The sequence below is a fragment of the Rutilus rutilus genome, assembly GCF_951802725.1.
Source record: "Rutilus rutilus genome assembly, chromosome: 1".
NCBI lineage: Eukaryota > Metazoa > Chordata > Actinopteri > Cypriniformes > Leuciscidae > Rutilus > Rutilus rutilus.
The window spans coordinates 79,665,939-79,738,027 of NC_140209.1; the positions used below are offsets into that span (position 1 = coordinate 79,665,939).

Sequence of the window (72,089 nt, forward strand, 5' to 3'; positions counted from 1 at the left end):
GGTTATGTGTAAGAGTCAGGAGAGCGAGTTTTTTTATTGGTGCTGAACATTTTATAATAAAGTATACTTGTATTGTCCCTCACGTCTCCTGTCATCTGCCTTTCCAAATGGTAACACTTACCTGTGTGTCCTTTTCTGGGAGTTATTTCCCTGGTGCCCCCCCAGGGTGGCGTAGTCGGATTAAAATTAACTGTTAACTGTAAAAAGATTAACTGTTCCCTAAACGTGAGTTAACGTCACACAAGCATAAAGAGTGCTTTCAGTATTTAAGAGTCGGCTGTCTGGACGTTTTCATCTCTTTTGAAATTATAAGATGTGGTTTGTCCTGTCTGTTTAATAACTGACTGTGTCACATTAATTTCGCGTCATAATAGCATTTTGAGAAGCAAGTACATTTAACCATGGAGTTTATAAAGCACACGCGTCATCACGTGTCTGTGTTTAAAACTAAGCTCAGACATAAATCTGAAATTATCTTAATCGATACAGAATCGTTGGAGAGAATCTATACCACAATATCACATAAATTAAACATAAACTGTTATTTCCTGTAGCCAGGCCTATATGTGTCACGTGCCAAGTTGATGCTTCATCTACAATACAGACTGGTTTACTCTCGCGTGTCATGTGACCAGACTATAATCGCAGCTTTGCGGTTAAAAAAAAATCGCATTTCATCATATCGCGACATTATCGCAAATACAATTAATCGTTCAGCCCTAGCATACATGTGAAGCTCATATAGCAAGCCAAAGTATTCACAAATGCCTGGTCGGGCGTCTGATTGCACACTGACACGTCAAAAGCGTGCGTTTCTATGGAACGCCTAATGGGTCATATTTCGCCACTTTCCTACGTCGTTTTGTTAAAAAAACGCCGTAAAAAGCGCTGTTTAAATGGCCAGGACGCCGCTTTTTACGCCACCGAAAAGCGGAATGGCGTAAAAAGCGCCGATGAATTGTGTAAACAACGGCGTATTTTTCGTCGGTTTGGAGGCGGCGAAGAAACGACACTCTATATGCCCATGTAACGCCGCTTTTTACGGCGCACAGTGTCCCCAATGACAAGACGCGTAGTGTTAAATGATAATGATCTCCACCCTGTCTTTTCCAAAGCCAATAAATTTGAACTGGTATCACCCAATCCAGGGCTCTCAAGTGTCACGCATTGAGCGTGACAGTCACTCATTTCGGTCTTTTTTCACGCACTCCCGCCACACATTGTATTTCTCACGCAGAAAAAACTATTTATAATATATTTAATATGTCGCAACGCCCAACACTTCTCTGGCCGCTCTCGCGATGGAACCGGCAGGAATCAAGCGCGTCTCCCCTGGAGCTCTTAATCGAGCCTGCCACTTATCAGCCAATCAATACAAGAAAGGGGCTACACAATAGCCAATCAGAAAATAGCACTATTGTATCTGGGTAAGATTTAACGCAACCACCAATGAAAAAAAAAAAACCATATCCTGGAATTGTTCACCTGATTCTGCTACAGCGTCTTCCTAAGTTTCGTTCACCAACAGCCCCGAGCATCACCTAGAGCACAGAGTAAGTCATGATCTCCTGTTTTAATGTTACAACAAATTCACAACTTGTTTGACACAAACAGTGACAACTTGACCGCTGTTTGAGTGATGGGAAGTTCGGATCATTTTACTGGCTCTCATGTTCGATCTCATTCATCAAAATGAACGAATCTTTTTTGAGTCATTTCGTTCATTTAAGTTGCTTTAAATATTATACTTTTAACAGGCAAATTCCCCGAACACATTCACCTACGCAATCTTGATCATACTCTGAATTAAGAAATCATTATAATGCAGTCAAAAATAATTTACAGGGAACATAAATAATTACTTTACCTTCCGAGTCTTTCGTTCGTTTATCACGTGACAGACGCAATGAACGACTCTTCACTCATCGCAGATGGTTGTTGTGGTGCTCCCGCAGACACGTACTGTAGCTGAACGCGGCAAAACCAAACCTCACAAAGAGTGAATCCTGAATGAAAATCCTGTAAGTGCTTCGATTATGTTTATATCTCCATAATTGCTTATGGTAAAATATTAGGAGTTCAAGTTGCATTAACTAGATACCCAGTGTAATGATAAGAGTACGTTTGTCAACGTTTCTTGCTAGCTGTAGTCATGTTAGAATATGTTACGTTTTTTTTTAAACGTGTCCCTAAAGATTTTAGTTGACCACTTTGAAACAAAGTAATCCATCTAATGTAGGTACAGCTTTTCAGACATCATTATTATTCAATCCAGCGGTCAGTTGTTTTACAAATCCCATTTATTGTAACATAAGGGATGAGAAATGCCAATGGTGCATGGTGCTGCCATAATGAGTACACCTGGTGGATTTAGAGTCCGCTTCCTTGCTCAAGGACAGAATGGCCTGTTATTCACTTTGTCATGTCAGGGATTAGATTGATATAAAGTGCTGTAACTCTGTTGCTCCGGAGTTAGAGGGTTACCGGTTAGATTATAGCCACTTCTCCAGACACCACTACAATACTGGGCCTAGCCCAAACCATGAACAAAATCTTCAGAATTTTTAATAATTTAAAGCTGCAGTCGGCAAGTCTGGCAGATTGAGTGAACTTAGACAAAATTTTTAATGTTTACAACTCTCATGCCCCTCCCCCTCTACCAACGAGCACCCGCCCATCGTCAGTGCGTGTGTACCTGATTTTCTGTGAACGCGTCCGTCTCTTCAGCATTGATCAACACCATGGACTCGGAGGTAGGCTGCCCTGGCTAATCTACCCATAGATAGCAATAACCGAGGAATTGGAAGCTTGTTAGTCGATTTTCTCTCCGCCATCACGCTTCGTACAATCTTCAGGCGAACTTCAGGCGTGTGGTGTGCATCTGCGCGAGGGAGAGGGAATCTGACGCGTGTGCACGACCTGTGATTGACAGTCAGATCTCACACCCCCCTGCGCTGATTGGACCCGATGAGACGGGAGCGGTGGATTTTTGCAAAACAAATAACATGCTCCAGGTGGAGTTAGAAGCTCGGGTTTTTTTCTAAAACCATCTTATTTATGTTGTTCTGTCGGATTATAGTGTCAATTTCACTGAATTTGATAAAAAAAATGTTGCCGACGGCAGCTTTAATAATTAAATTTTAGGGGACCCCCCCGAAGAGTCCTAAGTCATTTCGAACCCTGGTTGTAAGTATGTAAAATCGGTCTCAGAGTTGTCTCTTGTTAGCTAGAGCTAGCTCTGATTGTGCGGGTCTAGCTAATTTAGCAGGTTTGGGTTATGAAAACAATTGCCAATTTTTGTTTACAGATGCCATCATTAATGTTAAAATATGTGTGTCGAAATGCAGTGCATTGAGTTCCTCTATGTGTTACTGTAGGCCTAATACTGGTACTGGTAGCTTACTGGTAAAATCGAGGACATCCCTGTGCCCTGCGCAAGCCACATCTAAAATCTTAGGTCATAAAGATAGTCTTGTATTTTGTTTCATTATAATGATATATGATTATCATATTTGATGAAGGAACAGCAGGTCACACAGTGTTATACTAGATACCCTGGATTGATCACACATATCAGTCGCGACATAGCTGAAATTGAGTCTATTACATGATAATTGTAACATAAAGCCCTTATTATTGTTTTTAGAGTATGTTTTTGTCTCTCAGATCGAGAAGCTGAATGCAGTGGGCTGGAGGCCATGCTTTTTCTTGAGTACCCCAACAAGGAGGTCAAGATGCTGCTGCCGGAGGGGCTCGACTTAAGTTCGGGGGGGAAGATGTGTGTGTTAATAACATGAATGTGATCTACAGCATGATAGTTGAAGGTGATTTCTAAACTGTAGATGAAGGAATTTCTTGATCCCGGTATTGGCTGAAAGCTTGCATGATTTTTTTATTTTTGTGTGATTTAAAGATCTCCGAGAGGGCAAAGCTGGAAGCTGCCAGCTTCAGTGATTTCCAGCAGAAGAATGGCATCACTGAACAAACAGCACAGCAGTGGGTGTGTGATGTTCAGCAGTGGGCAGTCACAGGGAAATCATGCACAGTCCTCGGACTTTTCAGAAATACAACTGTTAATTACTTTGTTCAAATATGAACTACAGAAATTTTAAAATGAAACTATCGCTTGACTGTGTTACCTATTCAGAGCCAGGGAGGAGGAACAGAGGATCTCAGGGCTGAGATAGAAAGTACCATAGTGGCCCTGCTACGCAAGAAGCCGGACCTCTATCGTCAGCATGGTTGGCTGACAGATATTCAAATGGCTCATTGAAAATGCAAACAAACAAAAACTCTGTTTTCCTTAGAGTTTTCTTGTTTCACTTTGCAGATAGCAACCAGACCAGGCAAAGAAAGAGAAGAAAAATAAGAGAATGAAAAAACAAACTAAGACACAAGATCCGGCTGTACAATGATATTGCAGAAGCTACGATTGATGAGGAATCGGCCTCCAGTTTGACAGAGGACTACACCCTGCCTTGGGAGAGAAGTGAGGATGGTATATGGTAGCCTATCTTGACATGTTCTCTAAAATGTATGCCTATATGCCTATGGTATAGCAACCTCTCTCTATCTCTCTATCTCTCTCTATCTATATGTGTATGTTTGGGTTTGTAACTTAATCCTGAATACTAAATCACTTGTTCATATTTCCATCAATTCCCTCTACCCAAAGGCCACTCCTTCAGATTAAAACGGTCTGTTTTTGACCAGACAATGCTAATTCGACGCCTTGAGGAGGAGCAGAGCATCCTGGTGAAGGAGATGTCTCAGCACATCACGTCTCTCCAGAAGGAGATAAAGGCAGTGGATAAGCTTAAAGAGAACATCAGAATGGGCTGTAAGTCAAATTCAGATTTTTTTTCCCTCATTAAATAGTCCCTTTTCTACTGCTCAACTCGCCTCAGCTTGACTACAGTAATTTCCAAACTACAGCTGGTTGCCATAGCGACACTGAAGTAAACTACCCTAGCATCACCAACGTGGAAAAGATGGTAACAGCAATGACTATAGCAGATCAAATCAACAGCATTCTGTATCCATCACAATACAGACTCGTTTTTGGGGAGATGGCAATTTACTCTTATCAGCTGTCCTGTCGTGCTAACACTGACAGATAGCTGCTGAGGGCATGCTCAGAACGTTAACATTATGGTACTAGTGATAACAATGACCACTCAGCAATCTCCAATATCTACATATCATCGTTGGAGCCTCAACAGAGGTGCAGAGGTATAGAGTGCTAAAAAGTTGAGTTGAGCTGGTACCAGTCTGGAAAAGAGCAACAAGTTTTTTGTTTTGTTTTATTTCCCACTGCCATCACACCCATATTAGTCATACTCCACCCTCACACTTTGTTTGCCCTATCCTCACCTCAACTCAGCGCCTCAACTCGGTCCTCCGTACTGGAGAGTTTATTCCAAAATGCTGTGAGCACGTATAGTGCTATAGTTGACGAGCTCCAGATACAGGACACAGAATGCAGTACGGACACTGATGACGAGTATGACCTTAGTAGTCCAGAGTCAGAAGATTAGGAAAGAGACCACTCTGTTTTGTTTTTAAAATCTGTCAACTTTGTGTTTCCTTTTTTTTTTTTTAGCAGTGGGGGCAGGCCACCCCCCAAAAATTTTATCAAAATAAAATATAGTCCTACAAAGCTATTATTACCAGAGCAGGTGATTTTACCATTGTTGCCCCAGCATGACTATACCAGCTCAGCAAACAGAAGTCTACTACTGAGAAATTTCATGTTATTTAAGCGGACTTTGCTTTTCCAGTGCGTGATCGGTACATGATTGGAGCGTTTGGGCCGTTAACGACAGAGCAGAACGCGCAGCACAAACACAGAGCAGACACACACACACACACACACACACACACACACACACACACACACACACAAGGAATGGAGATCGCAGCGAACACACTGAGCGGAAAAGACCCGCTCGTTAAAGCTGCGCGAGAATGAAACCTGTAAAGGAATTTCCTAATTATCACAGAGTATTTCACATGTGCATATTCCTATTATTATGATTTATAATTTTAACAATTTCTGCAATGTTTAATTGATTTCAAAATGTAAAAATTCATAAATCTCAGGATAAAAATATTCTATTTATCTTGTTTCCACATTTCTTTCTTTATCTATATCTTTCTTTATTAACCTTTATTTAATTCAGTCAAAATCAAAGTCTTTTTCAAACAAAACTTCAAACAAAAAGCAAGTTTCAGTACTGCAGCATCTCGGGGTATTTCCCCCTCCCGGATCTGGTTTCCAGCTTTGACAAGTTGCTTTGCAGAAGTTTTATTGACAGCTTTTTTGAAGCACTCTTAATACAAAAAAACAAAATACTCAACATATACCTTGGTTGCATTTAACCATAATCATTCATTGCCCTTAATAGACAAGGTAAGAAACATTTTTTTTTTTAAAATCCTTAAATCTTTTAGATGTGATTACCAGTTTTCTTCTAAATTTTACTTAATAGAACAGCTAAAATTTTATTACCTTTTAATTAATTTAGAAGCATTTTAAAGGAAAAGTGCTGAGGTCTGTCATACTACCTTCCATTGGTTTCGTACAGTACATCCTATTCCATTGTTAGATGTTAAATAAGGTTAGATGTTATAAACATGGTTAGTTTAATATACAGTTTAAAATCTCCACGACAAACCTGATCGCCGAACACGGAGGGGCGCGACGACATATTTTAGGCCTTTTCAATAGCAGCCACAACAGGAAATCTTTAAAACAAGGCAAAAAAAAAGTGCTGCGTTAATTGCGTTTTTTTTTCTTTCTTTTTTTTCGCGTTAAACATCTCAAATGAATCGGAAAGATTAACACGTTAATTCCCCCAGCCCTAAAATTTACACACAACACAATAGCCTGTGCTACACCTTTCTACCAAGTTGTATGAAAATTGTACCCACAGTTTTTGCGATATTGACAAACATGCGGAGCACATGGGAGCTCTTGATAGCGCATGCCACTAACGTCTATAAAAACAGGATACCCACCCAAAGTGTTCTGTTGATGTACAAATGTACATGTACACTGTATTTATTTATTGTAATCCATGAGTAGCCCTAACAATAACAATGTCCTTCTTTTAGACAATGACTTTATAGTCCTACTTAATTCACTTTGACAAGAATGGGTCCATCACACGATTTAGGTTAATCCAAAAAGTAACGCCATGAAAATGAATTATTTTGAAATGAGCAAACAAAATAACCATTCACTGAGTGAAACCTGAGTTTGTAGTCCGTGTGTCTCCCACGGATGAATCGGTGGTCGCATTACAGATTCTTTTTTAATCTACTGAAAGAAATGGCTGCAAAACATGATCAAACTGGATTTTATTTTGACAGGCAAAATGTCAGTTTAGTTACATTTCCCATTTACATTGTAAACCCAGTCGACCTGAAGCCTTTAGGTTTCTAAATGAGCAGACAACATTAACCAACATCCAGATCAGGCTGTTGAGGGAATCTGTGTGTCGATCATGGAAGGTCATAATATACTTAAATACATCAAGTTAACTCCTTTGTTGTTGTTGTCACTTAATTTGATTAAGGATACTAATGGCATTCGGAATAAAGGATTTTTTAAAAGTACTTTGAGTCAGAGGCACTCTGAAGCGCCTCCCGGACTTCAGAAGTTCAGACTCACTACAGAGGGGGTGAGTACTATCTAGTGTGATCTTTCTTGCTTTTTTACTCATTCTGTCAATATTTGAGTCAATTGTTTTTGTGGTTTTCCTACTATCTTACTAGCCATTAACACTATCCTGTTAAGCTTTTTCTTAAGGATGGAGAGGATGTCTTGAAGTGGCCACCTTACTTGTTGAAATGTTAATAAACCTGAACTAAACTATCATTATTGACTACTTGCCATTGGGTATCTACTCCAGATAAAATTATTTATATTTGGGAACATTGTCTAAGTAATTATACTTCTGGCTTTGTAATTTCAATCTGCACTTTTTCTGTAATTTCTTTCAGGCTGCGGATGTTTAGACAGAATTCTGACGCTGTTAGTAGAGGGCCAATAGGAGAAGGAGGGTGCAAACACGGCATGTAACATTCAGAGTCGGTCTCCTCCTCCTTCCTGATTTAGAAACATTCCATCCCCAAAAAGGTATGATACTTTAAAATTTGTATAAATCCGTCATTGTAGAAAACTGCAAAAATAATGAAATGATAGTGATTTTATTTATGCACATTTTTTGTAGCGGAAGCTTTAAAACAAATCCAGGTTCCAGTGTCTCTATCAGCAGAGGAGTTCCTTGATGTTCTGAAAACTGCTTTTCCAAGACTGGGCAGCACTGATTTTGACTTGGCCAGGGTTGATTGTCTAAAAAAAATTAGAAGACTTAATGTTTCTCCACTTTCTCTTAAAAGAAAGTGCTAAAAGCCAGTAGAGTGCTAAATCGCTCTATATCTACTCCCAAACAGTTACCTGGAACCATTGACTTCCATAGTAGGAAAAAAATATACTATGGAAGTCAATGGTTCCAGTTAACTGTTTGGTTACTGACATTCTTTAAAATATCTTCCTTTGTGTTCAGCAGAAGAAAGAAATTCATACAGGTTTGAAACAACTTGAGGGAGAGTAAAGGATGACATAATTTTCATTTTAAAGTGAAGTATACCTTTAATATTTAACTATTTGCACGTGTAAAATATTTTCTATGGATCCTGATAGTTTTCCCTATTGGCAGGATCAGAGGAGACAAGAAATGTCACAATATGAAGAAAGGCGCTTGAAGGTGCTTTCAGCTTACCTATACTCAGGAAGGCGCTCCTTTTAAAAATCCCATGCACATTCCAACAGTTCTCTCAGATAATAGAGGAAAGACTTATGAGGAGAACTGAAGAACCAGCTGAAGGCACACCACTGAAATTTACTTTCCCGGATGGCACAATAAAATCTAGACGGTTCCAAGTATCCGATGAAATGCCGGTAAAGCTGTTAAATAATCAAGATAATGTTATGTTGAGTCTATCAAATCTTTCTACAGTGTTGTTGGCAGGGAAGCTACAGCAAAGCGGTGGTGTGAACGGACAGTTAGCCTGCTCTCATGGATCCAATATAGTGCTACACGTGTTTTATTTTATTTTATTTTTTATCCTTTTTCGTTCAGACATTTTTGCCAAGACGGGCATTTTGACATACTTTTGTTTTTTCAGGTCCTGTTTGACTTTGTGGGAACACACTCCTCAGCCACTGAGTATTTTTATATTAAGGAAGCTACTTCAGCAGTATTAATAATCAACACAATTTCTGGATCATTACCTGATTTCCCCATTGAACATGCATGTGGACATGGAGGATGTACAGGTAAGTAAATTCCTATTGGCAATAACCCTAACCTTAGGTCTTAAAGTGACCGCAGTCTTTAAACCTGCTTCTCTCTATTGTTCATTATCTGTGTCATTAATGATAATCAAACAACAAACGGGAACTTTTAATTTTTTAATTTTTTTATCTTTTAGGATTAATTTAATTTAATTTAAACAGTTAAGACTGCACAAATATTTTTAATTTGATTATTCAATTTCTGTGGTATTTCTTATCTGAATACTACTTTTAGACCTACCTGAAAAATATACTGCATCGTTTAATCTTTATTCTATTGAATTAAACAGTGCAGTATATTTTGTATTTATTTAAGCTTCTGCTTGTAATTTGCTTATTCATTCTTTGTTTTATTACTGATTATTGCAATAAAATGACCTCATAAAAAGCAGGACGTTTCTCAGTGATTCGCTGTGAGATGTTGTGACTGTGTGTGTCCGGTTTTCATTATTTTTTGTCTTCAGCTGATCACATGACTGATAACAATTTTTAGGAATTTTACTTTAGTTAGGGATATCGTTGCAAAGTAACAAAACATTTAAAATGTAGATTTACGTTGGTCAGACTTATAAACTGCCTTTTTTCCAGGTAAAAAGTGAAGCCTAAAAAGTTTTCAATAGCCGCGTTTCCACTGTCGGGCCAGGGCCGGGCCAGGGCTTTAAACGGGCCATGCCGGGCTAATAGCCTCGGGCCAATAGCACCGGGCATGCGTTTCCACTGTCGGGCCAGAAGCTCCACAGCGCTTCACTAAAACACGCCCGTAACACGCCTCTCTGGGACAACGTCACACTAACCCATCATTTCACCAACAAATGGAAGTTTTATCAGAAAACTAATCAGATATCACTGGAAACAGCGTTGAAAACAAACACGATAAAAGCGGCCGTTTGCTAGCTTTTTTTTTTTGTTTGTTTGTTTAGCAGCTACTTGAATATTTAAAACCCAAGCATCGATGTTTTACCACAGGTTTACAATAAAAAGTGATACATTGATCATAATGAATTAATTTATGTAAAAATTGCACATTGGTCACTCAGAAATAAATTACGGTTAGGTCTATTTCACAAAAGAAAGAGGACATGCACACTTACTTTTTCAGTCGCGTCTGTTTCTTTATCTGGTAACTTAGTTACAGGACATAATCCATCACATTTAGAAAAAATGATAATTTCTACAAATATATGCCACGACCTGAGGAGCTTTAGCACTCTCTCGACTCCCATACAGATATTTTCAGTCAGAGAAACAGAGGAAGCTCCCGAAAAAAAAAAGTTACTTTATTTTTTGATAGTCCGGTTTAAAGAGACGAGACGTAGGCTATGACAGATAAAATAAAAACATGACTGTGATAGCCTTTAAGATTGGTCTGATTTCTTCAAGCGTTCGCTATGTTGTTTTTTTTACTATAGCCGCTTTTCCACCGAAATTACCCGGAACAATTTGTCCCAGGAACCTTTTTTGCCCCAGACCGGTTGCTTTCTGCGTTTACACCGCGGTCTAAAGTACCGGGAAGGTAAACTGCGCGCAACTGCTCCTCCCAGTCTGCGACGGACAGTAATCAGTTTTGAGCGCCACATTTATAAGTATGGAGGAGATTCAAACTGTGCTGCAGTTATTGGTTTACTAACGAGGTAATTAACATAACAAAATAGACGAGCACTGATACTAAAGCGTGTTCAGAAAGCTTTCAAAGCTCGTATGCGTATAAAATTAGACAAGGTATGTTGTGAGATGACTGGGACGAACGCGCAAAAATTTCCTTTTGCGCAAATACGCTTTAAAAAAGCCTGAACCCCGTCTATCAATCATAAATAGTGACAGTCTTGTAAATAGTTTTGTTACCAACCTCAAAGCGCTATTTCAATCCTGTTATAGTAAATTTGTAACATGGTTTGCCTTGCAATAGATGACAATGTGTAAACATAATGACTTAATATTAAAAGCTGTGGCAGAAAGAGACGAGCACTGATAAAGCGTGTTCAGAGCTCGTAATGCTAACGTTAGATATATAATTGTATGTTATCAGCTATTGCGGACATTGGCCGTGAGATGGCTGTGACGAACGCGCAGAAAGTTTCCTCTTCCACAAATACCCAAATAATAAAGCCTGAAACTCGTCGCCAGTCCCCCAGTTTTTTTTATTAAATTCCATATTTGCAGACAGACAACTTTACTGCATGAAGCCACTTTTTAAAAGGGAGGTTAAAAATAAAGAAAATGCTGCGTGGAGTCATCCAACCAAAATGCGGCGTGAACACAACCAATCAGCTTGTGCAGCGCACAAGTCCCACCCCTGAAAGTTCCTGAACTTTGAAAAAGTACTACCTCGTGAGCAGGGACTATCGGAGGGGGAAATATTTACCCGGAACTTCATTTAGACCCTGGTTCCTGCGGTGTAAACACATCGAGTACCAGCCCAAAGTTCCTAGTTCCTGGGGAAAGTTCCTGCGGTGGAAACGCGGCTTATGCGTATCTTCAAGCGTTTACTATGTTTACTATGGTAACGGCTAGCGCGCATAGTCTTTTGCATCACAAACAGAAGGCATTCAAACATGAACGCGATTTAAATTATTTTATTTTTAAGTCTTAAATGCTGACAGAATCATCCGGCGCTGCCGTCTCCCAACGGTAAACTCCTCCTCTGTTGGTAACCACTCCTCTAGCCCGAGCTGGCCCGCTTTGGCCCAAGGTATTCGACGGGCCAGAAATCCTGGCCATTGGCCCCGAGTAAGCCCCGATCAAGCCCCGGAAGTGACAGTGGAAACGCGACTGGCCCTGGCACGCACTAGCACGGCCCGGCCCTGGGCCGACAGTGGAAACGCGGCTAGTGTGTGCTACACATACTGTGTTTTCAAGGGAATTCACAGAAAGTCGTCATTCCCGGCAGCAATTCGTCAATACCTCAACCCTATTCAAGGTAGCAGCACACAGTAAACATAATAAAAACAAACAAAATAAAATTAAGTACATAATAAAACAATAATCACAACACACACATACACTAACACACTCACAACAATAAAACAAAATTAAAAGTTAAGAACAGGTACAGACAGTTTGGAATGTTTGGTTGAGATATAACTTAAACTCATTGACTGAAATAAATACAGTAAGTTTCAATGATCTTTGAATCTCATTCCAAGCAGTTGGTGCACTATAAATAAAAGCAGTTCTTCCAAACTCTGTCTTCATTAAAGGTGCCCTAGAATGTGTTGAAATAATATTTTAATTTTGTCTCTGATATCTACATAGAGGGTATGGCTTATTTAAGGGCATTTAAAATGTCCAGATATGGTTTTACAGGTCCATTTTCAACCCTAGAAATTGGCCCAAGAATGAAATGGTCTGTTTTTACCTTATTTGGAAGGGTCATGAATAGTAATGAGGAGTTCTGCTCTGATTGGCTGTTTCACTGCAGGCTCATTACAGTAGCTCAGAGTGACAGCAAACGGTCCCTGATGTCCAGCGTGACAATGGAGAGATTAGGCGTTCAACCGTACATCAGAGTCCTGCACGGGTCTGATTTTGTAAATCCGCACCCGCCCGTACCCGCAGTGCTTCAAACCACATCCGACCCGTTTTCCGACAGCAGCACTAATTAAAATCTGCACACGACCCGACCCGCTTAAAATAGAACCGACCACCCGACCCGCACCCGAAATAAAATAAGTTTAGCCAATCACATTATAGACACAATTACAAAAATGTTTATTGCCAGGTCATACAGAAGTTATTACACGACAATTAACACAAGGACAACTTCAGCCGAAGCTGTAAAAAGGCCGATACATGAAGAACATGGCTAACGTTACCACAAAACTGAGTAGCCTTATCACATTTTACCAATCGAACAGACGCGGCTACAACACTATATCTGCCACACAATTTCGTCTAGCCTACATCTGACAATGTTGGGTTCAAACACGCCCTGCACACCACACATACTTAACTGTGTTAAATTTGACAAATACTGTTCGATAGAACTGCTTGGTTACCACAGTTATCTGCGTGCTTCCTCGGCGATGAAGTTCCACATCTGCGGCTATCCAACACGAAAATGCATGCAGCAAATAAGCCTTTCACAATATTTTCTTCAGATAACTCCAGATTTCTACCACACACATGCATCCATCTCGACGACTGCAAGCAGATCGCGCACGCGGTTATGATGAATTTTTAAAAGTGAAAGTAGCCTAGGTAACGTTAGATCCTGGGAGGGCGCAGTTCCACCTGGTATTGAACACGGGCTGGCATATGCAAATTTTTGGAGGAGTGCATATTAATGATCCCGACTGTTGCGTCACAGTCGTTGTTATGTGGAGATTCGCCTATTTTTCAGGGGTGTTTTTCAAAAATGAGATTTAAATAAGAAGGAGAAAACAATGGTGTTGAGACTCACTGTATGTCATGTCCATGTACTGAACTCTTGTTATTTAACTATGCCAAGATAAATTCAATTTCAAATTCTAGGGCACCTTTAAGGGAACATTTAAAATAATATATCTACTTGAACGCAGATTATACCCTTGACTTTAACAGTTAATAGACTAATCATATACAGAGGAAGCTGGCCAACTAGTATAAGCCAATACTTGTACCTTCTTAAGTGAAGTGAAGGCCAACCAACCATTTCATACTGTGCATAGTGATGAGTATAATAATTTGTACGAGTTATAAATCTACTATAGATTTACCCTGTAGAGTGTAAAGAGGTGGTGGAGAAGATTCACGCTTATGTTTCCTAGAAAAGACCATGCATTTTGTTTTCTTATCATTCAGAACTAGTTTTAAAGAGAGGAGGTTGCGCTGAACTATTACAAATGCTTCCTGTAACTTTGAAATGCAACTATCAATGGAGGATGCAAAACAATAAATGATGGTGTCGTCTGCATATAAATTAATACTTGCATCTGATAGGTTATCACCAAGATTGTTAATATATAGTGTAAATAACAGGGGACCCAAAATGGACCCCTGTGGCACACCAGATTCAATACTGAAAGATTCAGATTCAATACTGATTCAATACTGCCTATCAGAAAGAGACCCCTCAATTTGCACCCTTTGGCACCTATTCTTTAAGTAGTTCCTAATCCAACCTAATGCGGTTTCAGAAAGACCGATACTGTGTAGACGCGATAGAAGAATACCATGATTGACAGTATCAAAAGCTTTAGTCAAATCAATAAACACTGCAACACATGATCTTCCATTATCTAGGGCGCAGGTAATGTCATTTAGAACATTCATAGTGGCAGTTACCGTACTATGACTCTTTCTGAAACCAGACTGAAACCTAGACAAAATGCTGTTACTAACCAAAAATTCCTTTAGCTGTTCACTGACAATAGATTCTAAAATTTTGGCTATAACTGATAGCTTAGAAATTGGTCTATAATTATTTAAGTTGGTTGGATCACCACCTTTCAACTGGGGTACAACCAGAGCAGATTTCCAGACATCAGGGACAACATTCTGTTCTAATGATAAATTGAAAATATAAGCTAGTGGGCCAGCAATGATCTCAGCAGCTACTTTCAAAAAATATGGCTCAACTTCATCAGGCCCTGCAGACTTCTTAATGTCCAGGTTTTTTAAGGCCTTTAAAACTTCACTTCTTAAGATTGGAAAAAAGCTAAAAGTAGGGCTATCTTCTCTCAGAAGAGGAGATGGATTTGGTATATCACTCACTGAAATTTAATTAAAAATAGAACCTGAAGAAATGAAATGCTTATTAAAGCTATTTACCATATCCGTCCTATTAGTAACAAGACTATCTTTTACTAAAATTTGATCAGGAAAATCATTAGATAACGTGGAGGGAGAAAGTGATTTGATGGTTTTCCAAAATTTAATAGGATTATTTAGATTTTGTAAGGTTTCATTTAGATAATATTCAGATTTTGATCTGCATATAAGAGCTGTATATTTGTTTCTCAATTTTCTAAATGCTACCCAATCTCTTTCTATATCCGATTTCCTTGCTGTGGCCCAAGCCAAGTTTCTTTCATGAAGAAGTTCAGATAATTCATTTGAAAACCATGGATTATCACGGCCTTTTACTCTGAATATCCTAACAGGTGCATGCCTATTCACGTTCTTCAAAAATAAAATGTGAAAATACTGCCATGCAGTGGTCACATCAGGTATTAAAAACAATCTATCCCAGTCAGATGCAAACAACTCATGCAGAAACCCTTGAGTATCAAACAATTTAAAGCTCCTTTTTGTAATAATTCTAGGTTTTACTTTGGGAATTTTACAATGATCACTGACATCATCTGGAAAAACCCCTGTATAGGTGGATTTATGGGGTTTATTTGTTAGTATAATATCTATTAGAGTGGACTTGCTTGGGTTCTTATAATTAGGTTGTGTAGGTGAATCAATAAGTTGAGTAAGATTCACAGAATTACAATATGCTTTGAACTGATCTGAGTTTGATGTCAACCAATTCCAATTCAAATCACCCAATAATTCAAGATCTTTAGAAAGCAGGTCACTTAAAACAGCTGACAGTGAGGTGAGAGCATCACTGATAGCTGCAGGTGGTCTATAGCAGCCAACTATACATAAATGACAATCCCTTCCATATTCCAGGTCGATAGCCAAAAACTCAAACTGTTTAGGGAGAGAAACTGATTTAAGAACAGTTGCATGAAATTTTGATTTAATATACATTGCAACCCCACCCCCCTTACTTTTACGATCAGCTCGAAACACATTATACCCTTCTAATGCAATGTCATGGCTTGAGATTGATTTTTTAAGCCACGTCTCAGAGATAACCAAAATGTCTGCTCTGGTCGTCTTGGCCCATATTTGTACTTGGTCTAATTTTGGCAACAGGCTACGAACATTTAAGTGTACAATGCCAAGGCCTGATCTATTTGAGAAATCCAAAGGAGTTGAAACAATTCCAACTGGACCAGGATTTGGATTAATACCGGCCAATAAGAGCAACAACATTAAATGGTAAATGGACTGCATTTATATAGCGCTTTCACAGACCTATGGCCACCAAAGCGCTTTACATAGCCTCACATTCACCCATTTACTCACTCATTCATACACCGACGGCGGTGTCAGCCATGAAAGGCGCCATCCAGCTCGTCGGGAGCAGCTGGGGTTAGGTGTCTTGCTCATGGACACCTCGACACTTGGTCAGGTGGAACCGGGGATTGAACCACCAACCTTTCGGTTTGTAGACAACCTACATGAACCACTGAGCCACTGCCGCCACATTATCAGATATCGCTGCCTTGGATTTTTTGGTGGAGGACTTCATTGTTCATTACGAGAGTCCAATAGAGAGTTCGACATGAAAAAAGGGTTCTTAGGAATGAGAATAAAGATGAGTGAGTTCTTTGTCCCTGTATCCATTAACGCGGGATTACTAGCAGCCCGAAATATGAAGATAGTGTCCATACATTTTGATGGGAGATGCATGTGGAGACGCGCCAAATGAATCGCTTTGTCTTCCGTCCTCCTTGGTATGTCCCATACTCCGAGCATGGAGAAAAGCAGCACCTTCATGATACCAGCGTTGAAGTGAAAATCGCACAGACAAGCTCTGAGACAAGCTCGCACAGACAGCTCCACGACCCCGATGGAAGAGCAGACAGCAGAGCGATAGTGTGGCAGATGTAGGCCTCGTTTACGGGCGAACAACAGCTGGAGAGTTCAGACAAGGCGAGAAAACATCACCGACCTTAACTGCAAGTATCCCCACCGCCGCGATGATCTGTGAGCTCCAGTTAGTTTAGTATCCGGGGGGTTCTTCAAGGAACAACCGTGACTTTCCGATCGCCGTTGTTAACGCAAACGCTTTCCAAAGCGAAAACGTGGTGATGGATGGCGACCCGGGGTAGTGCAACAGGTAAGCACACTTCACCAAACGCAAAATAGGTTGTAGGTAACTAAAAGTCTGCTAAAACTGGTCTGACTTTAATCCAGACTCAATGCAAGATAGAGCCAGATTTTAAAAATATAAAAATAAAACAAGCAACATTTAAACGTACGGGAGAAGACTGCAGATCAGCAGATCAGACAAGACAAACACAGTGCTGCCATCTTGGATTTGAACTTAAAACAGTAATGAACAGAGATGTGGCGGAATTTGGAAAATTACAATTTTAGAAACAATATAGCATTAAAAAGATGTTTTGAGCCGCTAGGTTAGGCCACTACGCCTAACACATAACCATAACCACAGACTACATAACGTTATGAAGACAAACATAACAAAAAGACAAGTGTAATTACAATCATTTATTTATTGTGAAAATGTCAAAAGCGCCACAAAAAGTCGTTCAGATGACGATGTGTCACAGTCGCAGTATGGATTCTAAAGATTTGGATTACAGTGAGCGAATAAAATTGATGTCTTTTGTGAATTTATGTTGTGTTTTGGTGTTATACGAGCGTATGGGACGCTCAGAGGGTTCGGTTAAGCACTAGTAGAAATGGTGGTGGGAGTTTCTGATTAGAGAAACTGGAGCAAGAGAGCAGAAGGGTTTTAGTAGGATTATTTCCTTTACAATGAACTTCTGCATGCTTTGTATTAATAATGATTATTATTAAAGAATATAAATAATGAGATTTGTATTTGTTAAATATATTATTGACTGAGGTCTTTCTACATTGGGCTTAAAGGATTAGTTCACTTTCAAAAAAATGTTGCTGATAATTTACTCACCCCGATGTCATCCAAGATATCCATGTCTTTCTTTCTTCAGTCGAAAAAAAATGAAGGTTTTTGAGGAAAACATTCTAGGATTTTTCTTCAGATAATGGACTTCAATGGCAACCAACGGTTTGAAGGTTCAAATGTCCGTCTCAATGCAGCTTCAAAGTCTCGACACGATCCCAGTCGAGAAATAAGGGTCTTAACTAGCGAAACAATCTGTCATTTAAAAAAAAAAAAAAAATACTGTATATATATATATACTTTTTAACCACAAATGCTCGTCGTGTGCCATCTCTGAGATGTGCCACGTATTGCGTCATCACGTTGGAAAGGTCACGCATCACGTCATCTAAGTTATTTGTCTGTGTACTCCGGTTCATGAAGGTAGGGAAGGGTGAAAAATTTCATCTCATTTTCTCCTCCAACTTCAAAATCGTCCGACATCTTTGTTTTCATTTATTATTATTATTTTTTTTTATTTTTTTTTGTGACCTTTCCAACATGATGACGTAATACGTGGCGCATCTCAGAGATGGTACAAGACAGGCATTTGTGGTTAAAAAGTATATACTATATATATTTTTTTTTTTTTTTTTGGAAAATGACCGATCGTTTCATTTTTGTGAAAGTGAACTAATCCTTTAAGAGTCAACAGTTTTTGTGTTTTAAGTTGATTATTTGTTTTTGTGTGTGTGTTTTGTTTATGATTGTTGTTGTTTATTTATTTATTTTATTTTTTTATGTCAGCGATATCATCTGGTGCTCTTTGGTCTGTTTTAGTTAAATTTTCTGTTTTAATTAAAAAATTTTTTTTTAAATCACAGCTTCATCGGAATGGTATGAAACTTGGTGACTTTTATGGCATTTGGAATGTGAACACACACAAAAATTGAGGGCATGGTTCTAGCAGGTCATAAAAAATGTAGTCATTTCGATCACAAATGACCGACCATAGGAAATTAATGTGAAATCGACAAAAACACATTTGTACGATTTGTACAATCTACAAATCGGCCACGATGCAGAAAAAAAGTGCTCAGCAATGAAGGGGTGACACTCTAAAACATCAATAGTGCAAAACAGACACACCCACCCACCCACCCACACACACACACAGACTGTACAGACTGGTGTGACTGTAATAGAACAAATATGTAAAATGAAATCAATAATTCAACCACAATGCAGTAAAAAAGTGGACAGCAAGAATTACATTCTAAAACATCAATAGTGCAAAACAGATCCACCTACACACACACACACACACACACACACACACACACACACACACACACACACACACACAATTATACACACAAATGAACAGGTAGGGCTACTACCATACAGACAAAATGAGTCAGAAGACTGAAATAAGAGGTTGAAAGATCCAGATGGATTAAGCTGTGATAAAGCATTCCTGTTTATTTTTGTTACATTTTTATAGAATTTTAATGTTATGTGTAACAAAATGTCTCTGTATTCAGGTTTGGCTGTAGTTATAATAATGCAAAAACGTGTACACTTCAAATCAGCACAAAAAAGTATTATTTGAGAATTAAAAAAAAAAAAACATTCAAATCCACATCTTAAAAGTAAGTAATTTTGTCAAAAAACTACTAGAGAATTCACAAGCCTCTCCATAGAGAGCTGTACAGGCGTCTTGTGGTAACACCATGAAATTACAGCAGACGGCGCTAATCTGCCTTCAAAAAATTATTTAAAAGGCCTAGTCTCTATATTAATCTGAAATACTGCATTAATTGAAAAAATATAATGTTTTTAAATTATTGTCAATGGCAAAAATGGACCATAATTATTGCATAAACATGAATAATTACCATCAAATCCTCTCAAAATATAATTTTACATTTTACAAATTTGATAAAATAAAACTGTGTCTGTTTCACTTTTGACCGCAAAGAGAATAAGTGTGACTCCCAAATTAAATGTACGTGTCACTTGTTTTTGGCTTTGTATTGTTTATTGTGAATGTCATATGATTAAGTATAGTAGCCTACATTAGACATCAAATACATAATATACTCTGTGTCTTTAAGGACTATTTGTAACAACATGAACAAAGGAAATAATACGTTCATATATACAATCAAGTGGGAAATACTTTACAACATGTTACACATTTAATTATAGCCACACATGTTAGGAAATATGGTTGTCAATGCAAACATTGTCTGTGAATGAAGCAAAATATATATATTTTTCAAAAGATAAAGATTAATGCAAAAAAAAAAAAAGTGCACATAACACTTACCTGAAGACGGTATGGGGCCGATAGTGTCACTGGCTTCACTCACTCCTACTTTACCCACTATCCTATAGCGCAGGGGTACTCAATTAGAAACCTATAAGGTCCACTTACCAAATTTTCCTTACGTCCAGGGTCCGGAACAGTGATGGTTCAAAATCCAAAAACAGAACTCCAACAAAAAAGGTGGTAAATCCCCCAAAACGTTCAAACTATGTACAAAAGGTGATGTGGTCTGGCCTTATTAGTGTGAAAAGTGACACCTTTTTTGTGCCACCAGTTCTTTAAACTTGGGCATAAAAGGTGTGAGGGCCAAGCGGAGGCACTGATGTAAGTGTTCATTACTGAGGGTGCTTCTGTATTTGTTTTTCACCATATTCATGGTTGAAAAGGCAGACTCACAACAGTATGTTGAGGGAAACATGGTGAGAATTTGAAGGGCCATCTTCTGCAAGGAAGGAACACCTGCTGCAGCGACCATCTTAGTCCAGAAGGTGGTAGGGTCACAGAGAGACTCCTGCAGTGCAAGGTTTTCCTGAAGCTCAATTAGCTCTGATTGAAGAGAAGCAGCACTAGCCCATGGGCAGATTTTCAGGGCTTCAGTTGAAAATTCTGCAATGTTTTTAACAAGGAATGGATTTTCCATGCATAGTAAGACATGCAAGAAAGCGAGTTTGGAAATTTTCAATCAGCTTGTCCAGGAATTCAGCATGATTGTGATGATGATGTTTTCCTGCTGTTTGATTCAGAAGCTTTGGGAAGTGAAGCAGGTCCTGCTGTAAGTCACACTTGAACAGCTCCAGTTTCTTCTGAAAGGCACAGACAGCTGATGTGAGGTTACACACTGTGTTATTTTTGCCCTGGAGCTTCATGTTCAGATCATTGAGATGGGAGGTGATGTCAGATAGAAATGCAACAATTTCCATTTTTTCTTCATTCTTCATGAATTCCACAAATTGTTTTGCTTTTGCACTCTTCTGATCCAACAGAAAGGTTTCCAAATCTTTCCGTAATGTCCAAAAGCGCTCCAGTACCTTGCCTTTACTAAGCCACCGGACATTGTTGTGGAGGAGTAAATCATCAAATTCGGCATTCACCTCTGTTAGGAATGAGCGCAACAAGCGATGCTGCAGAGCAGATGATGCCCTCAAAAAGTTCACAAGTCTCATTACTGTTGTCATGACCTCTGCATACTTTTCTCCAAGACTGGCACACAAAACCATCTGATGGATTATGCAATGATATGCAATGAGGTCAGGGTGATGAGCTCTCAAACGTGCCACTAATCCCCTCTCTCTTCCAGTCATACATGGAGCTCCATCAGTAGCAATGGAAATAACTTGCTTCAGATCTATCTCTCTGTCTGTCAACATCTGCATCAGTGCTTCATAAATATCATCCCCTCTTGTGTGTCCATGGAGGGCTGTGAGGCCTAACACATCTTCACAGAATTCTCTCTTCTCTTCATCAAAAAATCTGACAAACACCAGAAGTTGTGCGTTGTCTGTGTTGTCTGTGGATTCATCCAAAGCCACTGAAATGCATTTAGCCTTTTTTATTGCAGACTTCATTTGGTCAAGCAAATCATCAGCAAGGACTTCAGTTCGCTTTACAGCAGTGGAGTCAGACAAAGATATTTGGTTTATTTTTTGTATTATTTCATCTTTTTGAGTTCCCTCAAACAGGGCAATTGCTATTTCATTCATGCATTCCTTCACAATCTCCGAGTCAGAGAATGGTTTCTTGTGCTTTCCTAAGACCCATGCCACTCTTAATGAGGCTTCAGTTGCACGCTCTTGTTGGGTGGCTGATCTAACTATTACACTGCATGTTGCTTGGTATGATGATTGCAGTTGTTTGATTTTTCTGGCCCTTACCTCAGATTTTTGGGGGTAATTGTGGTCAAAGTGTCCATGCTTTGAGTCATAATGACGTTTCACGTTACCACTCTTGACAACGGCGACCGTCTCGTTGCAAATTAAACACATTGGTTTTGTGCTCCCCACCGGCAGCACAAATGCATAACTGTCAGTCCACTCTGTCTTAAATTCGCGATTTTCAGAATCGACTTTTCTCTTCTTGTCAGGTTTTGAGCACGCCATGATTTTCACTAGCAATAAAACAGGTTAACAGGCTACCGTTAGCAGATGGATTAGCGCTTGCGTTGTTGTGAATGACACACACAACCTGCGTGATCCACAGACGCTGCGGCCAGCGTTGAGTGAGTGAGTTGTCATGGTGATTTCAGTTACAGCGCTGAGTCCTGATTGTGTCTTTGGATTGGACACAGAAGATAGATAAACCACATCTAACGTTAGTAGGAAAACAATATAGGCGTGAAATCACGCAATGAAAACTCGCTTGGATCATGACTAAATTATAATGTTGATTTTGGCTTCGGTCCAAATTGTATTGCGTCTGGGTCCGGATCCGGACCGCGGTCCGCCTATTGAGTACCCCCGCTATAGCGGATCGAGTACTGCTTTCCAGACTCCAATCCAGTCAGATTAAAGACTTCCTCAGCGGTGTTCATGATAATCCACTGTTCCTCAGCGCCAGAATCTGCTTTCACCTGCTGGTACTCCACTCTGTACCTCACAGTTTCTCCAGTTGGGGACTTCTGCAGTTTCAGGGACACACCGCGCTCCAGGACCTTCATCACTTCTGGTGGAGGAGGCTTCGACACGGGCTGGAACTGTGTGTCCTTCAGCTTCCCTGATTCATACAGATAGATAGAGGAGCCAGGATTGGAGGGATCAGAGATGGCAGAAATAATGAATCGATATCTCTTTTCATCTTTATTAGCCTCTGAAAAACTTCTGAAAAGAGATAACTTCTCTCTCATCTTTGAGGTGACATCAGGATCGGTGAACCCCTTTCTGACAGATGCTAACATGCTAGAAGTGTGTTTCATTCCCACATCAAGCTCTTTAAACTCATCAGATTCCAGAAACTTCTTCATGGCTGAAAGATACGGGTCTTCATACTTCAGAGATGTGAAGGTCAAGCACACCACAATATCAATATTAAGATTAAAGCGGATGGTGTTGAGACTGTTTGAGTCTTCAGTATTGATTCCCTTCAGCATCTTGGTGTGAGAACTCAAGAGGTTAACTTCAGCCTTCGCATGATCTAACCACTGGTTAAGCATGTCAGCAGTAAAGGGGGAGCTGTAGTGGATCTTCAGGATGTCTTCCAATGAATTTTGCTCCATCTCTCCTCCTCGTATAGCAGGCAAGACCTTGGCCACTTCTTTCAGGAGCAGCGTTTCGTAAGTGCTAAGAGAGCCCTGAAATAAACTGAGCCTCTCATTGATGTCTTTGAAAACATTTACCAGTGTTTTACTGGAGAGGTCGTTGCATGTCCTCTTTACTTCTCCCAGCCCCTCTATTATATCTTCAGTGTTGGAAACCAGACTTGTGCTAATTTCTCTCTCCAACTGAGCAGCTTTTGTATCCAGTAGAGAAAGAGGATAGAGCCAGACTTTTATTGGAACTGCATTCAGTGGATGCTCCTTCAGTATAGTGGGGAGCTTCTTGTACACCTCTAGGGCCTCCATGTAAGTGGTGGGGTTCTGCTCAAGATGGACGTCACCATGAAATGTGCAGGCGATGCTCTCAACCACTTTCTTTTGAGCATTTGTCATATTTACAGCTCCGTGTCCCTCAATGGAAAAGTGAGGAATATTCTTGACTATGATATTCAGTTCTCCCTCAATCTCCTGCTTGTCTTCCTCTTCAGAAAATGTCTGATCAAACACCATGACGGCCTGAGCTCCGTATAGTACACCTGTGACCACATGAGTTGCAGTTTTCTGGTCAAAGACCTGAGGGTAGGTGATCAGTCCCAGCTGAGTCATAGTGAGCTGTTCGAATCTGGAGGTTTCGCTGTAATACATTGTAACTCTGGACTGTTGGTTTGAGGATTTGGTGTCACGCAGGAACTTGGCAGATCCTCCCACCTCCACCAGCCGTGCCAAGAAGCTGGCCTTCAGGGAAGCACTCACATCCAGGAGACTGGACTTACTAGAGAGAGAGTCAGAGCTACTGAACTTCACATCTGTCCTGGGCTGTGGACGACTGTCCAAATCTGCTCTCAAGGATTTCTTATCCCACAGAGTGACACCTGAAATGATAAATTACTTTTAGAGCTACTAGTGCAAAATCAGTTTTTGTGTGTGTTTTTAGTAATTGTTGGTTTGCTGTGTTTGAGTGCTCATTGTTACAATTACACAGCAAAAGTTCAGTGACATTTTTATTTGTGCATGGTAGAAAGCAAATACTGATACTGACATAATGACATACAATAAATGTGGAAAATTGAACCACACGATTGAGGGAGCCGGCTACACAGTGAACTCCGAGAAAACGCTACTTAAGCTCCGCTGCTTTCTTCAACCCTCTCTGTCTCTGGTCCTGCACTGTGCTCAATCAGTGTGTGTGTGAGAGGGGGAGTGGCCAGCTGTGCTCAATCAGTGTGTGTGTGAGAGGGGGAGGGGCCAGCTGTGCTCACTCAGTGTGTGTGTGAGAGGGGGAGGGGCCAGCTGTGCTCACTCAGTGTGTGTGTGAGAGGGGGAGTGGCCAGCTGTGCTCAATCAGTGTGTGTGTGAGAGGGGGAGTGGCCAGCTGTGCTCACTCAGTGTGTGTGTGAGAGGGGGAGGGGCCAGCTGTGCTCAATCAGTGTGTGTGTGAGAGGGGGAGTGGTCAGCTGTGCTCACTCAGTGTGTGTGTGAGAGGGGGAGTGGCCAGCTGTGCTCAATCAGTGTGTGTGTGAGAGGGGGAGTGGCCAGCTGTGCTCACTCAGTGTGTGTGTGAGAGGGGGAGTGGCCAGCTGTGCTCAATCAGTGTATGTGTGAGAGGGGGAGGGGCCAGCTGTGCTCACTCAGTGTGTGTGTGAGAGGGGGAGGGGCCAGCTGTGCTCACTTAGTGTGTGTGAGAGGGGGAGTGGTCAGCTGTGCTCAATCAGTGTGTGTGTGAGAGGGGGAGTGGCCAGCTGTGCTCAATCTGTGTGTGTGTGAGAGGGGGAGGGGCCAGCTGTGCTCACTCAGTGTGTGTGTGAGAGGGGGAGTGGCCAGCTGTGCTCACTCAGTGTGTGTGTGAGAGGGGGAGTGGCCAGCTGTGCTCAATCAGTGTGTGTGTGAGAGGGGGAGGGGCCAGCTGTGCTCACTCAGTGTGTGTGTGAGAGGGGGAGTGGCCAGCTGTGCTCAATCAGTGTGTGTGTGAGAGGGGGAGGGGCCAGCTGTGCTCACTCAGTGTGTGTGTGAGAGGGGGAGTGGCCAGCTGTGCTCACTCAGTGTGTGTGTGAGAGGGGGAGTGGCCAGCTGTGCTCACTCAGTGTGTGTGTGAGAGGGGGAGTGGCCAGCTGTGCTCAATCAGTGTGTGTGAGAGGGGGAGGGGCCAGCTGTGCTCAATCAGTGTGTGTGTGAGAGGGGGAGTGGTCAGCTGTGCTCAATCAGTGTGAGTGTGAGAGGGGGAGTGGCCAGCTGTGCTCACTCAGTGTGTGTGTGAGAGGGGGAGTGGCCAGCTGTGCTCAATCAGTGTGTGTGTGAGAGGGGGAGGGGCCAGCTGTGCTCACTCAGTGTGTGTGTGAGAGGGGGAGTGGCCAGCTGTGCTCAATCAGTGTGTGTGTGAGAGGGGGAGTGGCCAGCTGTGCTCACTCAGTGTGTGTGTGAGAGGGGGAGGGGCCAGCTGTGCTCAATCAGTGTGTGTGTGAGAGGGGGAGTGGCCAGCTGTGCTCAATCTGTGTGTGTGTGAGAGGGGGAGGGGCCAGCTGTGCTCACTCAGTGTGTGTGTGAGAGGGGGAGTGGCCAGCTGTGCTCACTCACAGTGTGTGTGTGAGAGGGGGAGTGGCCAGCTGTGCTCAATCAGTGTGTGTGTGAGAGGGGGAGGGGCCAGCTGTGCTCACTCAGTGTGTGTGTGAGAGGGGGAGTGGCCAGCTGTGCTCAATCAGTGTGTGTGTGAGAGGGGGAGGGGCCAGCTGTGCTCACTCAGTGTGTGTGTGAGAGGGGGAGTGGCCAGCTGTGCTCACTCAGTGTGTGTGTGAGAGGGGGAGTGGCCAGCTGTGCTCACTCAGTGTGTGTGTGAGAGGGGGAGTGGCCAGCTGTGCTCAATCAGTGTGTGTGAGAGGGGGAGGGGCCAGCTGTGCTCAATCAGTGTGTGTGTGAGAGGGGGAGTGGTCAGCTGTGCTCAATCAGTGTGTGTGTGAGAGGGGGAGTGGCCAGCTGTGCTCACTCAGTGTGTGTGTGAGAGGGGGAGGGGCCAGCTGTGCTCACTCAGTGTGTGTGTGAGAGGGGGAGGGGCCAGCTGTGCTCACTCAGTGTGTGTGTGAGAGGGGGAGTGGCCAGCTGTGCTCATTCAGTGTGTGTGTGAGAGGGGGAGGGGCCAGCTGTGCTCACTCAGTGTGTGTGTGAGAGGGGGAGGGGCCAGCTGTGCTCACTCAGTGTGTGTGTGAGAGGGGGAGTGGCCAGCTGTGCTCACTCAGTGTGTGTGTGAGAGGGGGAGGGGCCAGCTGTGCTCACTCAGTGTCAGTGTGAGAGGGGGAGTGGCCAGCTGTGCTCACTCAGTGTGTGTGTGTGAGGGGGAGTGGCCAGCTGTGCTCACTCAGTGTGTGTGTGAGAGGGGGAGTGGCCAGCTGTGCTCACTCAGTGTGTGTGTGAGAGGGGGAGTGGCCAGCTGTGCTCACTCAGTGTGTGTGTGAGAGGGGGAGGGGCCAGCTGTGCTCACTCAGTGTCAGTGTGAGAGGGGGAGGGGTCAGCTGTGCTCACTCAGTGTGTGTGTGAGAGGAGGAGAGGCCAGCTTTGCTCACTCAGTGTGTGTGTGAGAGGGGGAGTGGCCAGCTGTGCTCACTCAGTGTGTGTGTGAGAGGGGGAGTGGCCAGCTGTGCTCACTCAGTGTGTGTGTGAGAGGGGGAGCGGCCAGCTGTGCTCACTCAGTGTGTGTGTGAGAGGGGGAGCGGCCAGCTGTGCTCACTCAGTGTGTGTGTGAGGGGCGAGTGGCCAGCTGTGCTCACTCAGTAGGCTTGTTCGACTTCATGCAGCTCTGCGCAGACCGATCGGCGGCTGACTTGAAGCAGTTCATGCCAGTAAGAAATTTTATCCAACCTGATACAGCGCCGACACCACGTGACTGTGACGTGTGCCATCAAAGTACCGCGAGAGCGATTCGAGAGTAGCCGGAGAACTCAGACAGCGCAGCTTCTCAAGAGCGCACTGCAAAAAATGCTTTTCTTACTTAGTATTTTTGTGTTGTTTCCAGTCCAAATATCTAAAAATTGCCAGTGGGGTAAGAAAAAAAAACTTAATTCAAAAAAACTTAATAAAAACAATCTTATAACAAGATTATTTTTCTTACCCCACTGGCAGATAATTTAGCTTGTTTTAAGCAAAAATACTTAAATTACTTTCTGTTTATCTGAAAACAAAATAGAATTTCTTATGTAGTTTTACTTCTCTAGTAAATGCTTCTTGATTTATGAATTTTTAGATATTTGGACTGGAAACAACACAAAAATACTAAGTAAGAAAAGCATTTTTTGCAGTGCGGCTGCACGAGGGCTGATTACGACACAGCTGTTCCACGATTGGCCGGATTCACCGCATGACAACGATCACGTGTGTTTCGTGTTTATTCAAACACCTTTAGTTCCTCTAAAGCTTACAAATCAGTTTTTTTATAACAGTAAACACTCTTTTCATGTAGTTGCGATGTTATATTGTGCCATGTTTATCAAAGTAAAACTGATTAAAAAATTTAGACTGGGGATGTCACGTGACCCGGAGTGAGGTGGCTGCGTGAGTTCTTCGCTCCGCTCGACTTACTTAATAAATCACGCTTTTTCCTCCGAATTCTAATTTCATTTCGTTGAACAAACTATAAATATGTCAGACACACCTTCTGATAAGGATTTCCCTATTTTCGCCTCGACGCGTTCGCAGAAGGCTAAAGAAAAGGATACGAAGAAGCCTACTGTCCATGCGCCCTCGGCTAATGCTAACACTGACGCAGCCGATTCGCACCTGGATATGTCACTGATTCTATCAGAAATAAAGGCTAATGGATCACGCCTTGATGGAATCACTAGTCATCTGGAGGGTATCGCCAACTCCGTTTCTTGCCTTCAGAATTCGTTTACCGCTCTCTCTGAGAGAGTCACTGGCGCCGAATCGCGCCTGGAAGAAGCCGAACGGAGGATTTCATCTACCGAAGATTCGGCGACATCTACGGAAAGGCAGGTGACTGACTTGAAGACGATGGTAGATCAGCTGCAGGCAAAAGTAGATGACCTTGAAAATAGAGGCCGCCGCAAAAATCTGAAGATTGTTGGCCTGCCGGAGAAAGCCGAGGGCTCTGGTCCACTTTTATCGTATCTTCAAGACATGATCCCAAAATGGTTAGATCTGCCAGTGGGTTCCCCTGTTCTGGACATTGAGAGGGCTCATAGATCTCCCACCTTCGCGTCTGCCAACCCGAACTCAGCTCCGAGAAGCATCTTAGTTCGGTTCCTGAGGTTCACTGATAAAGAAACAATCTTGAAAGCCGCCATGAAGAAGACGATCACTCACAATGGCTCAGAGCTTCGATTCTACTCGGATTTGTCAGCTGGACTGCTGCAGAAGCGTCGTGAGTTCGGGACTGTGGGGAAAGCTTTTGCCGCCCGTGGTTTGTATCGTGGATTTGCCTATCCAGCCAGGCTTAGATGTCTACATAATGGAAAGATTCGCCTGTTCAACGACCCGGACTCAGCCAAGGCTTTTTTGGACTCCCTTGACAGCTAAATTTGACTCTTGGCTGAAAAATATATACTTTAACTTTCGGTGGAACATTCTGATGATACCATTGGACAAGTAGGATACTTTCTAAGGTAACGTTAACAGTTAATATCCAGAAAGTTGCCGCCCGCCACGCAGGGTTGTAACGTTCAAGTTATTTTGTCTGTGGCGGATATAAAAATTATTGGTTATGTTTTATTTATTTGTTTATTTATCCTTTCCAACGGTGTCACCCATTACTGATAATTATTTGTTGGGGATGTCAGTGGAGCGGGTTATGACGGAGCTATAACTTGGTGGTTTCAGTATGCTGTTGTCAACTTTTTCAAAGTTCCTTATTTGGTTTTGTGACTTTTTGATATTATCTGTGCCTCATCAGTTGGGGATGGGGTCTTTGGGGGAGGGTTTTATAGGTTTGTTTTGCGTTCTATGTGTGGTACTCTCTTGTTCGTATTCGATATCTCGTACTGGCACAATTGACTTATTTTTTATTTTTATTTTTTTCTTGCATACTATCATTCATATGACTTTTTGTTGCAATTTTTAATATGCTTAATTCTTTTAAATTAGTAACATGGAACGTGAAAGGCATAGGTCATGTAATTAAGAGAAAGAAAATTCTTACATTTCTTAAAAAAGAAGGTGTATCTATAGCGCTATTACAGGAAACGCATTTATCCGATAAGGAACATTTGAAGCTGAAAAGAGACTGGGTCGGCCAGATATACTTCTCCTCATTCGCGTCAAATAGTAGGGGCACCGCAATTCTTATTCATAAAAACATTCCATTCGCCCTTGAACATGCTGAGTATGATTCTGAAGGAAGATTCGTGCTAATTTCTGGTTTAATTGGTGGAAAACATATTACTATAGGCAATGTATATGCCCCAAATGTGGACTGCCCTAATTTTATGTCTCATGTGATTCTAAAGTTTAATAAGCTCTGCAAAAACATGGGTTTCTTAGGAGGTGATTTCAATTGCATACTTGATGGAAATCTGGATAAATCCTCACCTCAGATTTCAATGGGTTGCAAGTCATCATATATATTACGTAACACTTGTAAAGATCTGGGACTGGTGGATATTTGGAGGGGGCTGCATCCTAAAGACAGAGATTATACTTTTTATTCTCACCCCCATAAATCTTATTCAAGGCTAGATTATTTTTTCATACCTTCCGATTGTATACACTATGTGAGATCTTGTCAAATTGGCCCTATTGTGTTATCTGATCATGGCCCGGTTTATTTAGTCATTGATATTAGTATACTTATTCAAAAGTCTAATTATTGGAAATTCAATACTTCGTTCTTAAGTAATACTAGTTTTTGCGCTTTTTTTAGACAGAAAATAATTCAGTATTGGCAAGACAATCAGAACTCTCCAGTTTCTCCTGCAATAAAGTGGGACGCAGCTAAGGCTACGTTGCGGGGTCATCTTATTGCTTATGCTGCTTTAAGGAAAAAACTTATGATACAGAAAAGGAAAGAATTAGAAGCCGAAGTATCTCACCTGGAAAAACAACATAAACGTTTGCCAAATCAAGTTAATTGGATTTTATTAAATAATGCTAAAGCTAAACTTAACTTAGACCACACAGAACATACCAAGAAATTATTATTTTATACAAAACAGCGCTACTATGAGTCTGGTAATAAACCCAGTCGCCTTTTGGCCTATCAGTTAAAAAAGGAGCAGAGTGAAAGAACTATAAAAGCAATTAAGACATCTGCAGGCAACATGACTTTTGACCCTCAGGACATTAACACTTCTTTTTCTGATTTCTATAGGAACCTTTATACAGCTGATTATCATGGATCAAATGAGGATTTGCTTAATTATTTAAATGAGATTTCTCTTCCCAGTATTTCTGATGATGCTAGGAGTCTTTTGAATGCCCCTCTTACCAAGGATGAGATCTGGCATACTATTCAGTCAATGCCATCCGGTAAAGCTCCTGGCCCAGATGGGTTTCCGTTAGAGTTCTATAAGCAGTTTTGGCCTGAGCTTTCCCCTATTTTAATGCAGGTGATGAATAATATTTTTGAGAAAAACTCTTTGCCTGAATCTTGGTCATTGGCAATTATCAGTCTGCTTCTGAAAAAAGACAAAGATCCAACAAATTGTTCATTTTATCGACCAATTAGTTTACTTAATGTAGATTATAAAATTATAGCCAAGTCCTTAGCTCGACGGCTTGAAAATGTTTTGCCTTACGTTGTCAATTCAGACCAAACTGGTTTTGTGAAATCCAGGTACGGTTCAGACAATATCCGAAGAGTTCTAAATATTATAGATCACTTAAATTTTACCAAGGAATCTGCTTTTATTTTATCCCTTGACGCCGAAAAAGCGTTTGATAGGGTGGAATGGCCTTTCCTTTTTGCAGTCTTAGATAAAATACAGTTAGGATCTAATTTTATTGATTTAATTAAACGCCTATATTCTAATCCTATAGCTCAGGTTAACACTAATAGAATGTTGTCTAATAGATTTTCAGTAAGCAGAGGCTGTCGTCAAGGTTGTCCTCTTTCGCCTTTGTTATTCTCTCTGGTTATTGAACCACTGGCGGTTGCTGTGAGAACTAATAGTAGCATACATGGTATTAAAATAGGTCTAGAGGAACACCGTATATCTCTGTACGCGGATGATGTTTTATTGTATCTTAAACTCCCTGACACCTCTACCGATGTAATTCTTACAGTAATGGAAAAATATAGTAACTTTTCAGGGTACAAGATTAATCTGGACAAATCTCAAGCTTTGTATATGCATGCTCCCTCTGAAGCCATTTCAAAATCACCCTTTCATCTTGCACTTTCTGGATTTCAGTATTTAGGAATTAATATTACTCCCAATTTGGAAGATCTCTTTAAAGCCAATTATCCTCCTTTAATGACAAAAATTAATCAGAATTTATCAGATTGGTCGATCCTTCCAAATTCTTTTTTTGGCAGGATCAATGTTATACGAATGAACATTCTTCCGAGATTAAACTTCCTATTCCAGAATCTGCCATGCTACCTAAATACAAACTTTTTTAAGAGGATTAACTCTTCAATTTCAAGGTATATTTGGAATCACAAGAAACCCAGACTTAAACTTTCGCTTTTGATGAAACCAAGGGAATTGGGTGGGGTTTCGCTACCCAATTTACAATTATACTTTTGGGCTGCACAAATTAAGCACATGTTAAGTTGGTTTATTTACAGATTTGATTCACGCTGGGTTGGGATTGAATCCACAAGATGCTTTCCCAGGCTGTTTTGCTCCCTACCATTTATTCATAATGTACAAAAAATTCAACATCTGACTAGTATTTTTACGGTAACAAATACTCTTTTGGTGTGGAGGGATATTAAGAAATATTTATCCATCCCAAATAAGTTGTCTCTTAAGTCTCCAATTACGCTCAATCCCGATTTTCCCACTCCCATACAGAATATTGGCCTTTTGACTTGGAGGTCAAGAGGAGTGTCAGAATTGGGTCACTTATTTGACGACGGCCAAATAAGATCATTTCAGGAGCTAAGACAGGAATTTAGTCTCCCCAGTAAAGATTTTTATAAATTACTTCAAATTCGACATTTTTTGGAGTTACAGTTAAAAGAAGGTAATATACAATTTGATCTTACTGAAATAGAAAAACTGCTTTTGTCTTCATGTACACTTAAAAAAAAAGATCTCTGAATTATATACATTGCTGTCAAATATTGGTCTTTCAACCTTTGACTCTTTAAGGGTGATATGGGAAAAGGACTTGGGGTCTATTTTTAGTGATGAGGAGTGGCTATCTGTCTGCTCAAATATCTATCCCAAAAGTACTTCTGCACGAGCCCTCACATATAATAAAAAATCTACCCACATCACTCCTATCCTTCACCAACTGCACTGGCTTTCCGTAATAAACCGCATCCAATTCAAACTGTTAATCCTAGTGTATAAAGCCTTACATGGCCCGGCACCCAAATACCTGGTTGATTTGGTACAGCCATACGTTCCAACTCGGGCCCTTAGGTCCAGCACTGAAAACCTACTTGTGGTACCCCGGGTCAGACTCTCTACGGTGGGCGGTAGGGCTTTTAGTGTTGTTGGCCCTAAGCTTTGGAATAAGCTGCCCCTGAATCTTCGTGCGACCGACAACATCCGGACCTTCAAAAAACTACTCAAAACTCATTTTTTCAAGCTTGCCCAATAAATAAGTATCCTCAACACCGTTTTCTTTTGTCCTCCACTTTCTTAGTTCTATTTGCTACATACTCGGTCGTAATTGTATACTTTGGGTAAATAGTACAATGTGTTTTTCTTTGATTCTTGTCAATTAGTTTCATGCTTGTTTCCATCTGTTTGTCTGTAATAAGCAGATGGCCTTTGTATCTGTTTGCTTGCTGTTTGTTTGCTATTTGTATTGCATTGTGAAGCGACCTTGGGTTCTTGAAAGGCGCTATATAAAATAAACATATTATTATTATTATTACTTCAATTTTGGTTCATGAACAAAATTATAAATGTATTCACAGGATTTATCTAACCCCAGTTCGCCTCCACAGAATATTTCCCAATTGTTCTCAGCTATGTTTTAAATGTAAGGTAGACATTGGCACAGTGATGCATGTATTTTGGGACTGCGACAAAATCAAAATGTACTGGAAAGAGATCCACAAAATTACTCAAAAAATAATTGGAAAGACTTTTGTTTTGTCACCAAAAGTATATCTTCTGAATTGTACAGTGGAACTGTGTCTTGATCGTGATAAAGAATGTGTATTGAATTTTTGTATTTATTTAGCCAAAAAATGTATATTATTATTATGGTCAACTGCTCAGATACCTTCAATCAATATGTGGCTGAGTCAGGCGGCAACACTTTTACCACTGGAAAAACTAACTTACGATTTACATCAAAGATCCGAGGTGTTCTGGCGCATTTGGTCCTCCCTCTGGAACTTGCTTGAGGGTACTCAGTGACTATGTCTTTCTAAATTTGGTTTATAATTTCCTTTTATTTATGTCTTTGTTTCTAAGCATTTGTATGCATTTGAATGTCTTACAAAAATTGCTGTACTTGTTGTTATGAGATACCAGTACCACTGATGTTTTATAAAAAAAATTAATAAAAAAATAAAATAAATTTAGACTCCACTTCATTGATAGTAGCTTATGTTGAACTTTATTCTTGTTCAAACAGACGCTGTATGAAGCAGTACATAAAGTATTGAATGAAAATGTCTCTGAAACATCTGTGTATTTGGCAAATATTGCATTTATTTCACTTCAGCTGTGGTAAGGCTACGGCTGGATGTATATTAACCGATATATATTAACGATATCTTTTGCATGTCTAATCCAAACAACGTCAAACTTGGCACTGCACTTACTCGTGCCCGTAGCAAGACACCTGTCAAGTTTGAAATCCATCGGACTAACGGATCGAGAGATATGGGAATAACACACACACACACACACACACACACACACACACACACACACACACACACACACACACACACACACACACACACACACACACACAGACAGACAGACAGACAGACAGACAGACGTTGCTGTAATTTATAGATAGATGTACGAGGAAGTGATGTACTGTTGAAGAAACATGCAGGTTTTATAGTGTTGTTAAAAACAAGGATTGGTAATTAGTGATGCAATATTTGATGAAGAGGGAAAAATAAACTTTTATTTATTTATATATTTTAGGTTTGTAAAGCACCTGGAATGAAGGTATCCTTGCGGCAGTCATACAGCATACCAGGATACAGAGGTCTTCCTAGAGCTGCCACTTCAATGGGCTGTGATGCCAGGGCTGCAGTAAATAACAAATAAAAGCTATAATTTATACTTAGAATATTTATCATATATTAACAAAATTATATCTGATGGTAATGAATACTGTTTAACCCTTTACCCGCCAGCATTTTTGAAAAATTTGCTAAGCCACTGCCAGCATTTTTAATCATTTTCACAAAATGTTCATGACCCCCAAAGTATTTTGTTATGTGAAGATCTCAAACATGCAAATTTTCAAAATAAAGAGCACACCGTCTGCTTTAAAAAACAAAAAGGTTGTATTCTAGCTTTATGCATTTCCTTTTTAAGTAAAAAAAAAAGCAACAATGAGCAAAAAGCTGAAAAAATCAAGTTTTTGTCAAAGACTACATCTATATCTAAATCAGAACGATGATCAAAACATAGATGGATAGAGTAGATTGAGTCAACACCCTCAAAGCTTGCACAGTCCTATAGCTTGTCCTGGGTCGACTTTTCATTCGGTAACATTAGGCAGTTTGATTAATGTGGTTTAATGTTGATGAATGAATGTTCACTGAAACACGTCAGAGCGCGCCAAAGGTTGTGCAGTTGCCGCAGCACAGCCAATGGGTGAGCTAGACACTCTGCTGTGTTCGCTGTGCAGCTGCACTGCGTTTTAAATTATTAGCTTCAATATTCTCGTGGAAAGGAGTTTCCCACTGCGTATTAGCTATGCAATATGAAGTGACCGTTCTCGATTCCAATGACCGTTATTTTCCAATGTCTTCATGTACAAGTTGCACATGGGTCTTAGCTGGACAACCTCTTTGCATTCAATCACATTCCTAAGAATGTAATCCTTTACCACACAATACGACTTGTTATGTGCTGCTATCTTCTGGGCCTGCAGACTATCAATGTTGTCTGCTGCCTTTTCTGCTCTCTCCCTTCCATGCTCATGGGTTTGGAACTCTGTGTTGAAGTTGTTTCTGCATGATAGATGATACTTAGCTTCCACTGCAAAAAGGTCCTTGTCCTACACCTTGCGATAAAGAGTCCCTTTCTTTAATTGCTGTGCCCTAGGTTCAATAACTTTCCAGGCTAGTTCCTTGTGTTTCCAACTCTGAAACTTTGTAAGCTCTTCAGTCTTGCCCTTGAACTTGGATTTTGCTTTGTCACAGAAAATGCACTGATTGGGAAACAAGAAGGAACACCTTCTTGGAGCTCCTTCAGATTGAATTGACAGAGATTTGACATGGCGCAGAGAGTCCTTTTTCAAGGATGATGATTCTCCAGATGTAGAAGCCTTTGACACTTGTAAACAATCTATTTTCCCTGTAAAGCTTTTATAGCAGTATTGGTGATAGCCAATTGTATCCAAAGGCAAGTCCTCTAATGTTAATGTCTCGGATACTGTGCAGATATGATAGCTTCTCGCTTTCCGAAAGCCTGTGATTATAGTAAAAACTGTTGAATATGACTTAGTTATGACTACAAAGGTATATCTTAATTATAGTTTCAAATACGTACTGAAATTGTTCCAAAAGAGAGAGCAGTGGGAGATGGCGATCTGTAGGTACCAACCAACGGCCACCAACTGCCAACTGCAAAGCCCCAACATTCCCAAACTGGCAGTTAGTCAACTTTTGGGATTTTTTTTTAAGTTAATTTGCTTTGTTTTGTTTTGTTTACTTCAAAAGTAAAGCTATTTTCAATTTCTTCAGGTTCAGGATAGGTGCAGTAAAAGGTTCAAATAAACCCCATTTCAGGCTGCTATTAGTATAATAAAAATGGTGTCAAATGCTGTTTTTGACCATAGATGGTCAAGATGTTGTAAAATATAACAAATAACAATTTCCCTGGGTCAGAATTGTATGGAAAAATGTGTCCATTTGTCTCTGTGAGTTGTTTACATCAAAAGTTATGGCACTTTATATCACATTTGATTTTTCGGGATTGGTGCAAAGGGTTAAAAAATAAAGCATTTTGGACATTATTTCAGCTTGGTACCCAATTTAATTTTAAAATAGACACTTGAATGATAAAGAAATAACAGTTCGTGGAAAAAAAAAATCACCCTATGCGCTTCAGAAAATGAAAATATAGTTGATCCTCTACACATTTTTGGCCATTTTTTGCTATTTTTGTCCAGAAATAGGGTCAAAATGTTGTCAAATGTCAAAAATAACCATTCCATTAAATTCCTGGGGTCAGAATTGTATGGGAAAATGTGTTCATTTGTCTCTGTATGTTGTTTATTTCAAATGTTAAGCCACTTTCTATATAATTTTTTTATTTTCCGGGTTCCGGTTGGGTGCAGCAAAGGGTTAAAAATGAAGCCTTTGGGACATTATTTCAGCTTGGTACTGGGCAGATTCTGAAAATAGACACTTTAAAGATTTAAAAAAATCAGGTGGCATAAAAAAGCCGGGGGGTGCGTGTGGACCCCTATTTCCATCTAGACTAATTAAAGTGTTTTGTCATTATAAATCCCTGTGTACAAAAATAATACAGGGGTTCTCTTTCCTCTTTGTTAAACTCATTTAACTCTTTTTACATATTTCACAGTTTTCCAATAATTTCTACACTGTTCTTGAGTAGGGTTCTTACGAATGAAGGAATTCAAGTAATGTTCATTTTCTATCATCTTTATTTTCTTCTAAAAAAGGACTAGGATTTTTGTGAAAGATAGGCTATTGTCCCCATCAGAGGTAGACATATCCTATCTTTCAAAAATAAAAAATCATATTTGAAGTTAAAGTTAAACTCATCCCATCTAAATATCAATCTGATAACATGTTAACTACACATATAAGCCCATTTTGGTATAAAAACTAATTTTGATTTTAATTAAAAGGATCATTTTCCATTCAAGGAACACATTAAAAATAATAATATATATAAAAAAAAAACCCATCTAAGATTAAAAATAAGATTCATCTTACCCGAATATAAACTGATAGAGGGATTGGGGATATGTAAAACAAGATTGGGGATATTAAAACCTAATATTGTGAGTAAAAATAAATATTTTCCTCAATAAGATAGCCACATTTCACACGACGAACGATGGTGATGACATCATCCGATGTCAGCGCCATAGAGCTGGTAAGTCCCGCCCCCTCCGCTAACCCCGCTGGACCTCTAGGTTGAAAAGTCATCAATGCAAGTGAATGGGAGAAAATAATTATTTTCTGGTCCCGTTTGAATTGTGCCATGAATGTGAACATATGTTGTCTGTGAATGTATGTTTATGTAATCTTTCATGTTACGAGTTTGACAGTATATGGTATGATTCTTCGGCTACCAGTTGTGGAAAAGACATAACGAGAAAGACTACATGTCGCCTATGTGACGTCACCCCATAAAGTTGACTTACCCGTGGTTTTCGCCAACCTCAACGATTTAGTCCTCTCCCTGAAAGAAGGCGGTGAAGTGCACCAAAGACACAGCCATGTTTAGCGGGATCCGTGAGCTAGTGTCCGTGTGCGAGTGGTGGTGACGTTTCAAACGCGTCGAGAGTTGTAGTCCACAAAGTGCTCTCACACAAAGTCTAACCGTATCAAACTTCTACCCGCTAAATTGTAGCATTCTTCACACGAAAGATTATATAAAAAATTCAGAGACAAGATGTTCACATTCATGGCACAATTCAAACGGGACCAGAAAATAATTATTTTCTCCCATTCACTTGCATTGACGATTTTTCAACCTAGAGGTCCAGCGGGGTTAGCGGAGGGGGCGGGACTTACCAGCTCTATAGTCGAGCACTTTAAAAATGAATAGTAACATGCACAACACATATACAAAAATACTTTTACATCCACATGATTAAATACAACTGTAGCTACACATACATACCACTCCCATGAAATTTGAACAAAAATTCGATTTTATATCACCTTTTTTTTTTTGTGAGGGGAGTTTCACTCTTGCTCGACCGTGTGCGGAGGAGAGAGTGACCCAGTTTCACTAAACTCGACAAAACTCTCTTATTTTAACTCTTTTCACAAAAATCTTTTTCTACAACTGTCCTTTCACTTACTTACTATCAATTCGCCGAGTTGGAATTTTATTTTGACCGTTGGAAGCTTAGTTCAGCCGTCTCGCGAAAGATTAATAAATTTTTTTTATTTTTTTTTTCAAACAGCGGTCTATAAAAGGGCGACGCGCAAATGCACGTGCACATCTCTCACTTCACTCTGTGGATGTGCAGACACGATTTCGCTCTCTCTTAAACATTGACTTTCAAAAGGAAAACTACTCAAGACAAACTTTATCACAAAATATATATTATAGAATATCTTCTTATTGTATATTTTTCTCTTTTTGTTACTTTTCTTAACAAGCCTGCCTGAAGAAGATATAGTATATCGAAACGTCGCGAAGGCTTGTATTCTCTTTTCAATTTTATCTTTTCATTTTATTATTAATATTTATTTACTATTTTACTTTTGGGATTGATGAGACACTGCGAGGATGGATGTCTTTAGAGGCCGTGTGAGACAGAGAGATACTCCACGTTATAGACTCAGACTCTCTAGCAGTTCTCCTGTTCTGAATAGAACAAATAATAATCATTATTTTCCTTCTAATGCACGGGCTCGTGCGAATGAGACAGATTTTGCCCCGAAAGAAAGGGGAAGAAATATGAGTAGGAATTCCCAGACTTTTGACCACAGAAATGGTCAAAGGGTCAGGGAATTTAGAAACACGGCCAGGGGACACAGGACTGTGTCCTCCCATAAGCCTAATGTCTATCATGAGTCAAGACTGGTTGAAGGTTGAATTTTTCAAAAATTAGGTTGAGGATGATCACTCTCCTCCTCGACAACGAACTTATTATTCTCGCCAATACTCGAGACCACCAACACAATTTCAAAGGAGGAGTTCTACTTATAATTTTCCATCACGCTCTTTTTCGAGACAACATAATAAGAGAGTCTAATTTGTAAACCATGGGGGGAGTTTTAGATGAAGCTCTTATCACGGCGGAGACGCCAGGTCCCTCTACCACACTCAGAACAGAGACAGCACATGCTCCGACCTATGCGGAGGTAGTGACAAGAGGTGGACAAGAACCCACCAATACTGTGACCACCACTACGCTGGCAGCTCACACTATTGTTTTACCACCACGGGCCACACACGTACCTGTCGCCACCACCACCACCACCACCACCGCACGGATCACAGACACCTCAATAACACCAACACGGGTAATACAAACACCACTTAGGGCAACCACCACTGACTCACCGATTCGACCTCAAATGATAATGAACACCATTGATGTTCATACTTCTCCGGGTCTATTGGTTAGGGGGGATTGGCCCATTGATGAGGAAGTTCCTCGAGTAGGTCTTCAAAAAACGCTCCAACCCACACAGGCTGTTGAGCCCCAGCTCACACCCGCTATTGAACCCCCTCCAATTCAAGAGGTAGAGAGCACAGGAGAGGTGGAGCCCCAACCCACACAGGTACCTGAGCTCCCTCTTATTCAGTTGACAGAGAACCCTCCCTCTTGAACAAAGACAAGGAAAAAAAACGTAAAGAGAAGCACTGTAAAGATCTTTTGCCCCCCCGGAGAAAAAAAAAAAAAAAATATATATATATATTTGTTTCCTTGGCATTTTGTAGGCATCTTTTTAAATAACCAGAGGATTTTGTTGCAAAAATGCGGTTTGAAAGAGATCATTCAGTGTAACGTGATCAAGAAGCCCTTATAAAATCAGATGGTCATGAGACAGTCTGTGATGTCATCAAACGGCACCCAGAAAGGCCATGTGCTGCAGAAAGGTGAGTTCACTGCTCTTAAATATCTGGGCCCGTATTCATAAAGATTCTAAGAATCCTCTCAGAAAACTCTTAATTTAGCTTAAAAACTTTTATGTAGGAGTCTTAGCTTAAGAGCGATTCGGGACCGATCTGAGAGCAACTCTGAGTAAGGAAAATACAAAAACTTTTATCTTAGTGAGGAGGCGGGGTTGACCCCGTTGCTATGTATGACACAATCTTTTGAAGACTGTGATTGGTTGGTTGTCCAAGAAGAAAAAAAAAAAGTGATTTTAAGTATAGGGTCTATTCTAAGCCTCCACTTTGAACTTACATGCGTAATTTTTCCTATTTGATCGTTCTCTCACACACACACACACATTATATATGTGTATATAAATCCTTTTTTTATTTACCATGCTGTTGATTTCCTATAAGGTATTTGATTGCTTAGAATGATAAAAATTGTTCCACTCTTTCCAGTTACACTGATTGCTGGCATGTCTATTTAAGTGGTGGTTTGAATGTTGGTTTTAATGTATCAAACATGGAATTTTCCCAGTTGCCAAATATCATAATGTAGCGATTACTTTCATTTCAGGCGCTATGGCATTTCTGCGCTGTGTCGGAGATATTAGCGTGTCTCTAAAAAGATCAGTCATAAACATGATCCCTGCACAATCTAATCTATAGCGTCTTATTAACTCACTGTCATCCATTGTCTGCAACACATTTCTTCTCCCTCTTCGTCTTTCTGCCATTTTCTCCTCTGCTAAAGAAACTCTTAAGCCTCTTAAAAGTCCTCGTCCGTGCTCCTAACAATTTTGACCTTAAGACCTCTTTTAAGGGTTAAGATGCTTTCTGAATTACTTTTTTCTTTACTAGGAGTTTTTCTTTAATTTTAAGAGTAAACGCCCACATTTCTAAGAATTTTCTTAGAATTTTGTCACTAGGAGCTACTCTTTGCATTAAGATTCTTTATGAATACGGGCCCTGATAATTCCACCTAACCCATGTTGAGCTGTTACAAAAACACGTCATTCAGTTAAATGCCCCAAAAAACACTTATATTGTTCGATTTTTTTTTGAAAAATAAGCAAAAGATTAACAACAATTTACAAGACTAAATATCTTGCATTATTTTGCTTATCTAATAAATAGATCTTGATTTAGGAATGTTTAGATATTTTGACTGGAAAAACAAAAAAACTATTACTTAGTAATATAAGCATTTCTTTTGCAGTGCAGTATCACTGTGTACATAACCATTTTGACATCTTATTTATAGTAGCCTACAGATAAATAAGGAATATTTAGCACTGACAGATATGTGTTAAACTTAATCAATATTAATATGTTGATGCCTTTTTTTGTATGGTTTAATTTGTTTTATTGATTACCAGAACTGAACACCTGCACGGTGGGAGAGCAACAGGATACAATCAAAACAAGCACAGAAGTGAGTAAATTAGGTCTTATTTCCTTCCTTTAGTGGGACTATAAAAAGTGTGTTTTTGTTACAGTTACACTAATCCTAACTTACAAAAACCTATTTTTTGAGAATGACGCCTCCCAATAACATTACAATCTCCAACTACTACAGATCACTGTTGTTTACAGGTTAGAAGTGATGTGCTGTAAATCAACAACACGACATCCGTCTGTTTGACCCTGATATGCTTCCCATGCAGTTTCTAGGATATACACTAAGTGTAATTGTGGTCTTTATGACCCCAAATATTTGTAGTGATTGTTAATAAAAACTTTTTTTTAATTAGAACTTTCTTCTTGGTGTTTACTTCTTCATCTATACATTGGTACCAATTACCACAAAACTCACCATAACCTTCCATTTAAAAACGTTATATTTGAATGAAACATCACTTAAATCAGGGGTCACCAAACTTTTTTCTCTGGGGGCCACATTATCGTTCCTGACTTTGATGGGGGGCCGGGGCTGGGTCAGCTATATAACATAGAACTGTATGACCCAGACCAAAATGACCACCAGCAGGCCTCATTGAGAGATTACTAGCCTGGCACAGCCATCCCCACTACTATATCCACACTACTATATCCACACTACTATATATCCACACTACTATATCCCCACTACTATATCCACACTACTATATCAACACTACTATATCCACACTACTATATCAACACTACTATATCCACACTACTATATCCACACTACTATATCAACACTACTATATCCACACTACTATATCCACACTACTATATCCACACTACTATATCCACACTACTATATCCCCACTACTATCTCCACACTACTATATCAACACTTGATTCCTGGCACATATTTGTTTATCTTTACTAGTGGTTTGCAAAAGTTGTAATCGAGTCTTCACAGTTTGTTTTAATTAAAGTTATTCTTCACAAATAATCGTTGGTCCACTGTTCTTTGGAAACTCTGCACTCTCTTTTAGGCGTGGAACGGTACACAGAAGTCACGGTTCGGTTCATACCTCGGTTCAGACATCACGGTTCGGTACGAGTTCGGTACAATGGAGGGAAAAGCAAAACAAAAATGCAGAAGGCTTGTGCATGTCTCAGGCTGGACCACCAAAGGAAAATAAATTACTTAAGCCTTGTATTTTTAAAATAAATTTGATTAATAAAGTAAATAAAGGTATAGAACCAGTTTATTTGTAGTGCACTGGCAATAGTTTGATATATTTAGTTTATTAATTTAATTCATAAAAATACCTTGATATGTTTGGTAATTGTAGCCTACCTGAATGAATTGAAAATGAATCTGCAACATTTCAGATTAATATATTTGTTTTCTTTAAAAATGTAATTAACAGTAACAAACACTTTGCAGTTTGAATGATGTCCTGCATAAACTAAATGACGGAGTATGTTTTTATGTTTCCACTGTTCGATCGCGGCCGCGCCTCACACACACACACACACAAATGATCTCTCCGTTCTATACCTTGGATGGGTTTGATGTCTTATAATGGACATGATGCAGAAGAGTGCTGACAGGTAATGCCACAGACGGCTTGTTTTCATCTCGCTGCAGAGCACGATTTCTCTCCCAGTCAACAACCTGATCCTAACCTCTGTCTGAATGACCTGGACCATAGATTATGTGCTCTTCCATTTGGTCAGAAGAAGGCAGAATGAAATTGCAACATCCCAAGGCAAACCAAGTCAAAGTAGGCACAGTACTTAAAGCAGTACTACTCTTCAAACATGTAATTTAAATGTACATTTAAAACTAATTTGGTTGTTGAAAAAACAAGCTTTGAAGGCCCTGTTTTTTTGTTATGCATTTAATTTTTTACATTTTTTTCTAAACAACAACACCAGTTTTTAGGTCACCCCCATCCACAACACTTTCTACAGAGGGACTATCGAGAGCATCCTGAGCAGCTGCTTCACTGTAGGGTTTGGAAAGTGCACCATCCCGGATCCTAACATCCAGCAGCGGATAGTGAGGACAGCAGATCATCAGTGTCCATCTTCCCTCTCGCAAGGTTATCAGTGTTGCGGACGACCACACGCACCCTTCTGCCGTCCAGCAGGAGGTACAGAAGCATTCTGACTTTATAATCTAATTGTGTACAGTGTTTTTTGTTTGTCCTATATGTTGTTATATGCAGCACCTTAGGCCACTGTTTCATGTCACTGTATATGAGCTGCGTATAGAGCTGCAAAGACAACAAAGCTACTTTGACTCTATTACTCTTATGTTACTTCAATTAGAGTTGTGGAGTATGAAAATAATGCCATATTGCATAAAAAAATCCCAAACATATATGCACAAATGTAATATAAATGTTATTAGCTGACAGTGTTCAGGTGGGTCCAGATAAATTGTGACAAATGCAGCGGTACGGAATGCATCGTATGCTTGGCCCCTAGAAAAGTCCTTCATGGTAAATTGAATCTGTGCCCTCCAACAAAAGTGCTTGGACTTTGTTTGCAATTAATTGCTTTTTCTTTATCTTTTATTTGATTTAAAGAAAAAAGCAATAATAAATACATAAAGCTAACAATAAGAAGATTATCTTCCATTAAAATGAATTTATATTTTAGACCAATTTTATTTAGCTTTATAGGTGAGGAACATAGTCAATAATTCACTATATACAGCGAGTGTCCCGTCCCAAAAAAGTTGGAAATCTCAAAATAAATAAATAACAAAGTGTCAGTTAAAACTACACAAAGTCAACGATATTTATGAATAAATAAAACGTCTAAAAACAAAAAATAAAAAACAAGTAGCCATTAGAATCTATACATTTTGCAGAATAGTCCATCCAAACAATACAAACAATAATTGATGCAATGTTTGAATGGGTCCTCAATCCTTGCAAGCCGCACAAACAAAAGTATCCAGGGTGGACGGCTGAACGCAGGATCTGTGGCATCTGCGGATCGCAGGCAGGAAAGACAGCTAATCTGGAAATGTGGATCAATAAAGACAACTGAATGATAACACCACTGTTACCTTTAAGGATGCATGTGTAAATGTTTGCACATACTAACCCAGGCGGTGTCTCCGCTTTCCTCTCCACAGAATGAGCACAACCGGCTTAAATCATCTGGAAAACAATACAGAATAAAAGAAAAAATAGGAGGCCAAAAACTATTTATATAGATGTAATGCTCTCCCTGTGTCATGTCTGGGAGGAACTGCAATAATCATTACGAACATTTTGATTAGCTTCTGGAGACATTCACAGCTCAAGGATTTTACTGTACATACTAAATCATAATTTAAAGGACTGGTTATGCATCAGTGATTTAAATGATGTGTCCTAAAATGAATGGTGCTCTGTCTGAACTTGAGAATGAACAACTTCCGTGAAACGTACCACTGTCTTGTAGAAGAGTGACAGCTATGTGTTTCCTGAGGTTGTTAACTGATTCTTCATCACTGGAAAAATCAATTGGCTGCTGACGGAGAACGCATTCGGCAAACTACAAAAAATAAAAAATAAAAAGATGTGTATATATATATATATATTGTCATTTTAGGACAGTGCTATTAGAAATTACTATATGATGTCCATGTCCACCATCATATAATCATCCTTATTTTTATTTATTTTTAATTCAATCAAATTGGATGTTTAAGGCATTAAAACTTGAATTCATCAAACTGACTTAAAAAATAAGTTGAATCTTGTATAAATTGTAAAAAAAACAAGTAATAAAAACTCAGTGAGTGTTTTAGCGCAATTTTCTCACGTCATGGGATCACAACACTAAGAGATAGTAAATGAAAGAGAAAATAAGTTGCTCGAGAATATAACTTTCTCTTGAAATTCAAATGAACTTTCTGAAATCAAATCAGCAATGGATAATAAAAAAGGCACAATCACTTGACTAGTTGAACATCATTTTTTTCATTAGCTCATTATTTTTGACATCTTGTGTTCACTCAATATCCTCGATTTTCTCTGTATCAGCTTCCTTTTCTGCTTTGTCCTCTTCAGATTCTTCCTTCTTTTCTGCTTGACTATTGGCTTGTGACTTTGTAAACTCTTCTTCTGCTTTCGAGATATTTGCCAAAACATCCTCTGAAAGCCACGAGTCATCGTAGAAATCAGATACGCCTGATGAGGAAGCCGTTGGTGTGGATGTCGCCATCTTTTGTCGCTTTGCTGAACGTTCTTCCATTTATTTTGCAACAACCTCTTGTCGTTTTCTCATATATTCTTGCTCCTTCTCCAAATCTTGATCGATACCTTCATTGATTTCTTGCCGTAATTCAGTGGAATTAATTGTGCTCATGACTCTTGTGAATACCTTCCTTACGTATTTCTGTGGAACAATAGTTTTATAGGTGAAAAGGCAATATTTTTCTTATTTCCCTTCATGTAAAGTTTTAATTAATTTTTGAAGCATAAAGGAAAGATTTTTGATCAATTCTTTTTTTCTAATATTATTGTAAATTTTAGAAGCTATCGATTGCAATTTGTTTCAACTCGATAACTATTATGGTTGCAGAGAAATTTGCAAAAAACGGAATCTTTTCCTGGATTTTTTTTGTGCGTTCCCGAGATTAGACCTTCCTTAACATAATGCCGAAAACCCGAAGTCTCTAGGTGGTCTGGTTGAGGAGTAGATAGAAGTGCAAGATTGGTGCGCACAGACAGAACAGAAATCATGAGTTAACAATCGCAATTTTGTCCGGTGGAAAATTGCGAAAAAAAAATATATATATATATATATATATATATATATGATCAATATGTCAGGAAAACATATTACATTACTTTAACTCATCAAAATAAGTTGAGCAGTTTTTTACACCTTTGATACCTTCAGTGCATAAACTCCACAGGACGAGAAATCCCTCTGTTTAGGATGAGGAATCCCTCTGTTTGGGATGAGGAATCCCTCTGTTTGGGATGAGGAATCCCTCTGTTTGGGATGAGGAATCCCTCTGTTTGGGACGAGGAATCCCTCTGTTTGGGATGAGGAATCCCTCTGTTTGGGACGAGGAATCCCTCTGTTTGGGACGAGGAATCCCTCTGTTTGGGATGAGGAATCCCTCTGTTTAGGACGAGGAATCCCTCTGTTTGGGACGAGGAATCCCTCTGTTTGGGACGAGGAATCCCTCTGTTTGGGACGAGGAATCCCTCTGTTTGGGACGAGGAATCCCTCTGTTTGGGACGAGGAATCCCTCTGTTTGGGACGAGGAATCCCTCTGTTTGGGATGAGGAATCCCTCTGTTTGGGATGAGGAATCCCTCTGTTTGGGATGAGGAATCCCTCTGTTTGGGATGAGGAATCCCTCTGTTTGGGATGAGGAATCCCTCTGTTTGGGATGAGGAATCCCTCTGTTTAGGACGAGGAATCCCTGTTTAGGACGAGGAATCCCTGTTTGGGATGAGGAATCCCTCTGTTTGGGATGAGGAATCCCTCTGTTTGGGATGAGGAATCCCTCTGTTTAGGACGAGGAATCCCTCTGTTTAGGACGAGGAATCCCTCTGTTTGGGATGAGGAATCCCTCTGTTTAGGATGAGGAATCCCTCTGTTTAGGACGAGGAATCCCTCTGTTTAGGACGAGGAATCCCTCTGTTTGGGATGAGGAATCCCTCTGTTTGGGATGAGGAATCCCTCTGTTTGGGATGAGGAATCCCTCTGTTTAGGACGAGGAATCCCTCTGTTTGGGATGAGGAATCCCTCTGTTTGGGATGAGGAATCCCTATGTTTGGGATGAGGAATCCCTCTGTTTGGGATGAGGAATCCCTCTGTTTGGGATGAGGAATCCCTCTGTTTAGGACGAGGAATCCCTGTTTGGGATGAGGAACCGTCTCGCACGTCCAGGCTGAGGCGTCGTATCCTCTCTGAAGCATCAGTGCTCTTATATTGACAAACAACAATGTAACAAATGACAGCGCTATGCATTGTAGTTTCAAATACATTACTGTAAAAAGCCTTTGATTTAATTTATTCATACCTTGTCACCTTCTGGCACTTCATTACATCGATTTGACTTTCTCCCATTGGGTCTAAAAACAATGGCTTCTTCTGTGATGGCAGGATAACCTTTCAGGATTTTAGAATATATAGAAACATAGTTATGCACACTAATGGTCTGTTTTAGTTTGGTTTATTTAAAAAACAAAGCAAATACCATCTTATACCGTAACTGTCCAGTGGTTGTGCTTGTTTGTGATACCAATGATGAAGTGGTACACTGAGGGGTCAGTCTGAAAATATTTTTGTTGTTGTTAGAATTCAAAGCCTTTGTGACCTTATCGTATTTACACTGAATAAAACCAACCTTCAGCTTTGTTAAATGACCTCGCCAAATTTTTCTCATTTCAAAGCTGTCTATGTAGAACGCCTGCTCTGCTGACCGAATGTTGAATCTCTGGATTTCCAGATAGATGAAGGCATTGATGACCTGCTGACAATGAGGTTCACATGAAGGTGCATACATGTTGTGTTTATTATACATAATAATAAAGTCAAGCAGCTGTTTGTTTGTGTACCTCACTCTCGAGCTCCAGACCTGGAGAAGTACTGTAAAGGTCAGAAAAGAAGACTTTGTATGGCCCAATTTTGGAGACCAACACAAAAACATTCTTTCCTCTCCATGCATCTGTAATGCCTGTATTTAAAAACATACCGAGTGTATAATGTCCCTTTTCAAAGAGCCTTCCCATAGTTCACATCACAGATGCAATATTTCTAGCCTACACTGTCCTATGCGTGGGCTGACTTGAGTCTCTGACACAGTTTCTGCTGTGGAAAGGTGGATGATAACACAGTGATAGATTATTTGTTTATTTAGTTCAGGGTGACAACACAACTACACTTTTAAATGTGTCTTGCCTTACAAAATAAATATAAAAAATGTTAAAAAACGTATGTGAATTGATATTTTACTGTTTGTACATGTGCCCAGATCCAGCAGACGATGCTCTAGCCTCCTCATGTCTTCCTTGCTATCTATAATGAGTTGGACAACATGTCGTCTTACATCCTTGTATTGCCTTCTGATGTGTCTCACGGACTCTAGACAGAAATAATGAATGTGAATTATGAGATGGGTTATTGTCCAAGAAGCCCCAGTGCTAACTTATTCCATATGGCTATCACTCAAAGCAATTGTCTAAAAACGGACTTGAGGATAGAATCATTTGATCTCTCTCTCTCTCTCTATATATATATAATTAAGTTATTCATTCATTCATTGACGATGTCCTTAAAGACACTTGATGAAGTGGGACCAAACTTTGCATGGCAGTTTTCTAGTGATTTGGGCCTTACCTTCTTCCATTGTCACACGTCAAAAATCAGTCTGTTGCAATAATTGATTCTTTTTAGAAAACCTACAAATAAGCATCATTCAAAAAGTATAAATTAAAAAGAGCCAAAGATGTTGATAAATACACAATCAAAAATAAAATTTAAACGAGAACCATAAAGACTAAAAAATTAATCATTTCGCTACATGATGTTCAAGCATTGTATTTTTTTTTTTGTAAAAAATATTCATGTCCAAATGAATACCAATGAATAATGAATACATATATGGCAGAAAATAAAATGCTATAGCAAAAGTGTTACAAGGTGACAACACAGTGTATAAACGCTCAATCAACATGAAACATGTTATTTATCCACTCAGTAGCCCAGTTTCGAGGGCTCACGTGATGTAATAAGTACAGGCATAACTTGAAATATCATGCAAATAATTAAAAAAGTGGAAAGATTGTCACCTTGATCAGCAGAAGATCGATCGCACGGTGTAAAACAACAGGTTTGATTGACAGTAAGACGTCACAGGTCACAGAGGGGGATGGGAATTAGTAGAGTAGCGGTGGCCATATAATATCTCTAACTTACACTCGTGGTCACTGATGTTTTGTCCCTCGTAGCAAAGGCAAGGCACGTTATTTATATAGCACCTCTCATACTCAATGGCAATTTAAAGTGCTTTACATGAAAAGGAAACATAAGAATATAAAAAGTAAAAAATAAAAAAGAGAAAAAAATATTAAAATAGTAGCCTACATAAGCACATGTGCATTTCATTTTAGACGGAAGGACAGTGGGGTCGATTGAACATATCATATCATGTTGTCTATTCATAAAGATTGTCAGACAGACACGGTGCCCCTTCATTTTTAATATTCTGCATCTATAATAAATGTTAGACCATAACTGAGAACAGAATAGGGAGCGGGACTTCTCATTTAAAAAGGAATCTGCTGCCCACTGCTGGACAACTTGAGACAACTTCCACTTTAGCAACAGATATAGCCTGATGGCTAAACACTTCCGAGAGGATTAATCACGTACATGTCAACACACAAACTGTGATCACACTACAAGGTAACACAAGGTGACAGGATTGCAAAAAATTTAACGGGGAACATTTCCTGTTTTAGTGGTGAACTTAGCACCAAAATATCATTTATTTATATTTTTATTTATAATTAAAACCAGTTACAATTACTTTTACTGGATGTTTTTATTTATTTTTATTTATTTATTTTACATTTTGGGTGGCTTATATTATGACATTAAAAAAATACTATGTTTTAGTGTGACTAGTAGGACTTTTGGTCTAACATAGCTTCCATCGTTACTCGACTGGCCAGAACTTGGTTGTAACTTTGTCGCAGTGACGCTTCCTTCCTTCCTTCTACTCGTAAGTCAACATTACAGTGTCTATGTGTAGTTTTAACTTGCTAGCTAATGTTATTTACTTGTTATGTATTTTACTTGTTATCAGACATAATCTACTCGAAGTGGGACTCTGTTGTACATGAAAAAAACCCATAGTAATTAATATTAAATACCGTTGAAACGTCTATACATTTCACCAAAAAATGTATTACACTATAAATAGTAACCATTGTGAAATAACTTAAAATCAATATGCATATTAGCCGATGTTATAACAGGAGTAAGACTTCAACAAAGCACATTACAGAAAAAAAAAACATAACACAAAAAAAAAGATAAATAAAACGGCATTTAACCAGTATTTATTATTGAATTAAATATTCCCATTCTAAAAAACTGTATACAGAAATTACAACCTTTTTTCAACTTTTACGTGTGTATTATTTCATTTTCAGAATTATTTTGGAGGTCATCTGGTGGAAGCAGTGCTGTAACACTTCATAACCCAAAATAGTATTGATTTACATTTCATTATTTATTTGTTTTTCTTCCTCCAGGCATGATCATCAGCCCCATCAGCCCAATGTGATCATCAGCCGGACAGTAAGTTGTCATTAAAGAGTGCATCTGCTTTTAGACAGAGACGTGCAGTTTTTACAGCTTTATTTTGCAGGACACCGAGTACCCATCCTCAGAGGCGGAGGGAGATTGTCGTCCTCCTCCTAAATCTCCTCTTCCTTGTTTTAATGTATTAGCGATCCATTCATCCATCCATCCATCCATCTATCTTTTATGCAACCAGGCCCAGCCAGAGCAGGACAACTGGGCATAGGGGCTCACTACCAGCGGGGCTCAAATTCATACAAAGCCATTTTACATACAGCCATTGAGCCCGTTCAGCACTGGTGCTGATATGCACGGCAAATGCAACCGTTTTCCATTGACAGGTGAACAGCTGGAGAAAACTCAAGTTCACTTAGCGTCAGGCCGTCTGCATGCATGCAGCGCTAAGGGTCAAAGGCAACAATGCCATTTAACACATACTGAATAGTTGTCCACAAGACTTTTGAATTACTATTCTTGTAGGCTAGATTTTTTTCTACAAAATGATGTGAAAATCATTCTGATCACTCTTTCACAAACAGCAATATAACGATTTTAATTTTGCATGTCAGTTTTTGTGTCAGCACTGCTGTATGCGTGGGCCATGAATATGAATGTGATTCACACCAGGGGTGTGACTAAAGACACTCCCCCAATGGCTAATGGCCCATCAAGGTGCTGTGAGGCAGCCTGAACAAAGAATGAGGAACTGATGAATGATTCACTGAGGAATAATAAAAAAAAGAACAGCATTTATTCAAAATAGAAATCTTTCCCAACAATGGAGAAGAAAGAAAGAAAGTGAATCATTCTTAGTTCCTCATTCTTTGTTCAAAAAAAAGAGACCAAACTTTTGTTTTTTATATATTAAAAAAAAATGTTTTATTCAAAGAATCCTGAAAAAAAACTATCACAGGTTATAAAAAAAATATCTTAAACAGCACAACGGTTTCCAACATTGATTTAAAAAAATAATCATCATATCAGAATGATTTCTGAAGGCTGATGGTTAGTGGAAGGTGCTCAGCAGAGCACACACATCTGAACACAGTCACACATCTTTATGCCACTCTTGAAAACAGTTCCTGTTCAACTGAAGACATAAGTGAACATTGCATGCCTGGCATTTCCATGGTGTTAATTGTCTTTTACCTGGAGCTGACCTTCACCATGGCCATATAGAACAGCAACCCAATGTAGCGGTACATCTCACTGATGCTAATATCTGTCCATTTATATTTGCAGCCCTTTGCAGTGGCCTTGGCAGCCTGAGCACTGGTGTTGTGCCACAGAGTTGACACAGCACTTTCTGATAAAAAATGTTTGAATAGACTCGAATGTGAGTCACCAGAGCTCAGTTGTGGTCCAGTTTGCCGTGCAGGATGGAATCGCACAGTCTGTGGAACCATGTCAACATCAGTCTCTGTTTTCCATGCCAGAGTGGACTGCCTGTTGCTTGCCTGCTGGTTAGCCTTGGCTCTCTTCGGGACAGGTGCTTGGACAAGTTCATTGTCACATCTGTCAAAAAACAAACAAAGAAACATGTGAGCATGCTGATGACACAATTAAAGAAATTGTATTATCATTATCAATCACTAATGGCCATGGATAAAAAAAGACAACGGTTTTTGTCATTTCACACAAGAATAGGTAGGCTACTTTTATATTATGACGATGTAAACACAATTAGGCTTCATTTCATCTGTAAAATATTACGTCTACGCACTTACTCAGTATGATTCTCGATCGCACTGAGAACTGAGCGACACCTGCGTGCCCCTCTGCGGTGCTGGAGAAGGAGAGCTTGATGCAGACACATTCCTAAAAAACAACAAAATATAACTGTTAGCATACCTTATTCAAAGTAATCTGATGAGCAATTGATGGTTATGGACGCACAATGTTGATTGATGATGGGCCATAGGATGGAGAAATATCTATTTATGGGCCATAGACCGCGTCACCACGAGTATCTGTTGATGGGCCATAAAGACCGCACACATTTAGTGACGCACGCAATGAACGGATCATTCGCGAACGACACATCACTACATTTACACCTGTATTCACAAACATCTGTGCATAAGGCAGTATGAAGCATGATAAACAGTGTCATAGGCTGACCAAAACTGAACATTTATATAAAAATATAATGTATTTAGACAGTATCACATATTTTACCAGAGGCTGAAATATATTTGCTCTAAATCACATTATATAGCCTAAGCAGATATTCGCAAACAAGCTACATTACGCATAAGGCAGTATTTTAGCATGAATCAGTGTCATAAGCTAATCAAAACTGAGTGAAATATATTTAATATGCAAATATGTTTAAAGAGCAATATCACATTTAAAAAAGTTTACACTTGAGCATATACACGAATGTTAGGGATATCGTAAGGCAATCGTTCCTGTAAGATGTCAAAAGCTAGCCAAAACTAGGCAAAATATAGTCTGAAAATTCACATGAGTCCTATATTATCAGAAAAGGAGTTATATAACAGTAAACAACTTACTCTGAACTTGTATCCTCAGCGGGATCAATTCGCTCTTCAAAATGCAGCCGTTCGTCATCCGAGTTACAATCTTCCTCTGAGGAAAAGGTGAACTCTTCCTCGCTGTCCAGAATCATCTGAAGGGCGTCTTTACCGGAGAAGCGTGCCATACGCGATGAACTATCAGTGAATCTGATCTGATGAAACTTCGTGTTTGTATGGCATTGATCGGGGGGCGTGTGCGATGCATAGATCACCTAAACTATTTACCATGTGAATAGTGCCGGGGGCGGGGCGGCCTCAGCTCATTAGAGATAATGAAGGGAGAACGAAAAAAACGGTACATCTCGTTGCTTTCTAACGGTTTACATAAGCTGAGAATATTTGTTTTTTATATAAATTACTTCATTTAAAAGAAGAGAATCCAAGCTTCATAAAGACATATCTCACGTGTCTGTGTGAGAAGTATTCGCTGAGTTACAGTTCATTTTCGGACGCGTTTCAGAATAGACTTCACAGAATAGACAGAGAGAAGGCAGAACTCGCATCAGGTTTATTTTTCTTTATTTGGCGAAAAGCACAACACTTTGTTTTTATTGTGAGTATACATGTCACAGGTCGGGATGGGCCGAACCAGACTACACCCACCCCTAGACCAAGAACACTTTGAGGAGCGTGCCAGAGACGAGACCAGAGACAGAGGATAAAAGTAACAATTTTATTGAGAGTAAAATAATTTATAATCCTAATCTAAAAGTCTTCTTCTCTCCCTCGTCCAGGGAGGATCCCAGGCGGGGCAAGCAGACACACCCTTCCCCACGGGCGGCGATTCCCAGTGAGGAGTGCTGGACAGGTAAGTATTGGACAGGTGAGTTCCTCACAGGTGGGTAGATGATCCAAGTTTCCTTTCCTCTTGCACGTGAGGGGAACAGTTCCCAGCAGTCGATAATGGGCAGGTAAGTATCTTACGGTAAGTAGGTTGTCAACGTTCCTTCTCCCAGGCTGGTATCAGGTGCACGGTGGGAGGTAATGGACGGGTGAGTTCTCCGATGAGCGGATGGTCAAAGCTTCCTCTCCTCTTTCACGTGGGGAACAGTTCACAGCAATCAGTAACGTGCAGGTAGGTATCTTACGTTAAGTAGGTTGACCGAGCTCCTTCTTCCAAGCTGGTATCAGGTTCCCAATGGGGGGGTGGTGAACAGGTGAGTTCTCCAATGAGCGGATGGTCAAAGCTTCCTCTCCTCTTTCACGTGGGGGACAGCTCACAGCAGTCGATAATGTACAGGTAGGTATCTTACGGTAAGTAGGCTGACCGAACTCCTTCTACACCAAGGGCAATTACAACGGTAAGAAGTGAACAGGTAGGACTGCAGCAGGTCCTCCGTAAACACCGTACGAGACTTCCCCTAGGGCAGGAGGGGGCAAGCTCAGGAGCGATGTACAACTCTCACGGGTGTCTTGGACGGGTGAGTACTTCGCACCCTACAGATGGACTTCAGGGCTGTAGCGGACTCACGGTCACAGGTAGAACGGCTCACGTGTGTCACAGGAAAGACGGGGACTTCACACCGTACCGATGGCTTCAGGGCTGTAGCAAACTCACGGTCACAGACTAAGCTGGGCTTTCTCTAGGGCAGACAGAATCATAACTTCACACAGCAGTTTAGTGTTTCTCACAGGTGTCGTGGGGAAGACAGAAACTCCACACCATACAGGTGGACTTCAAGGCTGTAGCGAACTCACAGTCACAGACTGAACTGGGCTTTCTCTGGAACAGACAGAATCATAACTTCACACAGCAATATAATGTTCTCACATGTGTCGTGGGAAAAACAGAGACTTCACACCAACTGTCTTTTCAAACCCGTTCTCCAGTGGGCATACTCGATCTCTCCAGGCTCTGATGATGTACAATATACCAGCCTGACTCTTGGGCGAGTGCACGGCAGTTAAAAGCAATCTTCCACACACCCACAGCAATTTCACTCCAATAGGAACGTCAATTCAAGCACCACAAGTCCACTCGTTAAAGTGTAATTAAGACCAGCACTCACCCTGGGTCCCGATCTAAAGAACGAAGGATCGGCGGTGTGAGAAAGGGAGTTCTAAACACTTCTTCATAGGCATGAACTGGATTCGCTTCACCATCCGAACGGAAGGAGGAGATAAGAACGGCAGAGAATCAGCTTACTTCACTCAGTGTTATTCATACAGCGCACTCCAAGCACTTCAGCCCACATCTATCTCAGTATCAAGCGTCCAATAGGAGATTCAATAATCGATTACTTATCTTCACTCTCCCATCCAGACGATGTGCTTTCCTCTTTCCCTCTTTCTTTCCGCCTTCACTTCCTCATACACACGATATTCCTTTTTCCTCACAACAAGCCCTCCACGACACACTTCAGAGAACACCTTCCAACAGGAACAAGTCACATCCAAGCGGGGAAAAGAACACCACAAGCAGGGGAAGAACAACAACACTCACTTTCTCTTCCTCTGACTTTTTATACTCTCATGAGCTAGTGTGGCCCCATTCAAACGCTCAGCGCAAATTACCCACAGCTGCTGTCAATCCGCCACTCGGTTACCATAGCGACAGGCCCTCACCCAGGCTTTAGGACGGTGTTTCACTTCCCAGATCTCAACAGGGGCATTTCTCTAACGGGGATGGTCCCGGGCTTATTTGTCACCCCGTGACATACACACAAAATAAAACACATTTAACAGGATCGACTGATGTATAACACAAGCAGTGTTTGGAATAACGCCGTTTAAAAGAACGGCGTTAGGTTATGATGTTATTTTTTCAGTAACGAGGTAATCTAACTAATTACTTTGGTAACACTTTATTTTGATGGTCCCCCTATAGATAGTCTATTGATAATCTGCTGACTATAACTTACTTTACAAGTACTTATCTACTTACTCTCATCAGTGTAGTATCTGTAGATTGTCTATTAAATGTTTGTAGCAATCATTACACTGTATGTAACATGTAAACTGCTATTAAACATTCTGTCAGTGAAGTGTTACCAATGTGTTATCAATTTAGGTTGTAGATGTTCAACAGCGTATTTGCAGACATGCAACAAATCCTCAACAGGTTCTCAATAGTACTTTAAATAGTCAGCATGTAGATATTAACCAATGTATCAACAGACTTTCAGTTAACATGCAGTTGTCTATAAGTAGCAACACAAGATTATTTCAAATGAACCTTAAGTATAAATCTGGTTAGTTATACTTGATCTTTTGCTTTCGCAAGGATTTTCAGAAGTGCTCTACTAACTGTTTGTTGCATATAAATTACCTTTCAGTAAACTGTCATTTTACGTTGAGGTAAATTCATATATTCATCTGTTGCCACATTTGGCCCATCAAAATGAAGTGAAAATCTAGGAAAAGCTGTTGAATGACTCTTACAGGCCAGCATCACAGGTTAAAGTCAGTTGATTTTCAGCAGACAGTCAATAGATAGTAAGTACCGACCACTGATGAGTATTTGGTTTAAGATTAAGAAATTAACAGTACCACAGTAAAGTACATATCTGCCAAATGGGAAATAAATACCAGAGTCATTCGTTTCTCCAGCCAACTGCTTTTAATGAAATGCTGTAAATAAAAATAAAAAAATAAAAAATTAAATTAACTGCTGTGGACAACATGTAATGAAACATTTCCATTGTTATATGTGTGTGCATGTGTGAGAAAGTCACATGAAATTTTTGTATTACCAAGTTAACATAAAACCTTTTTAGGGTTATACACATGAATTTAAGCAACAACAAAAAAAGAAAGAAAAACATTCAGTGATAGAACTGACTGATATCATGCAAAAGCCTTCCGAGAATTCCCTGTGTGTCTCCTGCCTAACCAATAAGTCCATTCTATATATATTAGATGTTTTTTGAGAGCCTTCTCTGACCGGTTTGCACGCAACCTCCACACTTCCCTTTTGAAGTTTGCCCATGCCCTTTCAATGGTTTGTGTATGTACCCCAGTCAATGGATTGACAAAATTAATGCTATGGTTCACTGTGTGGTGTTGGTATCCTCTCTCTGAAGGTGTTGAGTATGCACGCCACTCATCACTATGAATGATGCTGCCTCTTTTCACATGCTTCTCTATTATTGGTAAAAGGGTCGTCTTGTCCCTTTTGTCCACCAACCGCAACACTGGTTTTCGGGAAGGCAAAATCTCAACCATTCCGAATACCCAGCTTTTCCTTCTCCATGCGCCTCCATAACGCCCTCTGGCATACTGAAAAAATAATTAAAGAAATTAATGTCAGACACTCCTGTTTTCTAAAAGTCAAAAGCACTAGCCTCAAAATAACTATTTTCAGGTCAGCTGATAGGCCTACTTAGTATCCAAAATGTAATTTACAGTATCTTACGTTTAACACTTTAGATTACAGCCCAGAAAGTACTACGCAATTAAGACAAATTTACAGTGTAACTTTCGGTAATAATAGTGTACCTATAAAGTACGTACATGTAAGTATAAGGGAACAATATGTAAAGTTTGGGGAATAAAGGGGTAACAACATGGAGAATGAAAAAATTATTATACTGTAAGTATTATAGAACTAAGGGGTACTTTTTCTACTATTATATTTGGGAGCAATTTAGCGAGAACATACAATGCATACTTTTTTAAAATAATAGTGTACCAATACATAAAGGCTATTTAAAAATTACAGGGTACATGTCTGTGCAAGTGTGCATTTATACTTTTTTTTTTTTTTTTTTTTGATAAAAAGCACAGATGTAAAAGTGCAAAAGAGCAGATGTTTTAGATTTGGCTTACATGTTTCAAGGGAAGTAAAACTAAAACTATTGCTTTTTTTTTTAATACTGGGGAAATACTCTTGTTCCATGAAGTTACAGGGTAAGTGGTGCTTGTTAACCTCTTGTTCCACGTACAGTAGTTACAGGCTAAGTACAATAAAAATATATACACAGTCTAATATCACTGATTCAGAAACCTTTGTTTGAAAAACAACATTTCAAAACAGACTTGCAACACTTCTTATTCATCTAAAACATTTTTTTAAATAACATTTTTATTTTAAATACAGAGAGAAGCACGTTTTGCCCTTTGTTTATTTTTCTTCCTCCTCTTGTTCCTCTTCCCCTTTTTCAATCTTTCCACTGATGAATCTTAAGAAGGAATTCCATGTCTTTTGCTATTCTGTATTAAATATTAAAAGAAAATGCAGTACACCCAGAAATGTTTTACATAATGTACTTTTCGCTTCCTACAGACTGTCACCAGTGTGTGCGTGAGAGTCTAGGTCACGTCTGATGTAAATGTAAGCACGTTGTGAAACACATTGTGAAGCTTGTGAAACTCACATGAAAACTGGCGTCTCTTTCCTCCCGTCTTGTTTGTTTCTCTTTGTTATTATCTGTTATTGTTTGTATTTTGTTGTGAGCAATGTAAAAAATAAATAAATAAAAAACGGATGGCATCCGACTTCCGGCGTGCTCACGTCACGTCAAGCGTGATCTCAACTCTCATGCACGCGCATATTTATTGCAGTATGTGCTGTTTGATGCTCTAACTTTTAGGAACACATGAGCTTGCATTATTTGTATTCCCAGAGATAATTCATTTTTCTAAAAACCTTTATCTGTGTTAATCTGAAGAAGGAAAGTCGTATACATCTCGGATGGCATGAGGGTAAAATATGAATAAATGGTGGGGATGTATTTCTGGGTGTACTGCATTTTAAATGAATAAGAAGTGTTGTGAATCTATTTTTAATTTAAGTTGTTTTTCAAATAAAGGTTTCCCAGTCAGTGATATTAGATTGTGTGTATGTATTTTTATTGTACTTACCCTGTAACTTCATGGAACAAGAGGGTAACAAGCACCACTTTAATTTAAAGCCCACAATGTCACTTACCCTGTAACTACATGAAACAAGAGTATTTCCCCAGTATTTAAAAATAAATTGTAATAATTTTGCAAAAAAATTAAATAAAATCTATAATTGCAGAGATAAATTACCCTGTAATTTTTTTAATGTATTGGTACACTATTATTACAAAAAGGTACAAAAAGGCAGCGTATGTTCTTGATAAATTTCTCCCAAACATAGGGTTGTTGTATCATAATAGTAGAATAAGGAACCCTTTAGTTCTAAACTACTTATAGTATAAATAATTCTCGTGGTTGTGACCACTTTATTACATATTGTTCCCTTATACTTACATGTAAGTACTTATAGGTATGCTATAATTACCGAAAGTTAAACTAAATTTGTTTTAATTACACAGTACTTTGCACACTGTAATCTAAAGTGTAACCGAACAATGTAACAATATTGTGTCTTGTCTACACTGTAAAAAAATATATAATTTTACAGAATATAACTGATTTTTTGATGATCATTTTCTTTCATTTTAAATTCAGCTCTTTTTTTCTGTTTTCTTAAATTACATAAAAATGTATGTAATATTACAAATATAATCTGTAATTAAACAGTAACAAAACAGTTAAATGATAAAATGGTCAAATTACTGTCATTAAATAAACTGAAAAACACTGTTATTTCACAGGTATTTCATGAATTATTATGATCAAATACCTTCATTGTAAAAAAAAATCGTAAAAACAGGGTCAGATGACTGGCAGCTGCGGCTGCCAAACAAAAAACATAAAATTAAAGTAACATATGCTAATTTAAATAAAGTGCAAAAAACTTTAACAGAAATTTGATGTCACCATGATTGAGATCAGTGTTTGCCTTAGTTGGGCTCATGACCCTTGAATTTTTAACATTAGTTTTTTACTGCTGTTTTAACTGTGTTTATGATACACATTTGTTATGATAATAAATGCAGGAGAAAATCTCATCAGATGATGTTAGTCACTTATTGATGATGTTATAATCATCATGTGGTGATCTGATTCACTGATATAAGTTTGAGTCAAATCTCTGAATATATTAACTGAGGTTACATAATATATAGACAGACTTTAGTTTTATACAAAGTGTATGATCCATGTCATAACTTTTCACATGACCCTTGTAATACTGTGGCATCAGTATTATAACAATCTGATATTCTGAAAAAAAAAAAAAAAAAATATATATATATATATATATATATTAGAGAAAATGTTTTGAGTTATTTTTTTTTTTAGGAGTATAGAGACATCAAGAATCAGCGTATGTATCTCAACAGTGGTGACAATCAACAAAGCCTTTTTGTGACTTTAGTAGTTTGTATTGTGACTAGTCCAGAGTTGATCAGAATTTTTTTTTCATTGTCACCATTACTGATTCTTGATGTCTGAGTGAGTCTATGATCCTGTCAAAACATTTTCTGTATAATGACTTCATAAACTTCATCTGAGTATCACAGCACTGTTTTTTTTTTTTTTTGCAATAATTCAGGAAAATAACAGTTTTTTTCTGTAAAATGTTTGTGCACTTTACTTAAATTAGGATATTTTACTTTATTTTTACGGTTTTTGTTTGGCAGCCTTAGCTGACTGTCATTGACCGTTTAAATACGATTTTATTTTTTACAGTGTAAACTTCCACATGTGAAGAGAATAAATGTTTTTTTAGGTCAAGGCTTACTTTTCGTCTGTGGCGAAACTTGCTTTCGTCAGTGTGTACACATATATTGAGCCCACCAACTTTTTGTCCTCTTTTTTTCCTGAGCCTCCGCATACTTCTCACACACACACTTCGCAATTTCATGGACATCTTGGACAGAGTCGCACTACTATTTGAGATGTTATCTAGCATCATATCCACCTGTCGCATATGGAGACCCTGTGAAAATCTAGACATAATGCCATGCAATATTATTGTAAAAGGACAAATCAAAAATGTAATGTGCAGACTGTTATGGATGAAAAAGCACTAGAGATCACAGACAATATAAACTTACCTGTGTATATACTTCATCCAAATAAAAAGGCTTGCATGGGAATGGGAAAAAATGGACTTGGTCCTAATGCTTTTTCTGTGTCGTCCACATGACTTCTTGCACTGCCTGCAAATGAGAAGTATTCATCATATAAAAACATTCTTAAGCACGGTATTTTTTTATTTTTAATTGGTTTTAAGCCAGTTATTTTTATATTTATTATTTTTTTATCTTTTGCTGTGGTGTGTCAGTGGGAAATATCAGTTTACATTTCCTAACATTAATTTTGTCATTAATTTAAATAATCATATTCATAAATTAATAATCCAGGTAGATTTGTGTATGCACAAGGAGTCTGACAACAGCCGGTATGATCTGATCTCACCATCATCGAGTCCGTCTGTGATTACATGAAGAAACAGAAGAAACTGAGACAAACTAAATCCAGAAGAACTGTGGGAACATCTCCAAGACATTTTAAGAAACCTTACAAAAATATATAATAAATATATGTATGTGTGTGTGTGTGTGTGTGTGTGTGTGTGTGTGTGTGTGTGTGTGTGTGTGTGTGTGTGATATCAAGATAATCTATTTTGACTTAAGTTTTAGAATCCCTGTGGTGCTCGATAACTATTTGTCATTGTCACCATTATGTTCTGTTAGTGTCATCATCATGGACTTTTAGTTTAAATGACCAATGAATGTGAATTCTGTATAAATTAACCAGAAACATTATCCCACCTTTTCTGGAATTGTCATATTGTTAAATTCTGGAACTATATCTGTCAATTTGTATGTAGAAAAATTAAAGTATTTTAATCTTTCCCTTAGGGGTGAATGGAGGTAATGCACACTCACTTCAATTTTCTAAAAAGTAGATTATACATGTCAAATATAAAATAACCAGTGAATGTCAATTTATTTAATTAATTTGAGTATCATAACTGAAGGTTAAAGGTCACCCATTTTCCCTGAATCCCACTGGCCCACTTTATCTAACACACTCAGCCAAAGTGGGCCAGCAATATTTTAACAACTAACAAGAAAACTAACAAATTTTAATAAAAAAAAGTATTTGCATTTTATTAGATGATTTCTGGTAATTACGGACTATAACAGGGTGACACTTTGTAAAAGTAGCAAAGAAAAAAGATTAGCTAAAGTTTAATGCAGTATATAATTTGTACAGTATACAGTATAATTTTGTGCATTAATGCTGTGAAGCATGGTTTACATGCCTGATATTTCCATAAATAAGTACATAATCAGATACTTACCAGATGTAACCATCTTTACAAGAAGAGGTCACCATTTTCATGCGTCTCTTGCATCGCCTGCATTTCATTCGACCATGGAGTAATCTTTTTCTTTGCATCCACTTTATTAATTTCAGACGTGACTTGTTCGTTTCACTCACATAAACTTTCTCAATGAGTGCTCTTAATAAAGTGCTCATCTGTACAGTTGATTAAATGTCCATCTATTCTTTTTACTTCTTTTACCTTCTAATTTTGATTTCTTCCCTCCAACCTGAACTTCATAACCTGAGTTGTATCAAATTCAGTAGTTTTAAAAATATATATTGAGCTCTGATGGCGCGATCTCGAACAGACGTAAATCCGGAAATGGGCGGGACTTGACGGAATGACGGCCCAGTTGTTTTGGGAATAAATATTATTTTAAATAAAATAATACAGTTTATGGTGTTTGTTTTTATAATATTTAATTATTATTAAACTGTAATAAGGTTTTTTTTGTGTTATTATTTAGTATTTTTTTTCCTGTCCCGACTGCACCTACGGCGATGTCACAACCCAGATAGCAAATTGGCTTTGGGCCGGATCTGGCTAAATTTCGGCTGAGATTTTGGCCCACATACCGCATGGAATTACGGTCCAAGGTTGGCCCAAGTGCTGTTTGCCGAAAGTCAACCAGATCAATGCCGGAAGCAGACCAAAACTCACCCATAGTTTTACAATGTACCCAGATATTATCCAGAACTGGCCCAAAACAACGCCGTAATCCCCAGATGTCAGCCAGACAAGGGCCAAACTGCCACCAGCTTTACCCCAGAACTCAGCCACAACTTATCCAGAAGCTCCAGAAAACAGCCATAACGGGGCCAATATTATACCAGTCCCCAAAACTGAACCAGAAATGATCCCTGTGCAATACTTATATATTGTGCAAGGAATAATAAAATAATGACACTACACAAATGCAAAGTACAGCATTTTATTGAGAGGGGAAGAAAATCTCAGCCAGATAAATGGAAAAATAAAAAATATGGTAAAAAGACAAGATAAAACAATACTAGAGTAAGGCAAAACAAAAGCAACAAATAGTCACAATACAAGAATAATAAAAAGACAGAGCACTAAATTAAAATGTTACAAAAATAATGCAATAAAAAAAAAAAAAAGTTTATGTGGCATGCTTAAATAATGAAATACAGAAACGAACCAAAATACGGTGGCTGAGAGATCTCAACGCATGGAAACAGAAGAAAACATGCAAACAGGTAATTCAGAAAAACACCAGCAAATTAAGAAACCAAATACAAAAACGCGCTGCAAACAGCAAGAGACTTCAACGTCCTGCAACAGAAGAAAACATGCAAATAGGAAAAACACCAGCAAGTTAAGAAAACATCAGTTTCACAACACATATTGTGTGTGAAATACACACACTGCAAATACAATGCAACCAATAAATAATAATAAAAACACTACTGTAGATATTTGCGTTGTTGGTCTGCCATTTGCAGCGCATTTCTGTATTTGGTTGTTTTTTGCATATTTGCTGCACATGTGCTGTCAAACTGATGAAGATGTTTTCTTCATTTGCTTGTGTTTTTCTATTTCCTTGCGTTTTCTTCTGTTGCAGCGTGTTGAGCCCTCTCGGCCACCGTACTAAAAAGCAACAGAAACCAAGCAATAAATTAAACTGATACAAACAATAAAGCAAAAGTGTAAATGTGTCATGCATAAATCATAAAAGTACAGAAACAAACTAAAAGCTGGTTATAAAAGACAAATGAAATACAATTTATATTTACAGATGTGCAAAAAAGGTAAAAATCTAAGTTGCAACAATGCAAAACAAAGTCCCTGATAACTTAAAATGTGTGGCTTACATTAACATTTTGCAAAGGTGCCCTTTTTCTGCCACCCTCACGATCACCAGCTAGATGAAACCACCTTTTAATAACTTTTTCGACCTCCAGCTCAGATGTCCGTGCACACACAGGATTTCTTCTTACAGCCGCTAGAATAGGAGCATACAAATACAATTAAAAAATACTTTTAATTAAAATGAACAATATAGAGACATAAAGCATTTGTATCAAAAGACACCACCAGTCAAAGAATTAAAACTTGCAATATTCATTCATGACATGAGGGAATAGTCATGAAGTTCCAGATAGACTTTGACACAATAAAAATGCACTTACCAATCACAATGTTTGTAAGCTGCAAGCTTTGGAAAGGTGTTTTCCCATGTACAACTCAAACTCTCCAGTTTACCACTTTGACAAAGTCATTTTTGATTGCTTGCCTCATAATCTGCCAGACGTGTCCTTTACGTCGACTCCACCCAACAATCCCAGTTCAAGTACCTGAAATATTTTTAAAACATGCCATCACTATTAAGTCAAAACTGCTTTTGTTTCTAATATCGATATTATATTTACCAAATTAGACATATATAAAGAGTTTTTGTTATGGTTATAGATTTTTCATGTTTTAAATTGATCACACACACACCATTTAATTACAACCAGACTTGTGAGTGATAACAGCATGCATTACTGACGGTGTTACCTACCACTTTTTGTCTTGTTTCTGGATATGATCGAAGATCACTTTGCAGGGAAGTTAATGACCTAAGTCTTCAATTGGAAACAGGTTTGGACTTTGGTTCTGTGCCTCTGTGATCTCCTGAACGTTGTTTCCTTTGAGATCTTGCACCATCCTTATGTTCCTCTGCTGCTCCATAAGGATTTCTTGTTTAGATATTATGTCATGGAGAAGTGCTAAACCATTAAACACAGGTTGTGTTGGTCTTAATGATCATTCATTCATTCATTTTGTGTTTCTTTAGTTATTTGCAGTGCATTAACGCCATCTACTGAACACTTGCGGTAACTGCAGGTTTGGTGTACAGTTTCCATTTCCTGTTGTATTCTCGTTTGGAACGAGATTAGTATTTCAGTGAGTTCAAGACTTATCCAGAGCGAGTTGTACTCCGTGCTGTGTAAATTCTGCTGTTAACTTTCTTCAATCCCCGCACAGTTGTGTTTCCCTCGGGGGCAATGCCGGTGAGTAGCACTGTGTGTAATATAAGACGTATATATTAGCCGTTTCCTTAAGAGAATGTGTAAGAAGAGAATTAACGTGTTGCCACGAAGTCTAGATTCCTCTGTTTCACGTGTAATGGCGGCATAATGCTCAGTAGAAAATTATGTATATGTTGCATTTGGTTTTGGAAATGATTGAAAAAGGCAATTTGAGTTAATAAGTACTTTTATTTGTGTTTACAGTTTTACAGCTTGTTTTTTTGCACTGCTGTGTGTAAAATAAAGGAGAGGAGAAAAAGACCTCGGGATAAAGCAGCATCTCTTTTCTTTGTTCACCTCACCTGGCTGTTTATACGCGCTGGATAGCTAAATACGCATACGTTTAGTGAGGCCAGTACAGTAAAACGGCATACCCTCGCCTGTCAAGAAGAAGACAGAACTTCAACTGCTAGAAAATCATTGCAGCCCGTTGAAACAACGCCATTAACCTGCGCTCACCAAGACTGCATGTGACTTGCCCAGATTCCCCTGCTCCATAAGACATGGATTCTCTGACTGAAATGCAACTTCCCACTGGTGTGACTGATGCAGAAACTGGTGACTGGGAGGTGAGATCAGAGCTATTTGCATCAAGCTCTGTTCGTGCACCATCTCAACACGGATCAACATGCAGCTCACGAAGGAGCACTGCGCTAGCAACCGCAAAAGCCAGAGCTCAAGCAGCAAGAACCAAAGCAGCCTATTCTGAAAAGGAAATGGCACTGAAACTTCAGAAAGCTGAAGCAGAATTATGAACTGCCAAAGCAGAAGCTGAATTGGAGGCATTGCGGTGTAGAAAAGAAATGGAGGCTGCAATAGCTGAAGCAGCAGTTCTTCAAGCAGAATTAGATGATGGCAACAGCCTCAGGGAACCGGAGTCAGAACTGAACCAAAGGTATTTCACTGCAACCAGTGTGCCGCCGCAGAGAGATATAAAAAAAGAAAGCTATAATACTCCGCCCAGCCTGCACAGCCACCCGCTTCCACCTGCACGTCCTCCAACGCAGCCAGCCATAAGACCTCCAGTACAGCATACAGCAACATCGCCTGCAGAGCTACCAACACCAGCCCCAAGACGGCTGCCACCACCGTCACAGGTATCACTACAGCCACTGCAGCCATCCATGTTACCTGCCAGTCCGTATTACAGCCCACACCAAGCCAGCAAGCAAGCATGGCAGGGAGGAAAAGATTATGGGCTACCCAGTCCTGCTCCACGCCCTACCTCGCCTCGTCACACATCTGCTCAAAATGGACACAGCTCCCCGACTGCTGACCTGGCGAAGTTCATCGCTAGAAACCAGATCGTCTCCACAGGGCTGATGAAGTTCGACGATAAGGCAGAGAATTACTGGGCGTGGAAAGCTTCATTCTGCAATGTCATAGACAATATAGGCTTGTCAGTAGCAGAAGAGACTGACCTTCTGATTAAATGGCTCGGCAAAGAGTCGTCCGAACAAGCACGCAGGCTCAGAGCAGCCTACATCAGAGACCCCCAGGGTGGCCTCCGAGCTATCTGGCAGCGCATTGAAGAGTGCTATGGCACCCCCGAAGCTATTGAAGGGGCGCTATTTGCCAGACTGGAAAGCTTCCCGAGAATCTCCAACAAAGAGCCAGCCAAGCTACGCGACTTAGCTGACCTGCTACAGGAACTGTACGCAGCAAAGCAGGATGGATTCCTTCCAGGACTAACTTACCTTGACACTGCTAGGGGAGTAGCCCCAATCATAGAAAAGCTCCCGTATAATCTACAGGAGAAGTGGATGTCCTACGGCTCTCAGATAAAGCAACAGCATCAGATTTCCTTTCCCCCATTCGGCGTGTTCGTCGACTTCATCCAGAACCAAGCCAAAGCCAGAAACGATCCCAGTTTCAGAGTCACCATGCCACATCTGCCTGCCACAAATAGAGACAAACCCAAAAGCATCCAGAGTAGAGTCAACCAGTCTGTTGCAGTCCACAAGACTCAAGTCGCCGAGTCCAGCCAGAAAGGTGAGCCTGAAGCTGACTCTCTAGATCTCACCAAGCAATGCCCAATCCACAAAAAGCCCCATTCATTAGGAGCATGTAGGAGCTTTAGAGACAAACTGCTAGCTGACCGTAAACAATATCTCAAAGACAATTCCATCTGCTACCACTGTTGTGCTTCAACCACACACATTGCAAAGAACTGTGACAAAACCATAACATGTGCAGAATGTCAGAGCATCAAACACGTTGAAGCCCTCCATCCAGGTCCATCACCATGGAAAGCAAAGCCACCCCCATCTAAGTCAGAGAATGACAGGGAGGGCAGTGAGAACCAGCAGCCTCCAGAGACGGTCTCCTCCAAGTGCACTGAGGTATGTGGTGAGGGTATGAGTGCTAGAGGTTGCTCCAAGATATGCTTAGTTAATGTCTACCCACAAGGCCAGAGAGAAGCAACAACTAGAGTGTATGCTATCATTGATGAGCAAAGTAATAAATCCCTTGCACGTACAGAATTCTTTGAGATATTCAGCGACAATAGCACTCCATCTTCGTACACGCTCAAGACATGTGCGGGCAGCATAGAGACTTCTGGAAGGAGAGCTTGTGGCTATATGCTGGAGTCACTGGACGAAAAGACCTGCGTCCCTCTTCCCGTCCTCATTGAATGCAATGAACTACCGGACAACCGGTCTGAAATCCCAACTCCCAGTGCAGTTTTACACCACCCTCACCTGAGATGCTTAGCCAGTGAGATTCCTCCCTTAGACTCCAGAGCCAAGATACTGCTGTTGCTAGGGAGAGACATTTTGAGTATACACAAGATCAGAAAACAGATCAACGGCCCCGACAATGCCCCATTCGCTCAAAAGCTAGACCTAGGCTGGGTGGTGATCGGCGATGTGTGCCTCGGCACAGCACACCGCCCCTCCTCAGTCACTTCCCTTAAAACATGTGTCTTGGGAGATGGCCGCCCCAGCTACCTCACACCCTGCTCCAGTCACCTGCGTGTGAAAGACCCTCCACACAGCCACTCAGTCCTTCATGATCCTCCATCTCAGCAAGCCGCCGTTCACACTGCTTCTCTGCTGCACGGGGATGACCTGAAGTCCTCTGTCTTCCACTGCACCGACAAAGATCACCAACCTGCTCCATCCATCGATGATCTCAACTTCCTGAGGATCATGGATACTGAGGTATGTCAAGATAGCACTCAAAACTGGGTCGCACCCCTACCTTTTCGGGCTCCGAGAGAACGTCTGCCAAACAACAGAGACTATACCATGAAAAGATTCAAGTCAGTCTGCCACACACTAGAGAAGAAACCTGCCATGAAAGAACATTACATGCAGTTCATGCAAAAGATGATTGACAGTCAACATGCAGAGATTGCCCCCGTCCTCCAAGAAGGACAAGAAAGCTGGTATTTGCCATCCTTCGGCATCTACCATCCCAAGAAACCCGAACAGATTCGAATAGTGTTCGATTCAAGTGCTCAGTATGAAGGGGTTTCACTAAACAGTGTCCTGCTCAAAGGCCCAGATCAGAACAATGACCTGTTAGGCGTCCTCATCAGGTTTAGAAAAGAGAAAATTGCTGTGACTGCAGATATTCAACACATGTTTTACTGTTTTGTAGTCAAGGAGGAGCACAGAGACTACCTGAGGTTTCTATGGTTCCAGGACAACAAATGGGGCAGTGACATTGTAGATTATAGAATGCGTGTGCATGTGTTTGGCAACACACCGTCTCCTGCAGTAGCAATCTACTGCCTCAGGAGAGCAGCGAAAGAAGCAGAATCTGAATTCGGCTCTGATGTCAGAGCGTTCATCGAGAGAGACTTTTATGTTGACGATGCTCTGAAGTCGTTTGCAACAGAGTCCGAGGCCATCAACTTGGTGAAGAGGGCACAGGAGATGCTCTCCCACAACAACCTCCGGTTGCACAAGATCACATCAAACAGTGCAGCTGTCGTGGCTGAATTCCTCCCTGAAGACCTTGCAAATAGCATTAAAGACCTGGACTTTGCCACGGATAACATCCCTGTGCAGCGTAGCCTGGGTATCAGCTGGAATATAGTCACAGACACATTCACCTTTCAAGTACAGCGAGACGACAAGCCTTTCACACGCAGAGGTGTGCTTTCAACCATAAACAGCATCTTCGATCCGCTTGGCTTTCTCTCACCTGTCACCATACAGGGGAGATCGTTGCTGAGAGAGCTGACCATGGAAAACGGCGAGTGGGACGCGCCATTACCTGGACACCTCCAAGCAGAATGGGTGAGATGGAAGTCCTCCCTACAATGCCTTCAAGACATACAGATCCCCCGCTGCTACACATCTCTCTCCACCTCTGCAGCAAGCACGAGGGAGTTGTGTGTGTTTGCGGATGCTTCAACCAAAGCAATCGCAGCGGTTGCCTACTTGAAGGTGACCGATGAAAATGGACACTCCGAAGTCGGATTCGTGCTTGGCAAAGCCAAGCTGGCACCAGGGAAGGAGACTACAATCCCCAGACTCGAACTCTGTGCTGCAGTCCTTGCGGTTGAGATAGCTGAGACTGTTGTGAGTAGCTTGGACTCGCACATGAACTCTGTCACTTTCTATTCTGACAGCAAAGTTGTGTTAGGTTATATTAACAATGAGCAGAGAAGATTTTATGTTTATGTAAGCAACAGGGTCCAACGCATCAGACAAGCAACGTCACCCCAACAGTGGAAGTATGTCCCCTCAGAGCTCAACCCGGCCGACCACGGCTCCAGATCCGTTGCTGCTGCATCATTGAGAGACACCAACTGGCTGACCGGACCCGCCTTCTTGTCTGGTAAGCCTCCAGCTGATCATCAGTCACTGTTTGATCTAGTTGACCCAGAATTAGACTCTGAGATCAGACCTCAGGTCGCAGCGCTAGTCACTGAAACCACACAGCCCAGCTTAGGAACTGAGCGCTTCGAGCGTTTCTCAAAGTGGACTTCTGTGTTAAGAGCACTTGCGGTCTTGATTCACATAGCCCAGTGTTTCAGGCAAACGGTCAAAGACAACACATGCAGAGGGTGGCATACCTGTAAGAAAGCAATCACGCCAGAGAACCTGGAAAAAGCAAAGAAACTACTGATCAAGAACATGCAGCAGGAAAGATATCCTAGTGAATTCAGTAACATTCAGAGTAAGTCGGACATTCCAAAAAAGAGCAACATTGCGAAGCTGTGCCCAGTGGTTGACAGCTTTGGACTTCTCAGAGTGGGCGGACGCATCACCCAGTCTGGTCTTGAGATAAACCGCACCAATCCCCTCATCATTCCAGTTCATCACCACCTAACGACTCTCCTTGTGCGCCACCACCACGAGCAGGTAAAACACCAGGGCAGACACTTCACAGAGGGGGCCATCAGGGACGCTGGACTATGGCTGGTGGGTGGAAAGAGATGCATCAGAGGCACTCTGTCCCAATGTGTCACCTGTAGGAGACTGCGTGGCAAGCAAGAGCATCAGCTAATGGCAGATCTGCCTGCAGACCGGCTACAAGCTGCTCCACCATTCACGTACGTCGGCTTGGACGTGTTTGGCCCATGGGAAGTTATCAGCCGTCGGACGAGAGGTGGACAAGCAAACAGCAAAAGGTGGGCAGTAATGTTCACCTGTCTGTGTGTGCGTGCTGTACACATTGAAGTGATAGAGACACTGAGTGCATCTAGTTTCATAAATGCTCTACGGAGATTTTTCTCCATCAGAGGCCCTGCCACTCAGATTAGGTCTGACAGAGGCACTAACTTTACTGGTGCTTCAAAAGAATTGAATCTGGAAGATGACGCAGACATGCAACGTTACCTACAAGACCAACAATGCACATGGATTTTCAACCCCCCGCACGCCTCCCATATGGGAGGGGCCTGGGAGCGACTTATCGGGGTGTCCCGTCGCATCCTAGACTCCATGTTCCTGCAGCAACGTTTCTCTTCATTGACGCACGAGGTCCTCGTCACACTCATGGCAGAGGTTTGTGCAATTATGAATGCGAG

General features: G+C 40.1%; 1 protein-coding gene and 2 long non-coding RNA genes across 3 annotated transcripts; all 3 read right to left on the bottom strand.

Moving 5' to 3' along the window:
* Positions 1-22,765: 22,765 nt before the first annotated feature.
* LOC311305301 (neoverrucotoxin subunit beta-like) lies at positions 22,766-35,415 on the bottom strand (the record flags this gene model as incomplete). Its single annotated transcript, XM_084432915.1, has 2 exons — positions 34,817-35,415; positions 22,766-24,444 (listed from the first exon to the last, which is right to left on the bottom strand). The coding sequence occupies exons 1-2, from the start codon at positions 34,959-34,961 to the stop codon at positions 22,766-22,768; spliced, it is 1,824 nt and encodes a 607-aa protein (XP_084289041.1). The 5' UTR covers positions 34,962-35,415.
* Positions 35,416-44,713: 9,298 nt separating this feature from the next.
* LOC311303955 lies at positions 44,714-45,578 on the bottom strand. Its single transcript, XR_014629858.1, has 3 exons — positions 45,486-45,578; positions 45,157-45,212; positions 44,714-45,069 (listed from the first exon to the last, which is right to left on the bottom strand). It is a non-coding gene; the product is annotated as an uncharacterized lncRNA (long non-coding RNA).
* Positions 45,579-47,950: 2,372 nt separating this feature from the next.
* LOC311305622 lies at positions 47,951-48,877 on the bottom strand. The gene is made up of 5 exons (XR_014630040.1): positions 48,828-48,877; positions 48,620-48,738; positions 48,409-48,531; positions 48,259-48,334; positions 47,951-48,170 (listed from the first exon to the last, which is right to left on the bottom strand). It is a non-coding gene; the product is annotated as an uncharacterized lncRNA (long non-coding RNA).
* Positions 48,878-72,089: the final 23,212 nt, after the last annotated feature.